Genomic DNA, 67531 nt, shown 5'->3' on the forward strand with positions numbered 1-67531 from the left:
CAAAAGATTGAGATACTAAAGTTACATTAGTTTGTTTATTTTCATTTAAAAAAATTATCAATTTTGAGAATACTTATTAGAAATAGAAATTTTGTTCTCAGGTTCTTCCTTTAAAATTTCACCCTCAAACAAACTTTTTATTTCTAATAAATATACTTTTTAAAGTAGATTACACAAACACTGCTCGAGATATGTTAAATTTGCACGATATCTCGCCTATACTAACTAGCCTAGTTCTTTGAAAAGTATTATACTATCGCTACTTATATATTACATTAATTCTTCTTAATTGTTTGGAAATATTACACTGTGTTTATAATTTTTTTTTGAATAATTATACCCTTATAAGTGAGGTTGTTGTAATATTAAAAACAATCCCTTTCAAAAAAACAAAATCAGAAAATTTAGGTGTAATTTTAAGAAACCTCAAGAGTTATCAATGTAATTTATTCTATTTTTTTTCCTTCAATAATTAATAAATTAATGAGGTGTCTTTTTTTATTATGCTGAATTAATGAGATGTCTAAGCATGCATAAACGTGTAGTTTCGTAATAGGGAGATATCACAGAGACAATAACGAAGGAAAAATAATGGTTAGTTATTTTATTCTCTCATTTTCAACAAATAATCATGTAGCACCGTAATAAACATTCCTATGATGAGTTGCTTTCAACGGTGCTGGTACTCCTCTTTTTATTTATTATAAAAAAAAAACATAGCACTTTATTCTTAACAAACCGTGAGGGTTGATGAAATCACCTGAAAAGATCAATAGATTACCATTTACCAATCATCATCACTAGGGTCGAGTTTGGAAACATGGTGATAAATAAAGCGATGCTATTGTGCTAGCTAGGTTACTTAAAGATGGCCACTGAAGAATACTATTCACTGAAAATAATTCAAATATCAGAAAGGTGTGTAATGTGTTTCTTTTCTTCTTTCTCTTTCACTGAGCCAACAATTAAAGTGAAACTCATTTAACATTTAAAAGAGTCAATATCAGTATATAATATAAGAGACATATGATATTAACAATATAAGGCTACTGCAGCAACAGTGCTTCTATCTTCCTCTAAATAGGGAAGGAGCATTCTTAATTAGTTCTATATATCACCAACTGATTTTCAATCTTCATACTTGTGCAACACATTGACTTAATGTCTTGCTCTCTCTTTGCACAAATTCAACAATTAGTTTGATAGTAGAATCTGGTCTTTCCAGATGAGGAAGATGTCCACAATTTGGTATTTGGCGTATAATTGCATCAGGTAATTCACAGTGGAGTCGCTGCAAAAGGTTCAAAAGTATAAACATCAGTTATTATATTAGCATGGAATATTGTTCCCTATAGCAGTCCAATAAAGTGAAACAAAGTAAGAGAGAATTATGCTTCCTGATCATGACTTTCCAGCATGTCAAGTAACATGTTATAAAAATAGTGTCACAAAGTGACTAACCACTGCAAACTTATTGCTGATGATGCGGTCATTTTCACCCCATATTATCAGTGTTTTCTGTTTTACCTGTTAAAAAAAAAAATCAAAACATCTTTTTGAGAAAGAAATAAAAAAAAATGGAATCTAAGGTGTGAATTGTCCATACAAATATGACTCAAAATATGGACTGTAAACAATGAGGCAAATAAGGAAATGAAACTTCTTTGCTCAAGACAAATGGATTTTCACATTTGTGCATATATAGGTGGATTAACCCATCCAATGGATTTTTCAAGTACACAAGTATGTTACATTACAACTAACTCATAAAATTGTTTAGCTTTCTATGCAAACTGATATCTCTGTCAAGCCCATTTTGCATTCCCATTGAATAAAGACATACTTTTACTTGTTTTCCTGGCAAAAACAGCTTTAAGTCTGGTCTGGCATGAGTCTAACTCGAATTAAAATAAAAATGATCATGCGAGCAAATTTCAACAGTGATCAAAATAATGCAGACAACCTTCTAAACAACCCAATGTATTTAGATGTAGAATTTAAATCCAACAAAGCTCAACTAATATTGACAATGGATAAATTTGCCTTACTGATTCCATATACTAATCCTTTAATCTAAAATTTACTGACAAAATTGTGATTGTAAAATTCATCATCATAAGCATTTTCCATACAATATATAAAGAATTCTGAGTGACAATTTGTAAGTCTGACGATGTGGAGCTTAAGCCCCATTCTTAATAAGCATTTTTCTTTCATTAATAACAAATTAACAATCACATAAAGAAAAATTGACTCATTCTAGGAGATTAAAGAATTAGTTATAGTACAAATTGAAGACATAAGACAGTTAATAAATATGAAGGATGCTTATGATTACAAATACAACTGTTGCTATTCTGCAAAGCCAACAGTGGCAAGTGAACAACAGCCAATCAGCACGGCACATGACTTAATAGTTAATAGAGAACTAAAAATTAAGATTGACCCTATAGCAGGTCAGGATAAAAGGGCACGAGGAACTGTCATGGTATCTCATGGAAAAATCAGAAGGTATGATGAGGATTCACATTTCAAAGTATTCATCTGTTTTAAAGGATTTCTCTAGTCCAAATGCCATAAAAATAACATAATAAATACAGCACTCATCAACAACTTGGAAGGCTTCATATACATACCTTTCCTATCAATGGAGAAACATTGTAACCACCACTTGTCATAAAATCCACAGTAGCATCATCCCACCAAGGCAAGAAACAATGCAAACGGCCCACCTATACAGATGATATGAAGACTGTTAGCACTCTTCATTCTTGCGACAATCAAAATCACAAAGTAGGAGAGGCCCATTGTATGAGCCTATGAAGGGCTTCTGTACATATCCTTGGACAGACATGAGATGCATAGACAAGATATGCTCCTAAATGGCTGTATGCCTATATCCAGTAAGAAAATGACTATTGAGAATTGAGATGCTATACATGAAATTCCTGTGAGATATTACCGAAACATGAAAACTCATCTTGTTTATTTATTCAAATTGAACAGTTTATCTTGCTTCGTTCAAGTTGAAGAGTTGTCTCGTTTCAATCCAATGGTTATAAATATAATGCTTCATACAACCTAGTTATAAACATCATTTGATTTGAGGAACATGTTGAGATTACTTTGTAGAAAAATTATTTTCCAAAAGAAGAGAAGATATATTATGCAGAGGAGCTTGTTAAACTTTTATTTTTGGGCTCTATATATAGAGCTACTAAAGTCTCTTACAAAATTCAATCCAAGTACTAACAACATCCTAATCTTAAAAACAAATTGATAATATATTTCAATCTAACCAATATCCTAATGATTTGAAACATAAAAAAAAAGTTAAAAAAAAAACTAAATTATTCAATTTCAAACAAAAGATATTTAGGCACATTTTTAATGCTGCCTTAATTAACAAATTCCTAAGAAACTAAATTATTCATTTTTAAATTAAAGATATTTAGGCATATTTTCAACACATGTTCCTACAATAATAGACATAAAATTGAATGATGTGATCATTCATGAAAGATAGATTAGAATAATGATTTGATGTGACTCTTCATGAATCATGAATAAACAAAAAATGTCTATGTATATCAAATAAAATTCTCCATACACAAGATACACTCCATTCACTCAATACACATAAATTCGTTTGGTTTTACCTTTGAGTAAATGAAAGAATTTTTTTTTTTTTTATCAATTTGTAGACATCATTTTGTCTTAGCTTGAATTTTGTGAATATAAATCATACTCAAGGGTCTTCATTATATCATAAAAGAAAATTCTCATCAACTCAACTTGTATCTAAGGTTTTGGTATTGGTGGGAGCAAATTAAGCCTAAAGAAAAGTGCTTATCCACGTCTTAAAGACATGATGCACAACTTTCCTTGTTATCTCTTTTTCTTCTACCCTTCAAAGATTCATTCCTACCAACAATTCCTGTGTAAAAGCATGGTTACAATTATTTTTCTTTGGTTCTTGCACAGGGATCACACAATAGACATGTAATCTTCAGCTCTTAACAGTGACAGGTGTCATAATAATAGTTGTTTGAATTTTCAGCCATGCTACACCAACCTAGTACAAAGTACTTGACCATGTGGTGTGGAGTTATCCAAGAGTGCATGTGCCAAATGGCCCATTATGAAGCAAAAAATGCATAAAAAATATGTACACCGGGTTACATAAATAAAACAGTAATTCTAGAATAAGGCAACTCACATTAGTCCAATCAAGGCTGGTGCTGAAGGAAATTTTTGTGAAGGTCAAATAGGTGGCATATAAGCGTAACGGAAGGCTCTTCAATAAATTAACCTGATGCAAAAGAATACCAGTAGTGAGTTGTAACTAGAGTAATTAAAATCCTCAACATCCTTATCCTCTCATTCTAATATCTCTCATAACAGTGATAGAAAGTTCAAGTGAAAGATCAATTTTCTATCTTAATTGGCTTATGAGATGGAACTTAGAAGGCATAATTACACCAACTGATGTAAGCCAAAAGAAAAAAAAATGCCATTTCCAAAAGTTAAATGTAATATTAAGAAATTTTATATGTACCAAAAAAAATGAACTTATTCAGCAAGGGAAACATTGCATAGAGAGAGATGGGATATTGTGTGATTTTCTAGATAATTGCCAGAAGTAATTTAGTAAGTTGGAGAGATATTCACCCCGGCATAGGCTACTGCTCTGGGTAAGGTTGCTAGCTTTCCAGTTCCCTCAGAATATACACTAGCACCAATCAGAACAAGCTTCTCCACCTGAAAAGATAAACTGCAAATAAATGACCACAGCACACCAGAGTCATTTGATGAAGAAATTTTATGTAAACTGGGCCATGGATGACATTTAGAAGTTAAATTGTTGGATGGCACATACAGCTTCTGGATAATTGACCGCAAAGTCAACGGCAACAGCAGAGCCAAGGCTTGGTCCAACCAATATAATTGGCCTTCTAATGTAAGACTTCCAAAACTGTTATAGATAAATCCAATTCAGCCTCAACACAGTGTCACAGTGTGCAACAATTGGAAGGAAACCAAAATAGATGTGGAAAGAAACTAAATAACTATTGAAGACATTCATTTCTTCAGAACATAGTTGATGAACAAGTCAAAGCCTATAATTTAACTGATCTGTTACTCCAATTCATACGGTTTGTTAATTAAGGGAAAATTCCTAGGGTGCATCTTATATGACTGTTATCCAACTTCACTTAATGACAACTAGTTTTAAAATGCAATCTAACATGCTATCAGAGCCTATAGTCCATCTCCATGAATCACCTATCCTAGTAGGCATTGCCTGTTCTGGCAGGCAAGGAGGGATGTTGAAAAGTCCTAGTGTCCTACATTGTCTGGCTCAATTCTAGGGTGAAGCTTATATATCTGTTAGGCAATTTCACTTTACTTAACGCCAATTGGTTTTAATATGGAATCTAACATCTAACATCTTATACTTGGTAAGATTCCAACTGAGTTTTCAGGTTTGACTATAATTTGGGGATACAATAGATACATTAATACATTAGTACCTGGTAGAAGTGATCACGCTTGGATACCACATCACAGGGAGGAAGTTTTCCTAATGGATAGAAGAAGAAAAAGAGAAGAAAACATGCTAAAAATCTCATGAACAAAGGGGAAAGTAATAACATACAATAGGAAAGGTAATAAAACAGACCTAAATCAGAGAAACCCCAACCAAGAATGTCAATGGCCCATGTCTCAATACCAGATTCCTCAAGCAATGGTAATACATATCTCCATTCTAGACATGAGCTGAAAAACAATGCAGTGTGAGATTCAAGGGTAACTTGAGCATAAAATGTAGAAATTAAATTAGTCTCTTGCATATTTTGAAGACCTGTCAAAACCATGTAGAAGAACAACTGGGGTTTCCTTGGTCTGCACCAGTGGTTTCACACAACTACTCATGATGGGATTTTCTGAGAACCTAACCTAATTGAGTCATATGGAATAAATCAGATACTAAAAAGCAGCAAAATATGAATGTGAGATTGCCCTATGCTTTGCTTTGTCCACTGTCAAGGGACCATAATGGATGATCACAATCACAAGTGCACAACTAAAACAAACTTTGCAAGTGATCAAGCTTAAATAGCTTGGAAGACTTGTTGGTACTCTAATCAGATTTGGCAGATAAACTGCATTATGGTGGAACAAACAATGAAACTGAATTCATGAATGGAACATTTCTTATGAGCTCAGTGCCCAAAAGACACATAAATATGTTTTCTGAATTCTGAAGCTTTTGATTGGTTGTGAAAACCTATCCTAAATAGTTAGGTGGTAGGAGAAAAATCTGCATTAAGTTACGACTAGTTTTAAACAGAGGAATTCAGAGATCATAACAAGTGAAGTGAAGACCTTTCCTCTAATGGAAAATGTTTTTATTAATCGTGTATAATAACATCACCGACCAAGGTATCACAGTCGATCCAACGACATCACACAATAAATTATGCAAAAAAAAAAAAATCTAGAGGCACAAATATTTCTAATCATAGTTAAGAACTCCAGAGAACTGTGTCAAAGGACCCACAACAATTATTAATTAATCATAAATATTATTAAAAACTTCAAACAACAACACAATAATAGCCTACCAATCATTTGGGACCAAATCCAAATCACAAACCCTACTTGACTTCTCAAACAAAATCTCATATCCAAAAAGCTGACCCAAACTATACCCTTCTTATATTAAAATAAAAATAAAAAACAAATAAAGCTTGAGTCTAACAGAAGAGACTAGTTTCTCACTAATTTTTTTGAATTCTCCTGAAAGAGGTGTACATATTTAAAATGGAACAGTGTCTCTAACAGGATTACAGAAAGTTGTAGGAGAGCTAAAAAACTTAAAAAATAAAAGCCTTTCAAGTTTCAACACTATGGTTTACAAAAGTCTTAAATAACTGGCTTTCCCAGAAACACAGATTTACACCCCAAAAGTAAAAATAAAGTGAATAAATAAAAATACAGCCACCTTTAATTTAAATCAACTATAGATTCACGGACCCTTCTCACTTTACACAACGTAGATGCAAAGAAAAGTGTAATTGTGGTATGATGCAGAGGAACAAACGAAGAAACAGTGAAATTGAAGAAACTAAAAAAGACAAATAATTTACAGGCACGGGTAGCCTCTGAATGCGCAAGGCGAATTTTCTGGCAAAAGGGTCTTGAATGGTGTGAAGTTCTCTGGGGAGAAATGAAGGGAAGCCATCGGCATCAGCAGAAGCAACCCTGAAAGAAGTGAGCTTGGAGGTGCATCTGAGGGGCAATGCAGCAGAAGAGCCAATGGACAGAGAAAAAACCATGTTCATTCAGCAAGGAAGAGAGAGAGAGAGAGAGAGAGAGAGAGAAACGGAGGATGCGTTTGTCCTTTGTCGTGTCTTAGATCACACAGTGAGAGAGAAGCGATTTGTGTCAGACATGCAGAGTTTCTTTCTTTCTTTCTGGTGTGGCGAGTACTTAACGCATAGGAGAGACTATAGAGACGTGTTTGAAGGTGGTGAGACTCGTGTGGGTGTGTTTATACTTTATAGCTATAGCTAGTCCTTCATTTCCCACCTTTTTTTTTTCTCCTTTTCTTTTCTTTTCAGATCCTCCTTCTTCTTCTACTGTCAACTCTACATCAATGTACAGCAGTGCCTGCTCAATGGTATTAATTGGTACTATTGTCTAGTAAACTAACTCCCATCTACCCCATTGCTCTTCAAATATTTCTCTTGTCTATATTTATTTAATGGCAGGTGATGTAAGATAACTTGGCTCATATTGTGTTTATATAAGGTAACTTTTTAATTTGTGAAATGACAAGTGTTGTGTGTGCAGCTGCTTTTGTATAGAAGATATAAATAGAAAAAAGTGAAAAAAATAGTGCAATGTTCGGTGTTCAAAAATTTACTAAATTATTAATTTAGTTCCTTGATTATTTTTAAATACTTAATTAGGTTTATTTATTTTTTAGCGTTCCAATCATGTCAATTAAAAAAAAAATTCAATCAAATCGTCTATGTCCAATTGAATTGATGTCATTACGAATTCGTATGATTTTTATACAGAAATAATGATCTTTTTAATCCCGATTATTTATAATGTATAACACAAAAAAGAAGATATCTTAATTTTTTAATTTTTATTCGACATGTGCAACTTATCTTTTTGCCACCTTTATTTTTAGAATTTGAACTTATTGTCCCTAATTTTCCGGTCATTGTCAAATTTTATTTTTTTATTTACAAGTTATGTTTCCTTTTTCAACTCACTAAGTACTTTTATACTTTATTCAACTATGTATTTTATTTCATCTAATGTTTTATTTTTATGATGATCATGATTTTAAATTATGGTCTATAGTCACAGTTACGACTAGAATTCAATTTTTTCATCTTTGCAATTACCTCACAATCACAATTATGATTATGTCAACCACAAATTTTCACGATATCAAAAATTACAGCAAAACTGTAATCCTCTAAAAAAAATTACAATTGTGATTGTAACTACAACCACTATTATCTATAACTAATAATAATAGTTTATTTTAAATAAAATGTTCGAACTCCTATAAATCTTAGATTCAGCACTAAAGACAAGATATATTTTTTAAATTATCAACTAATTTCTTTGGTAAAAAAAATCAAAATAAGAATGTATTGTAATAGGATAGGACTAGAGAAAACAAATGTATAAGTATACGAATACTTTAATTTTACCATTTGTATATTTTTTGGTTTGGTAGTATACTATATTTTGCCATTTATAATTGTAGAATGTAGTAATTGAATAACCAATTAGTTATAGTAAAGTTAGATGATCCCTGTTTTTTTTAGAAGCACCATGTGGTGGTGTCAGAGAAAAATAAGATACAAGAAAAATAAAATGTCATGCAGGGGATCCAAGTCACGTAAATATGTTTATTCAAAATCCTTTTTTAATTTATCATGTTATAAGAATTTTTTTTGGTGGAAATGTTATAGGAAGTTTTAATTTAGTGACTAACAAAAAAACTTGAAAATTAAAAATATGTAACTCAAGTAAATATATATGAAAGATAAATGAAAAGTTAACTAAAAATGATTTTAAAAATAGAAAAATTGTATGAAAAATCAATAAAAACTTTTATACAATATCTAAATAAATCTATAGATGAATTGATAAACAGTTTAAAATTCAGTTAAATTAAATATGAAATTAAAAATTATAATCTACATCATATGTTTGCACAAATAACTATTGAGGAAAAGAATTATATAATAACATTTTTATGTGATACCCCCGATATGATCAGTAATATTTAAAAATGATAGTGTCGCAGACAACATTATTTTTCATTTCGTCAAAGATATTTTTCCGGTACGAACTTATATGTATCTTTCTTGAAAAGTAATTCTACTATAATCGTCAAAGATTACTAAATTGTCAGTGTGAAATATAATTATATATAGTACGGCTTAAGTTAATGCAAAGATATGGACAAAAATATAGATAGAGAAGGTATCGATGTATTAATTAGGGGTGCCAATTAAAAAATAGTCAAAATAAATCAATTAATAGGAACAGCCCACTATTATTTTATTTATTTTAAACAGAGACTTTTTTAAATATTATATTCATTTAAAAATAAATACTGAACATGTGTTTGATAATTGCGATAATGAAATATATGTACATGTGAGTTCACCCTTTTTCTACATTAGTGTGGAGTAATTTTATAGTTTTGGAAAATTATTATGGAAATTTTCTCATATAATAGTTTGATAAATGATATAGGTATGAATATAAGAGAAAGTAAGTTATGTATTAATAAAGTAAAATAATTTTAATTGTTATTTAATTATAATTAATTTTGTATGATAAATTTATTAATTTTTGTGATAATTTCTTTAAAAATTATATCCACAATCATTTATAATTAGATAATAATATAAAATATTTTATAATCTATACATGATCATTAAACTCATAAAATAAAATCGAAATTATTAGCTTTTCATTATCATATTATCTATTTTTCCATCTCATCTTACTTTATCATCTGTCATAGGAAAATTTTGTGAGAGTTTAAAATTGATTTAAAACTCAAAGATGAGTTTTGTAAGACTGTAAATCAATCATGTTATTCGTACTTTAATAAGAACTTCACGATTTCATGTTCCCAGTCAAGTCTTTTATAGCATTTCCATTTGTGTTCGTGTTTTAGTTATGAATGAAATACCATAGCAGGTTCTGTTTCTTCAAAAAAACTATCATATCATGTGCTTAATAGAGGAGGTCCCCTAGCTACCAGCCATTCCCTCTATTGTTAGTTGATGTGCAGGCCTCGAGCCAAACTTTTTCCCCTCTTCAATAATATAAGCCCAATACTTTTCCTAAAAATATTATTTTTTTTCATCCTAATTTACTGACTACTATTTTATTCTCCAATTTAACATTTTTATTTTATTTTTCCTTCTACGTGTAATCTATTTGTTAAACTAACGACAAAAAAATATATAGGATACGAAAAATACCAAGCCATTCAATATAGAAAATAAATAAGTTTCACCAAAAAAATAGCAAATAAATAAATTCTAAAATTTCTCCTTATTTGCTGCTTAACTTTTTTCTCTTATAAAATCTTAAAGTCTTCTATGTTTAGTCATTTTCAATTGCCTTGAGATTGATGCAGCTAATGCTGAAAAGTCAAATATATCTTCCAAGTTGTTTACAACTTACAAGTTCAATTTTTCTCAATTTTTGCGTGCTTTAATACAACTTCAAAAGTCTCTCCTACCTAGTTGTACTGGGATGATAGCACACACGACAAATTAAAGGCATTGTACTTATATATTTATAACAAAATTATAAATTTGGTCCCTTAATTTTTTAATTTCGATTTTAGCCCCCCTTTAAAATTATCGACACATTTAGTCTTTCTTTTATATTCAATCATGCAATCTTGATCTCCCAGCTTAGATTTGGACATTGACCGTTAGCAACTTACGTTGACTGAGACATGCTAACGTCTGAGGAGTTTGCCAAAGGGTGCGTGATTTTTAACCCAGTAACATTTTTACCCCAACCCTTGAATGGTAATATCAAAAATATTTTTGTATATTCTCCCTGAAAATCCCAAATTAGAATCGCGAACCCTAAGGCAATCTCATGTGCATGAGGTGTTGTTGTTGATTGTTGACGGTGGTGTTCAGGTGCGTGAGGTATTGCTATTGATTGTCATAGGGAGATGAAAGTGCCTTTTGTTTGCAAGTAAGTTAGGTTATTTTATTGAAATTTTCTTTATATTATAATGGCGGATAGCTGTGGTCTCTTTGTGGGGTTTGTTTGTTGATGTGATCCACAGAGTGTTTTCTAGTGTCAATTTTTGTTCAGGTTTTGGGGTCAACGAGGTGTTTAGTGCTTTTTTGTTGTTGTTGTAGTAGTCTCTTATGTCTTCGTTGGTGGGGTAGTCCCGATTTTGTCTTCCACGGGATGTGTGTTATTTTTTTTTTTTATCAAAAACCCTTCATTGGTTATCATTTCACCTGGAAACATGAATGATGCTTCTGCCAGTGATGAGGAGAGCTCCTGGAAGACCAAAGAAAGCAAAGAACAAGAAAAATGATGAGTCTAGGAACAACTTCAAGCTGCCAAGACAGTCAAAATCAGTTGTTTGTAAAAAATGTTAAAAAATTGGTCACAACAAAAGGACATGTAAAGGAAAGACAATGGCAGATAAGAACATTCCAAAAGGGGGTAATAAGGTAATTTGCCTTTAATATGTGTTTTTCATTGCATTTAACAGAGTTTGTGACTTTAATCATTCTTATAATATTTTTGTTCAATATTAACAGAACTTGAAGAGACAAACAACATCTCCCACCAGTGTTGTGACAAAGAAACACAAGAATGTTTCATGTACAAGTGGGACCACATCTACAAGAATTCAAGGAGGTGACAGTACCAATCAAACACAAGAATCACGAATCAGTTAAGGGAGTCGACAATGAGGACTTAGGCATAAATGGATTATCTGTTTAAGTTTTTAGGATGCAGAACTTATATATTTTCTGGCTCTGTTCAATGAGGCTTTGTAATGCACTATTTATCTAATTAATTATTCAATTTATGTTTAAGTAACTGTTTAAAGAGGCTATCTAATTAATTATTCAGTTTATGTTCAAGTAACTGTTTAAAGAGGCTATGTAATGCACTCTTGTATAATTATGTTTTGTTGTTTAGTTCAAGTTACTGCTTTGTTTAGTTCAGGTTTCTATCTTTATTTTGTTCTTAAAATTCAAGTTAAGTCTATGTTTTCTAGTGAAAACAAACCATTAACGAGTGGGCAGAGTACAAAAAATCAACTTATCACCATTTGTCCAATTTGTCCAATTAAACTTTTGTAAGTTGTTTTTAACTTATCACCATTTGTACAAAAAACCAACTGCACAAACCACTAATGAAACACAATTTGTCAAATTTCAATGAAAACAAATTTCAAAGTTGAATACCAAATCAATACCAAACTTCAAAACCAATGAAATCTTCTTTCATTAACATAATTCAGCAATTACATTGGGCAAAGTACAAAAAACCAACTTATCACTATTACTTTCAAACTAAACCATTACAGTGGGCAGATTACAAAAAACCAAATTACCACCAATAAATCACATTCCCTTGCAACATAATAAAAACACCAGCAAGCAAACACATACCCAAGAAAAAACCAATCCAATTCCTAAAAAAATTTCCTTCATCTTCATGTCACTGATTTTGGTTTGCAAATCCTTTTCCCTCAAGTTCAATTCATCAACCTTCTTCATCAATGTTACAATGATCCTCTTCTGTCGACTGTTTGCAATTGGATCGTGCCACTCAAAATAATTACACTATTTCCTACCTATAACCTACATGCCTAAAATAAACAAAAATAATCAACAAATCAACCATAACATAACCCACGATATACATTATTCCTTACCTTGTATAGACCACAACCATAAAAACGCCTCCTTGGATTATCCTCAATCCATGATGTCACCAGTGGAGCCTCTACATTACACAAACACATCACGTGACTTTGAGGATTCGAGGTGTACGACGAGGAACTCCTTTCCATGGGAACGACATTGACGACGACATGCTTCAGGCGATGACCATGTCTTTCAACCACCACCTCTAACACCCAAATAGGATTACACTCTTGCTTCTAAAAACCAACCAGGCGATGATGACGAGGCAAAAAGCTTACAGGTTTGGGATTTCCACAACCCAGAAGGTTAGCGATTTGCCTTGAAGAAACAAACTAGGCAGCGACGAACAAGAAACGAACCTAGAAGGGTGCTTAAGGGGTTGCGATTGCCCGCGAAATCATGCGACAACTTGGAGGTCACCTTGAAGAATCCATAAGCTTGGTGGTTGCCATTGGGCGCGGAACGTTTTAGGGATTTTGTGATAAGAGGCTTTTAGGTATTTTGATTAGGTTTTAGGGTTACTGTAAAATTGTTTTTACCAAACTCAGCAAAAAATCGTGCACCCTTTGACGGACTTCTTAGACATTGACACGTGTCAGTCAATGTAAGTTGCTAACGGTCAAGATTCAAATCTGGACTGGGAGACCAAGATTGTGTGAATGGTTATAAAAGGAGGATTAAATGCATCAATAATTTTAAAGGGAGACCAAAATCGAAATTGGAGACAACTAGGGGAACCAAATTTGTAATTTTGCCTATATTTATTTATATGTATTCAAGTGAACCTTCAAGTATTCACGCATGTAAGACGAAGTTCAATTGACAATAGAGGACTACCTATTGATCCAGTATCTCAATTTTCAACTTCCCTAGACCCTTACAACTTTAGGTGCAAGGGAAAACAATATTTGGATTTTTTTGTGTTTTTACATTTAAGAAATATTCCGAACATACTCTATCACATACTCTTTTAAACATACCTTTTCTTATTTTGATAATTTATTGAAAATAACAAAATTTATGGAAATTATATATACAATGATTACAAAATTCAAATTTAGAATTACAGTTTTTGTTAGTTCTAAAAGTGTGTTTTAAAATTTTCTTCTCAGTTTGTAAATGAATTTGGATTATTTGTTTCCTAGAGACTTTAACTTTTACATTCTAAATTTGTAAATTTATATATCTCTCTCTAAAAAGTTTTACAAAATTTATGAATGAAAAAAACCATGCAACTTGATTCCAAATTAAAAAATAATAATTTTTTCCAATAAAATAAACAATAGATAACATGAATTTTTGTTGTTTATTCATTAGAAAAACATTTCTCTCTCTCTTTCTCTCTCTCTCTCTCTATATATATATATATATGCATGCTAGTATTTCAAACAGCAAAAATAGTATCACCAAGACTTGCATGATTACATAACTTTTTTTTGTTGCTTGAAAACATATGAGTCATAAATAGTCCACTACACACCTCTCACCCCCATAATCCCACCTTTTTGTCGGGAAAAATTTCTCTCCATTTAGCGTAATCTTTCAGTAAGAGAGATATAAACACAAATTTTGTGGGCATCACATGTAACCGGAGAGAATCTCAATCTCCTTTGTCATCTTTATCTTTTTATTTTTGAACGATCAAACTAATGCTACATTAGTTGCCATCAACCCTTCATTTTGGTAAGTAGACATATTCCTCTTTCAAAGTACTAAGAGAAAAGAGGCAATGATTACCGTTCACACTGGATCACTATTAATTGATTGTACCAAAATGGAATTAGAACTATTGTGATTTTCCCCCCTCAATCTACACAATTTCTCTCCAAATAATTTTCAATCTACACTACTTAATTTAATTTTCAAAATATACTTTTTTTAGTTAAGAAGTCAGCTTGGGTCAACCCAACTTCCCACCTGGATTTTTTTTGAAATATTATTTTATTAAATTTAATTAATTTTTTTATATTATTTAATTTTAAAAAATGATAATATTTTTGGTTTAATAATTTATTTATATCAAAATACATCATACATAAAATACATGAATAATACTATTTGCCTAAAGAAAAGCTGAAGATGAAGGTATGCTGGGATAATTTTGTCTATTATGGTCTTGATGTCGGAAATTTTCACATTTTTTATGGTATTCCGTTCAATTTATTCGTCTACTTCAGTGAGAATGCGATTTGAAACCGAACGACCTTTTGCACTTCTCATTCTCTTTGGATTAAGATCTCACTAATCTCCTTTCGTATTCTTACCACATTGTGGAAGTAAACTTGTCGTAGACATGCAATATGTTCTATAAAGTAAATAGCAACGACACATAGTTCATGAGATCAATATTGACAGATTTACAGGCAGCCGCCATTATGTGAGAACACAATAAATGTTTAGCCTAATATTCACCACAATTACAATTCTGGGATTCTAACATGACCCTAAACCTTCCAGGGGTTGGGCCTCTATTACAATAAATGTATGGTTGTGTTTGTCAAATTGTGCGTATTTGATTCCTGTTGACCGCTATTTATACGAGTTCAAAATACTACGAGCTGAAGTTAATCATTGCCTGAGTTTGTCAACCTCTAATAGCAAAAAAATTTATGGTCTACGTCTCCTCAACCAACGATGACACCGACAAATATCTTGTGCCTTTGAACATGGAATTGATTGATTCCAACAAATTTGTAATCATATGTCCCCAACGTTTTCCCTCATCGAAATATTGTACCCAATATTTTTTGGGTAACTAATCAAGTCATTCAATTGCACTTAGCTTATTCATAGAGATATCCCCAAGATATTGTCCGTGCATCTTTTCCATGCATGTGTGCGATTGTACCCTGTAAATATTCAATCAATTTAATATGTTATGAAATTTGAATTAAAATATAGTTTAATGAAAAAATAAAATATTAAAGATTCTCACTAACCTGCATGAGTGATTTCTTCAAATATTTGTAGTTCGGGTTACCGCAAAGGAAATTTTGTACAATTTGGCGCATGCAGAAGAAATGGGATGTGTCCTCAATCCATAAGTTACTTGGGTTGTTGTAAGCAATTATGATCGAAGGTTGTCTATCTGAAATGAGAGAAACGCTACTTTATAGGGTAACATGCCTTCTTAAATTCTTTAGAAAGAACCTTCACACTGAAGTTGTCATCTCCCTCTCTACAATGGTGTAGGCAATCAAGAAGATATGGCTAACATCATCTTATACTCAAACGAGGTTGGTAATATGGGGATGATCCGTGTGTAATTGTTTTTGCTTTGAGGTTTTTCCGTGGTGTGTTATGTCAGTGTTCAGTTTTAACATTATATCATTATGAGTTTGCATTGCCTACTTTGTTCCCTTGTTGTGGTTTGTAGTACTTATTTTAATTAATGAAATAAATAATTTGTTTCAGTTTATGTTAACAATGAAAACAAGAAATGACAACTTCCTAAAATCTAGACACTTGAAATTGATTAAGTCTATGCGAATTAATCAAGTTTCTATTATTTATAGAAAACTAACATTGAATTGGTAACTCACAATTTAAATTTAAAGTCTGAAAGTAATAATGGATGTCTAGTGCATCATTTAGCAGAATAAAATGACATTCGAAATTGACAACACCTTGCAATTTACCCAAATCTCTAAAAAAACAATAGTTGCTTCACCGACAAAATTGACATTGAATTGACAACTCACAATTTATATTTAAAGTCTGAAAACAACAATAATGGACTGGCACAGCAGGTAGAAGGATAAAATCACAGTCGATTATGCACTATATCGATAAAAGCAAAATTGGAATAATGAAATGTCTCAATCAACATTGGATTCCAGACAAGTCTCTATCAAAAAGACAATTCTAACCTTATGAGAATCCAATACGCATCAATGGGGAAAATATTCAAACAACTATAAATAACACAAAACACCCTCAATACAACCACACACTTCCACACAATATACCTTCACAGATGAAATTCAATATTATGACATTCTTAGGGGAAACAAGCGCTCAAACCATTGCTAACTCAAAATTAGCATTCATTTTTCCAAATGGATAAATTAATCACAATCAAACTGGTGTTTATTTTCAATGTCATACTCCAATACCAATGTGAGTTCCTAATGAGTGTTCTTTCGAGACACTAAAGAGTAGAATGCACAACACCATTTGGCTAACCAATGACCAATTTATGCATAAAATATACTACCGATAATCATCCATAGATGCAGAACAATAATCTTTTTTCATTGTCTGCAATTGAAAAATGATGATGATGTTTGCTCAATGTTAATGTGTAATGAGCAATACCCACTTGTTGGCCCTATAAAATTATTATGTACCATCAACATAACACCCGATGGTATACTCAACCTACTTCGATCCACCATCACTCCCACTCATGATGCAATATTGTATTATAATGACAAGTGGAAGATACCATGACACGACGAATTTTTGGGTTACGCCTTCACGAGAACAAACCCAATAAGATCTTAAATTCCTTCATGATGCAACATCGAAACACTTAAGGATATCATCAAGCAAGTTGCACCTCTAGGGGTTCCCCCTTATGGAATTCACAAATCATAAGTGGTCAGACAATTATTCTTTCGACAGCCAGGTCATACAAAATATTTAGAAAAATCAATCAAATATGAAATAGCAGAGTTAAAAAATGGTGAAGACGTGTTATAGGTGTAAGTAGAATCCAACTACTGGAAGCGTTTTTTCCAATAGAAATTTTAGTTATTTTTAGCAAACTAGTAACCCAACCAGCCCTAATAATTGATCAACATGTTGCAATAACCAATGCAAATGTTGCACATGATGAACAACTCACGAGAATGATTCAAATGGAAAAAGACATGTCCGCAACTCGTGAGAATAATTCAAATGGAAGAAAACATGTTCGTTGCGCAATATCTTTCAAACTATGATTAGTTTTGTTATTTTCGTGTTTCAATTGTTATTGTTAGTATGTTCCATTATTTTCTTTTTATTATGTTCTGTTTATTATGTTTTTGTCTCTCTAATAGTTAGTATTTTCCTTTATTTGAGTATTTTAATTTTTTTATATAACATAACTGAGATGTGTTAACTATATATTCATTGTGTTTTTAATCAATCTATTTTTTAATCACTTTGCCTTTTTTTATTTATTTTAAGACTATTGCTAAATTATTAAACAAAAAATATTATTATTATTTTACATTAAATAATATAAACAAAAAATTTAATTTAATTTAATAAAATAATATTTAAAAAAACTCAAATGAAAAGTTCAGTTGGCCCAATCCGACTTCTTAACTAAAAAAAGTGTATTTGAGAAATTAAATTAGAAAGTAGTATATATTGAAAATTATTTAAAGAAAAGTATTGTAGATTGAAAAAAAAAATTATTGTGACAGCATTAGGTAACGTTACTTTACTATGCATAGCTTCCATCAGGTTTTGTTAGGCAAATTGACCAAATGGGGTTAATTTTACAAACTATTTTTCAAAAAGGGTCTCTTTTGAAACTAATTCTAGAAGGGGTCTTTTTTTTAAGGCATTCCGCCAAGGAGGCTAGCGAAACACGGTCGGGATGCAACACGTGGCGGATTCGTCAATGCCACTAGCGAGACAGGGCTCCGCCAGGTTGACTAGCGATATAGCTGGTACACGTGGCCGCAGGCACAGTGTATTTCACCATTCCGAATGGCGAAATACTTTCAGTACGAAAAATTAATTGAACTTGAAACAGTTGTAACTTTTGATAGGAATTTGTCGGGGATTCCTCCTTCAATTTCGAGCATTTTGACATATTATGAGCCTCAAACGGACATTCCTATCAAAAGTTACAACCGTTTCAAGTTCAATTAATTTTTCGTAGCGAAAGTATTTCGTCATTCGTAATAGCAAAATACACTGTGTCTGTTGCCACGTGTACCAGTTGTATCACCAGTCAACCTGACGAAACCCTGTCTCCCTAGTGGCATTGACGAAGCCACCACGTGTCGTGTCCCGACCGTGTTTCGCCAGCCTCCTTGACGAAATGTCTTTAAAGAAAATATCCCCTTTGAAATTAGTTTCAAAAGAAATCCTTTTTGAGAAATAGTTTGTAAAATTAACCGCATTTGGTTAATTTGTCGTTTTGTTACCGGTGACTTTAACTAATTAACTAGTTATAAATAGTAGAAGAAACATTAGCTAGTAGATTCACAGTAGCATGGAGAACATCAAATCTATGTTTTACTTTATTTTTCCAATTGGTTTCCCTCCAAAATTCCAACGTATTCCAAAGATGAATCGAGGAAAAAGGCACCAAGCACTTGGGCACGATATCAGATATATAAAAGGATATTGTGTTGAATTAAGAGCAACAAGAAGAAATATTTTAAGAAAAATAAAAAGACGAAAATCACATTTTAATCTATATTTAATTCAGATTTTTTTTTTACATAACCTAATTTAGGTGTTGTTTTTTCTTGAAACCCAACATGACCTGTACTATTTACCCTAATTGGAAGCCTTTTTTCGATTTTTTTCTCCACGTACAAGAATATTTTCTGTCTTTGATTTTTTTTTTGGTCAATAATTTTTTTTTTTGTCTTTGATATGGTTACATCTATAATTTTGAAAGCATAGAATAAGACAACAACTAAACAATAAAATAAAGTCAGTAAAAACATTGGATATATATATGTCTATATATATATATATATATATATATATATATATATTATGGTACAAATTTTCATTTTGAAAGTCCAAATATATACAAAAAACAAAAACATAAAAGCATTTCAATAACAATATATCAACTATGCTCCCTGCTTTTATTTCTTCTTCAACACCCTTTTCTTAATAGCTTTTTTTTTTCTTCTCTTATTCACGCCAATGAACAATGAGAATTTTTCTCCCTTTGCACTAGGAAATCTATAAACAACTTGTAGTGTGTTGTCCAATTATTCCTTGGCAGTGCTGGTTCTTTGCCCTGATGATGCCATTAGCACAGCAACAGCCACAATAAACATAAACAACATACTCCCTAGCAGTATATATGTTCTTCTTGATGATTTTCTGTACTCCCCAAACAGAACCACGCCCCAAAAAGTGCTTACAAGTGGAAGTGCCTGTTTGATCAACACACATTATTCAAATGGTGAAATGATTCAATAATTTATTGAACACACAGAAGTCACATATTCATTAAATTTTGTGGTATTTGGCTTGGTTTTTACTTTTCATTTTCAGTTGTTACATTTACATTTACAATTAACCAAGTGCTACCTAGTTTTAAGGTCATTTGATGTTTTGTTAATTTTATCATTTCCTTTACAAATTCTTAATTCAGGAAACAAAGTAAAAGTAAAGTGATATTCTGTAATTATCAGTGAAAAACTGAAAATATATCCACTAAACACCAATTTAAGAAAACATGTGTCAATAAATGACAAGTAATGTATCCCACAATTGTTATCATTTTCAGATGTTTTCAATACTTGTAATATTATGATGTTATACAAAAAAGTTCATGCCATCAATATCCTTTAAGAGTTTAATGTTAATGTACAACATAACTATTTATGATTAAATGAGAATAAAATATATTTTTAGTCCATATAGTTTTGTTGAATTTTGTGTTTAGTTTCTGAACTTTCACATAGTATAATTTAGTCCTTGAACTTTAAAAAAACATGTTTTTAGTCCCTAAACTTACTCTCCCGTTTCTACATTTTTTAACGTCTGGTTGTGATGAGGGATTAAAAACACATCTTTTGTAAAGTTTAGGGACTAAATTGCACCATATGAAAGTTCAGGAATTAAAAGTAAAATTCAACGAAAGGATTATAAACATATTTTACCCATTAAATAGCCGATGTAAACAACCATTACAATGTTAGTGCATTCAAATTAAATTCTTTTTCTAATCGAAGTAATAAAACTAACCTGGACTGCATCTGCTGCTGCATATCCTGCAGCTTGACCACCCATAAATTGGAGACCATTCCCAAACCCACAAAGCAAACCAGCCAACATGGCCCAGACTCTGCCATCTGAGTCCGCCAAATAAGCCTTAAATGATGACTTGGGTAGGTTTAGGACAGGGTGGTAGAGGAAGGTGATGTTTAGAATCATGGCAATAACAAAACAAGAGACTGAAAAATAGAAGAAGGCAGTATAAACTGTCAAATGGGGAACCCCTTTTCTCAACGTATTCCATTGGTCATTTGTTGCTATGTTGAATGCTGGTGAGAACATAGAGAAGCAAAGTCCAGCAAAGAAAGTTAGAAACAATCCAATCAAAGTGCTCTTTCCAAAAACCTGCAGCAGAATTCAAGTGTGAGATATAATCATTTCAGATTAAGGCCAAGGATTTGCCAAACAAGCTTGATTAATAGAATGCATGTTCAAGTCATCATCCAATTACACATTAAATATATTATTATAAAGAGAAATACTAGCAACACTCTTTTTGACACTTTCTTTATGATACTTTATGTGATTAGTTGAAATTTATAGTCACCTGCCTTAATAGCTCTTTTTTCCTCAAGCTCCATGAGGAAAACTGCAGTTCCTGCTTCAACATTGTCTGCAGAACTACTTCCACCCTCGAGGTCTTTTGATTTAACTACAATAATAAATAAATATTGAAGAGGTAGAATAAGTTGACATGTTATCAAACACAACAATCTCACATATTGAACCACGTGAGAGCTTCTTACCTATATCTCCATCCTTCAAAGAGCTGCTGGCCAAAAAAAAAATGTTGCAGATAGAATTAGCAACACTACCAAATTTAGATAGCAAAAGAAGACAGCATCAAAATCCAATACAATCATTGACATAATATGTGTGCTAGAATCCAATAGCAAGGTATGAGACTTGAATCCCATATAGGAAGTATGGGATTCTAGTGAGGGATTTATAAGAACTTTGGCTCCTCCAACTACAACTGCTAGCTTTTGTGGTGTGATTCTTCCAAGGTTCTTATTAATTTGATACAGCATATAACTTAACCAGTTGTATGCTAATACTCCTACGAAGAACTATTAACAATGGTATTTACGAATTCATTAAAAAAGGGGGGATAGGAAAAAAAGTCCCCACTAGAGCAAGTTGTAGACTTGTTTGTTCTTCTGAAACAATTGACTTAATAAATTTAGCTAATTTATATGATAGTTAAGATAGTTCCCAAACGCATTTGCCTGATTTTTTGTTTCCAAACGGAGCCTAAACAAGGAAGAACATACCCCTCCCTAGAAAAAATAAAATGAAAGAAAAACATACAGGGTCAAAAGCAAGTTGGCAATAATAATAGGGAATCAGTGAGGGGCAGCAAGCATAAATTTAACACTATACCCAATACTCATATCTCAATATAACTATATAAGCAAACAACACATACGTGTCTCCATTTTTATAATCACCGGTGAAATTGTTGAGCTTTGCTTTATTATCAGCAGCATTAGATGAATGAACAGCAGAACCTAGAAAAACTGCAATCAGAAAGCAACCAACTCCTGGGAAAAGGATCTCAGCTTTGTTGATTTTGTCATCCAAAAAGTAATTCAAGGTTGTGCCTGTTACAATTGGAACAAAGATAGTTCTAGAATTCAGTACCGGAGCAAGCTGAAAATCACCACAAAAGTCAAAACTTATTAGTACATAGCCTATGCATACTCACATCCTTGCATAGTTGCATGACATGTTCATCCATGTCATTGAGTGTATATTTTCTTTAGCATTCATTTTATGTGTTTTAATTTTTCTTTGCATAGTTATTTAATTATATTTGCAAAGATATTTACCTAGCCAAATGGCTTCATCTTCATGTGATTTATATAGCGGATCTCACTTAGTTAGATAAGACTTCGTTTTTTTGTAACCATGTTATTGGCGCAAAATATTTACTAATTTTGTCAATAACCATCTTCACCAGCAAACCAGATTGATTACCTTTAATAAAATCTCTCTTTTCAATTACAATTTTTTATTTGCAAGGTTCAAAACCTTGCTCAAGTGGGATAAGACTTTAATTTTGTTGTTATAGTTATTGAATTATTTTGCAGTGGTTATAGTCATTGAAATACCTATGACAACAGTTATGCTTGCCGTGATCACTTCAGTAACCGATAGCCCAACAAAAGCAAATGCATATTGGCAGGACAGATTCCCAAGGCTAAGGAACAAACCACCCCCCATTGCGAAAAGAACGGAGGGCCAGTTATCCTGCACATAACAACTTAGTTAAGCAGATTGATAAACAAATTGAAAGAATACAAGAAAAGAAAACAATTACATATAAAGTTCAAAGCTAAACATTCTTTTAACTGTATAGTTTCAAAGATAATTAAAATTAAACTCAGTACACACTACTGGAATTTAAATGTCTGGGATATTGAACAAAATACTCTAAAACTTTCCTAGATTTCACTAATTATTCCTCATGTTCCCTATGGTTAAAAAAATGGCAAACGCTGACCAGAGTCCTTGAGTCATTAGTTAAAGAACTAAAAGGAGAAATAAAATTTTGGAATGTGCAAATCTACTATGTCTATGACTTTTTTATACTCTCCTATAATTTATATAATAAATACTTTTTTTTAATTCCTTAATTAATGTCGTAAGGACACTGGTTAGGAAGATCCAAAACAAAATTACCTGTTTTGTTTTTTCAGTTTTTAAAAAGGACGAGTATTTATACAAAACAGAATGAAGGATTGAGGAAAATCAGGTACAGACAGCGAAGGAGGGTGTTTGACGGTTTATTACCCTTTATTTGTTGAAATTTGTAAAGCTTACATATTAAGAGACTTGGAGCCATTTTGATTTTATGGAACCATTACCAATTTACCAATAACATCATTAAGAAATATAATTCATAACCTGATAAAATCATTTTACCACAACCTGGAACCTCAAAGAAATTCCCTCTTCAAATATTACTATTCCAGTGATGATTCTTAGATTTCTAGTATTCAGACAGACAACAGACATAACTTGTAGCTTATTGATGATAGTGACATACTAGCATGTAACTCTTCAATCCATTTAATTTGTCATGAATGATTTTTCTAAAATCACACTTTCCGATATAACATATCAACTACTCTCTTCTAAATTCACACACAAAAAAAAAAAAATCTACTCTCTTCTAACCATTTAGTTTGTCATGATTGTTTTTGTTTAAAAAATCACACTTTCCGAGATATCATCTACAGATGCCTCGAGAAGGGATCAAGATGAGCCTCACATGATTTATAAAATATTATCACTGGTCCTAAAAAATATACTATAACTTATTTTTTATATATAGGACCAGAAGTAGTATTTTCTTTTATTTAGGGTTTTTTTTACCAGCTTTTATTTGGGGTTAAACGTGTCTTATTATGTCTTTAATCTCTCAATTTTCAGACAAAATTAGTCTTACTTCATATATTTTAAAAACAATGGAGACCAAAATCATCATTTTTAAAGTACAAAGACTAAAACCAAACAGATTTTACCTTTTATTTTATGATGATAACAACTGCAAAACAGAATGAATGACCCCCATACCTGAGCAAGTTGAACTAAGAAATTTGGCTGATCATGTGTGCCCTTGCCTATCCCACCAAGTGTAAAAGCAATGAGTAAAGCAGCCAAGAAATTGGTGATTGAGTAATCAAGGTAGGTATGCTGAGGAAGACGACCACGCCTCTCTAACATAGTCAAAAGAGCAGGCCATGTCCCCAAGAAGAAAAGAGACAAGAACATGCATGCTATGGCACCTCCTTTGCTCTCCAGCATATACATTTTCAACCCAGTAGTGCACAAAATGCTCTCAGATAGTGAAGGAGCCAAGGAGCAAAGACCAGAGAACTCCTGAAAGTACAATAATTACTAATACTTCAGAAAATTACAAAATTATGAACTATTGCTAGAGTGTCAAAAGCAATATAAGGACCCCATAAAAAGTTCATCCACACAAAAGGGGTTAGAAATCCATGCAGCATGATAAAGGAAAAGGTGAATCTCTTGAAACAGTTAGAAAATCACAATCCAAAGCAAAGGCAAAAGTGTGCACAACTGCTTAAAAATTACTTTTAATAAAGAAAAACTCATTGGATAGGGGTGAAAAAGAGAAACATTATCTACATACAAACAACGAATAGGGGGTGAATAAGGTTTGAATCCTAGCTAGGAAAGATGTCTACATTTAGCGTCGACTGACAACAGTGTATCAGACAGGATTGCCTCCTAAAGAAAATACGTGTGGTGATTGGTGAAACAAAAAAAAACTACACAGAAACACATGGAAAAGAACAGAAAATAGAGATTGATTATCATAGCTAGAATCCATGATAAGTCAATGAAACCTTAATAAGTCACCTGATCCTCTTCACTGATATGAAGAAAGGGGTGACCAGCTAAAGACAAGTATATATAATTGAATTAAAATTCAGTTTTTTTTTTATTAACCATAAAGTACCCCAAATGGGATAATAGGAAGAAAAAAAATCATCTTCACAAAGTCAAGCATGGAAATACACATTGAATGGCAGAGAACTGAGAAAGAATTCCAGGTACCTTGGAAGCCATAGATCAGAAAACAAAGAGGAAGTCAGCAATAATAAAAGTCAAAAGATAAAAGCCTTTGTGGTAGCTAATGATGAATTAAATAAAAACCTCAGAGCCTCAAATAGTGAATATAAATCTACCCAGTTGCTTGTAGCCACACACAAAAAGTAACAGTGGGGGCCATATGATAAACAAATGTTTGAAACCTTTGAAGCACCAAAGTGGCCAAAACTTCCACGCAAAATGATTTCAAAATCTCCAAAAAACTGTTGGTGTGGAGAAGATTTCTACCTCTGCTGATCTGCATTATTGGAAGTACTTGATTTAAGAAAAAGTACAGAGAATAAAAACAAAACAGAAAAAGTAAGAGAGAAAGTGTTAATGAATGGTTCAGTGACACCTACCAATGAAAAACGGCTACAATGATGCAAACTTTGAATTGTGATTTCTATGAGTTTCACTTCATTGGAGGCAACACCATTCAACTGGAATCTTCACATAGGATTCTAACTTTTTGTTGATAATGTCAATTAGTAATTGATTTTTTATTTGTTTTAATTGGATGAACAAGAATCTATTATTTTTCTATGCTTTTTATTTTCGTAATTTCCAAAAGGAACAGGTCAGCTAACAATAATTAGTGCATGGAATGATTAGAGATACTTTCTCGCCACCGTATCTTTTCGATTCCATTCGAATCTTGGATTTTAAAACATCTTATGTAGTACTATTAATGAATGTTAATTAAGATTTTTTATGTTATTAAGATGGCAAGTGATTAATGTTCATATATGAATTCAAGTATCTAATGAATTTTTTATTGTTAATTAATTACAAAATACCTTACATTTAATTTTTTATAGAAATCTATTTCTATAAAGAAAATTGACTGTAGTACATTAATATAAAATGCTATATTTATTAGATGTAATATATAACCAAAATGAATAATATTATTAAATATCAGGTATCAAAATAAAAGTATTATTAAATATCATAATCATTAATTATAGCATATTTTACAAGTATGGTTTTTCATGATGATATGAAAAAATAGAGATCAAGTCACTCGAGGAAGTAATTGTGTAGAATTACATTTTGTCAATAACCTTTTAAACATAGTAAAATTTACCAATATAACCGTTAAATATTATTATTTTAAAAAAATATACTATTTTTCACAATTATTTTATGAGAATGTTAATTTTTTATATTTGGTATGGAAATTTTAAAAATCATTTTCCAAAATCTAGAATTCTCATAAATAATTTTTAATTATGTTTCCCACTGAAACTTCTCTATGGGAAGGATAGAAATTCAACATTTCCAAAAAGGAAATTATTTTATAGTATAAATTAAAATATTATTATTTTATCATTCCCGAAAATATTTTAGACATACATACCAAATATAATTAAAGAAAATAGACTATAAAGTGTTAGTGTAAAGTTTTACAATTTTATTTAATCACAATTCATTTATATGATAAGAAGGTTGATTTTTATAAAAATTACTTTAAAAGTTATATTAGTTATTTGTGATTTGATAAAATTCATTTTTTAATTGTTTATCATTTTCAATTCATTCCCTTTGTTTTAAAATAAGTATTATTTTAGGTTGTTTTACACAAACAAAGAAAATTAATAAATAGATAAAAGAGAATAATAATTTTATAAAAATAATCTTAGTATTAATATCATATTAAAAAATTAAAGTGAGATTTATTAGATATAATAATAATAAAATAATTAATATTATATTAAAAGTTAAATGTGACACTTATTTCAAGATAATTTGTTTAATGAGATTTGAGATGAAAGAAATATAATTATCCTTTTTGTCGCTAATATGAAAACTTATTTTAAGACCATGTTGATTTTATTAGCATAAATTTAAGTGATGGTGATTATATCGAGGAAAGTCAAATTAAATATTTCTGATAGAAGTTCACCTGTTATGTATGTAGAAGGCAATTTTGATGCTAATATTGATTCTAACATGTTCTACTTTTGTGGCTGCGTCTCCAATTAACTGATCATCAATTTCATTGATCAACAGCAAGCATAAGTTGGGTGTTAGTATGACTATGTATATTGTTTATGTAAGTAACAATGTAGCATATACCATCTATCTTAAACTTCTTATTCCTTTTATTTATAGGTGAAACACAAAATCCATACTGGAATATGTCTCACCACACTGTCAATATATCAATAAGGATAACCTTGATCCAGAGGTGTTATTTCCTAGGTTGGATGTTCTTGATAGCAACAACAATGTCAAAGATGAATTGAACGTTGGTTTAAGTTTTGATAGCAAATTCAATGTGCAAATGGCTGAGAAGCATTATTCAATAAAAATGCATCAGTCATTTCGTGTGTTGTTGAATCTAAGCCCACAATTTTGCCAATGAAATGTGCAAATAGTGCAGAGGGTTTTCCCTGAAAAATGAGAACACTATTGTTAAAGAAGACAAATAAATGGGTCATTTCTAAATAGCACTGGTGTATGAACACATAATGTTATCTCAAGATCACAATAAATTAGACTCTGAATTTATTTGAACATGTATAATAATATATGCAATTCTCAAAGCTAATTTTTATATTATTTTTTAAAGTAAATTACACTTTTTTAAATAAAAAAATATAAGTCAATTTATTTTATAGATCAATCTCATCCTGTCAATTTAAAATGCTAAAATGCGAACTCCGTTGATCAGACCTTAAATGGATGAGTCTGAACCATATATCCATCCATCCCTAGATGTAAGGGTCTCATCTTAGATCCATTAAGTTCAAGAAAAAAATAAAAATAAACTTTTTAAACAAAAGGTGTTATCTCAGATCATTGTATTAATCCAATCCTTAGGGTATTAATACCTTTTTTAGGAGAAATAAGGTTATGGCTTTTCATTCATAAGTAAAACACGAATATAATTGAAAAAACTGACTGAAGCTTTTGCTTGCTAAAAAATGAGCTACATGATTCACTTGCCTCCTTAAACAATTTGTCCTTGAGTTTGAATAGAAATTAAAAGCAATACCACATTTTCCAATAATGTTCAGAAAAGGATATTGTGAGGTCTGCCTCCTTAGGATATTAACACTTACGGACAAAATTCCTTTCCTTGTCTAGGAATTATTCTTTCCTTTTTCTTTTATTCAATTAATTGCCATTAGTGTAGTGAGAGATTGTAAAAATATAATGACAACTAGATTTTTTTCGCATTGAATTCCAACGTCCCCTGAAATCTATTTAAAGTTAATGAATTATGCCTTTGAAGGTTGGCATTCAAATTAATTTATTGGCCATTTAAGTACTCATTTGTTATTTTAATAAATGATTAAAATCATTTCTTAGTTTCTCCAACAGACTAATTTGTCACAGTTCACAATATAAAGAGTGGTAGCTTTGAGTCTTCTTAGACTCGGTGGGGGATCTACCTGGAGGGTAACGGGAACAATTATTCTCATAAAGTCATTTGAATATATTGAATAAATATTTTTTTTCTCCTATAGAAAATAGATCTTGTTCTCATGAAATAATTTTTTAATAATATGAATGTCAATAGTTATAAAAGATAAAAAAAGAGAATACATTGATACTAATTTTATTTATTTTAAAAAATATTAGACTAATTTTTTGTCCACAGCATCCTCCATTGCATAGATTAATAACATTTCTCTTCTTTTCAAGGTCTTTTCCCCCTAATGTTTTTTGGTCCTGAATGTACTGGTTCAAACATGCCCTTGTGTAAATTTTGGAGAGCAAACTAAATTTTGGGTTGTCCTGGAAGTCCAGTCCACCAAACTATGCTTTCAAGATAGTGGTTATCGTCACGTCACAACTTTCTTTCTTCTTTCTTTCCAATAATTTACATCTTTTATTTTTACTAAAAAAAATATATTATAAAATTTGCACCAAAAATTGTTTCTGTTCTAATCCTTTTATAATATTTTAAAATAGCAATAAGGGATTGTAAAGGGAAATAAAAATACCAAACTAAAATAATGACTTAATATACATTGAAAAAATATAATTAAAAAAAAAAGTTAGGGAGGGAAAAGGCCCTCAGACCAACAAGTAGTTTCCAATTTCCATCACTGGTCACACTGTTTATTTCTTTTGCACATGGTCTCAGCAATTAAAAGTCTAAAGTTTCAAATAAGCATGATGGACAAGTGAGCACCATCAATTGAAAAACTTAACATGCAAGTTTAAACAAGGGCACCATCAATAAAATAGGCGTAATAAACGAGTGATATATATTAAGCAATTTAATATATGTGATGTAAATCTTAAGGAATTTAATTAATTTTTTAATGGATATTTTTATTAATAAGTTGTTTAATTTACAATTTTTTTCTTTTATATTTAATTCAAAATTAAACAACTCATAAGTAATAGTTACTAATATAAATACCTCTTTAATTTTAAACAATTCAAAATTACATCTGACACACTAAATAATATTTTTTTAAAAATAACTCATTAAGTTATTCTCATTGTAGATATTCTAAAGAATTTAAGTAGTTTAAGTAAGACTGACCTAACGATAAACAAACCTTAAAATAAATTTTAACTTTTTTTATTTTAGATATGTTGAGTCTTTTTACTAATATATATGATATTTTTATTAATATATGAGATTTTTTTTTACTTTATAAATATTAATAACAAATATTTTTATCAGTCAACCTAAAGCTTAAATTTTAACTGCTATATCTTGAACAGATTTTGAGTTCAGGACAAACAATACTACAATAGAGCAGGAATACATGTAAACACGTCTTTTATTAGGGATCCCAATGCGAAAAAAATAATATTTTTAATTAAACCTAACTGAATAGACGAATTGAAAACAAACAAATTTGTTGATCGTACGTTTCGTCTAGTTGCTTTATTTTAAGTAACAAAGAGAAAAACTCTAACGTGTAGACTTGTGAACTCTTTATCACAGGAATTTAAAATTTGCAATGAATCACACTATTTTCGTTCATTTTCTCTGCCCCTCTCCCATCAGTACGTGGATTCTGCTGGATTCGCTTTCAGAACGATTTCATTTTGAAACAAAAAAAATAAAACGTAATTAAAAAGAACTGCGTAAGGTTTTAGATACTAATAAATTAATATTAAGGATAACATTGTAAGGAAATTCTCACTTAAAGACAAACCATACGCAGTCATATTTGAAAACAAACCATCATAAAAAAAATGTTATTATTGTATTTTTGACTCTCAGCAACTCTCCGAAAATTAAATTACGAGTATTCATTAGATTGAATTAATCCAATGAATCTGACAATACAAACCTAAACTAATTAAAATGATTCGGACTGATTTGATTAATTGATTCTTTTCCATTTATATTTGAACAAACTCATTATAATTAGTTCGATTATCAAATTTCTATTTCTTCAACATGAATACAGCAGATGATTGGATAAAATAATTTTTAACTTATTAATGTATTTTAGACTTTAGAACTTAATTTTTTCTTTTATATTAGGCTTTATTTTTCGTTTATTTGATCTTCTTATGACATTATTTAATATTGCCATGTATTTTAATTTGATTATATTGATTATATAATTTTTTTAATCAAGAAGTTAATAATATATCTAAAGAAATAACTAAATAAATAAATATTCAATAAAATAAATATTTAGTCGTTAAAGAATATTTTTTTACCTTACATTAGTATAAAATCAAATATTTATGTACGTAAAATAGACAAAATTAATTAACGAAGATAAAAACTTGAAAAAAAAATATAATCTTTTTGTTATAATCTAATTATACAAGCTAAACTACACATGATCTTAATCGGATCAGAATAATTTAGATTGACCCAAAATAAATTTAAAACTCAAATCAAATCAACCCCATTAAATATAATAATTTCATATTCAATTTCACCTAAACTCAAACCAATTCAAGCCTTGGAAGATAGAGAGCTCTTAATTACAAAACTAAAAAAAACTAAAAAATTATTTAAAATGTCTTGTCAAATATAATCATTTTTTTGACCAAAAGACCATAATAATATGAACGCGGTGCAACTGGCTGAGATGTTGCATGGTGCAACAGGCTGAGATGTTGCATGCTAGCCATTGGAGAGGATCAAGGAAAGTAATGATCAAAATTCAAAAGACGTATTGGGTTCTGATTTTCTTGTTGACCAAAAGGAATTGGAATTGGATACTGCAGCAGGGTTAGAAAGTGATTAGATTCCAAAAGCAAGAGCTAAGCGCAATTGGGTCAAACCAAAAGGGAACAAAATCAAAAAAGACGTATAGTATTACCACGAGGGTAATTACTAGTATGGAAAAATGGATGGATTAGGTTGTTTTAGCCACTGTGACTTAAGTGGGTTTTTACTGTTAAGAGAATAATAGACTCGTATCAAGAGGTGTAGCAAGTTGTTTACAGCCGAATGGATGCTATATATGTAAAAAGTTTGAGCTAGGGTTCCTTCTGTTCCTGAATAACTTCCTTAAAAGGACTTATGCTTCCCTTCTGAATGCTTTTGGTAAAAGATGTGATTTGTTTGGATCGAGATTTATTCGTTTTTTCAGAGAAATATTACTAACATATTTTGTAACACAATCTTTTCTTTTCATGCTTGAAATATATCGAAAATCATAAATTTTTTTGTGTTTTATATTTATTTAATTTTTCTCTTTTATAATTTAAAATTTTTTAAAAAAGTTTTCTAGTAATATAAAAATGTTTAAAAGAATGTGTTAGAAAGTATTATTTTGTCTTAACATTTTCTTTTCATAACTTTTTCAGTTCCCTCTAATATTGTGTTTGGATTAGATGATATAAAATAAATAGAAATACAATAAATTTTTTTAATTAAAATAGAATTTAAAAGATGTGAGACCCGCATAAGACGTACACAATTTCTTCTTTAATTTCTCTCCTCTTTTTCTTAAACAAACACAACCTAAGTGAGATTTTACCATAACAACTGTAGGACGTGATTACCTGAGTCGGAATTAACGGTGTACGTGGGATCAAATTGTGTTCTGCGACTGTAATTGCAGTCTTAAGATAAAAACTGTTTCGCTAACCACAGTTAATTATATTTTTTCTATAAATTTTACAGTATAATGTCAAGAATTATGACAAAATTATAACTGTGACACAAACAACAACATCAATTTAAAATCACGAACTGTTACACAGAAACAGAGGACTATCCAACCGAATGAAATGTCACTGTGGACGATGCCGATGAAAGAGGGTGGCTCATTCAATTCGTGTTATCGGTTAACACAGATTTCACATGGAATACATAGGCCATGCTGCTTAAGAAACCAATTGGCACGAGAATCCCGGAAAATACACTTTCTAATAACTATTTAGCACACTTTTATTATTGATTAAGATTCATATAAATATTATTAAATGTGGCCAAAGGTCTTGTCCTTTCTTTAATAAGATGCAGATAAATTTAAATATAGTAAATTGGAAGGCTTACTTGCAACTTGCGACAGATAGAAAGACATATTCTTTGACCGACACTCAATGGCTTGGACCACTAAATATTTATAATACCAAACAATTGTATATGACATGTATTCCTATGTTTTACAAAATTATTACACGTATAAAAAATTTATACAACAATTTATATAACTCCACCAAAAGAAATCCAACAATTTACACGATAATTGATAAACATTTTTTTTTATCAATCTATCTTCTATATCATTTATTACATATCATAAAGATAAAAAGATAGACACAAAAATAACCTCCAAACTATTGAATTATAAATTTGTTGTACATGTATTATAACACAATGGAGACATTTATTTTACAAATTTAATTATATTCTCAGGAATAATATTTTTGAAATATTATTATTAGGAATATTTTTAAATTTAATTTAAATTCAAAATGAAATATTAAATAAATAAATAAGGTTTTTTTACATAATAAATAAGATTGAATAAGACCAGGGTCGGTCCAAGAATAAAGCGATCTAAGCCCTTTCTTTAAGCCACCAAAAAATAAATTTTTTGTTATATATATATATATATATATATATATATATATATATATATATATATATATATATATATATATTAGATTTAGACATATGTGCTATCAAGTACCACATGGATCTTGCATGCGCATGAAAGACCTTAAATAATTTTATTAATTTAAAAAAAGGTTAATTTTTTTTCTCAACCAAAAAGTCTAATTTCAAAACTCACTTTAGGCCTATTAATGTGTTGGACCGGCCCAAAATAAGAAGAGAATAAAAAATTGTTAATTTTTAACATTCTCGTGATAATGTAAGATTTCCGCCCAAAATATGAAGATGGAGAAATATAAATTCTTAAAGATGAGTGATGTCTTAAAATATATTTTCATTACTTTCCAACAAACAAGAAAATACATATTGTCATCCCCACGTTCTTAAGAATTAAATAAGATTTCGTGAAATTAAAGATACCAAAATTTCAATCTAATTATAAGAAAAAATAATGACAAGTTGTATGAAGAAAATAAATTAATCAAGAATTCTCCCCGACACAGTGGGTGATATGACTTAGAAGCATGTGACGTAGCTTTGAAGATTCCTGTAGTATGGTTGACTTAAGTTGTTATTTATATGGATAGAAATATGAGAGAGAGCAGCAGCATCAGCTAGCGTAGCATCTGAAATGTATGTGGTGGAGAGCAAGGTGGGCGCCATAGGGTGCATGCTGGTGTCCCTCTTCTTCCTCGGGACATGGCCTGCTGTCATGACTCTGCTAGAAAGGCGCGGTCGTCTTCCTCAACACACCTACCTTGATTACACCCTCACCAACCTCATGGCTGCTGTTATCATTGCTTTCACCTTTGGTCAGATTGGCAACGCTCAACCCAACTTCTTGTCTCAGCTTTCTCAGGTGATTCTAACTACCTCTGGAAACAAAATAAATAAATCAAGCTGAAAAAATATTATTTTCTTTTAAATTAGAATAAAGAGTAAAAATATGAATCTTATAGAAGAATTTTACTGTTCATTTTACTTTTTTTCCCATACCATACAGAGCATTTATGTGTTGAGTTGTTTTACCAAGGCATGTGGGGAGCTGATGACACTCCCCTCAAGGTTTGAATTGTATTTGCCTTTAGAGTTTAATTCAAATTCACTACCTATGATAATAATCTCATCATAAATTATTGGATTATGGTAAGAGTATTAATTTTTATAATAGTTACTTAAAAATCATATCTAAAATAATTTTTTAGAATAAATAATACATAGTAAATAATTTATGCATTGAAATTTTATAAAAACTTTTTACACTTTTATTTAATTATAAATTATCATATATAATAAGTCTGTTAATTTTTATAATAATTAACTTAATAATTTTTTATATGTCATAATTTCTAGTTATTTGATTGAAAGTATAAAAAAAATTTACATTATTATTTAATCACAACCTATCATATGTGTGTGATAAATTTATTGATATTCATGATACTTATCATTAAAGTTATATGATAAATATTTCTAGTTGATTGATAATATAATTTTCTTCCACAAATAATGCACATGCCTATTAATTAACTCAATATTAAATTAATATACAATTTTTTTATTACATTTGACAGTATATCAAAATAAAACTTATGCTTTTATACAAAAACATGAGATCCTTAATGCACGTTGGTTTTATATTTTGTTATATTGTGTTCATGTATTTTTTTTTTATACAGTGTTCATGTATTCAATATACATAAAAATGAAACACTTTCATGCATTCAAGTGTACCAAACAAAATTCCAACACTATATTTTGGAGTAATATGGTTTCAATGTGTATTCTTTTTTAAATTTGTAAGAAGAATTTATTACTGTTTATGGTTAATATGGGCTGATATATATTTTTCCTGTAGGGACTGCAACCTAATCTACTAACTACTACTGAACTCTAATGCAGGTCAAGTCTGATCTGGCTAAAAATATCCCAATCATTAGAACCAAACACTAAATGTTATGTCTTGTAATGAGTGATTCTCTTACACTCTGAAGTATAACAATTTTACCTTATAAGGGTTCAATTCAATCAAAGTAAAAATGGAAAGCGTTTCCTTATTTATCAAATATGCTTATGTTTTGTAATGTTCTTCTACTAATATATGGCGAGCTTAATCCAAAGTGATCTTTGTTTTGGAACTATCCAGTTGAATAGCAGCATATTTTCAGCCTTGAACTTTATATTTTATTTGTGACTATTCTTGTTTAAGAGTGGTTTATGAATGTGGTATTGATATTTGATGCAGGATAACTGGCCTTCTGTTCTGTTTGCCATGGGGGGTGGAGTGGTCCTTAGTGTTGGAAATTTGTCAACACAATATGCTTGGGCTTTTGTTGGTTTATCAGTTGTAGAAGTGATCACATCAAGCATAACTGTTGTTATAGGTATCCCACCATGGATGCTCCTCTTAGATTCTGGTGCTATGTAGTGTACTCTCTTTTTTTTTGTTATAGACCATAGAGTATAAATTAAGGGTATTCTCCACCGGAGATAATTCTGCTCGATTTGAGTAGGACTACTATAGGGAACAAAGTTCCGCTATGGGTATTTAACATAATTGCATACATCGAACCCAACATGTGATGTACTTTGATAAGAACATTGGGAGAACCACACCACAAAAGTTAACCGTTCTAGTTGGAGAGCTCAAGACCTCATAAACCCCACATTAAAATACCGTACTTCCAACGTGGGATAATTCCCTTACCTTGCAACTGGATCCTATCATACTCAATAGAGAAGTTTCAATATCTGCACTGTTTATAGCTTGCTGTGGACCTCTAGTACTGAATGTCATTGCACTGTTTCTGTTGTGATTGAAACAGGAACAACATTGAATTACTTTTTGGATGACAAGATCAACAAAGCCGAGATTCTTTTCCCAGGAGTTGGTTGCTTTTTGATTGCTGTTTGTCTAGGTTCTGCTGTTCATTCATCTAACACAGTTGACAATAAGGCCAAGCTCAGTGATTACAAAGATGCAGCTAAGTATGTGTTGTTTGTTTACAGATAATTTGGGATATGACAGTTGAACATTGTAGATACTCCCCCTCCAAAAGGTTTAATTAATTCCCTATAGTTGCACAAATTTTACCTTTCCTCCCTATACATAAAATTGTTCATTTTAGTCCAATAAATACCATTTTTAATATCTTTTAGTCTCTATCTTCTAAATTTATAGGGAATGACTTCGTACCCCATTGCCCAGAGGCTCTTCGCTATGCGAAGGTATGGGGGAGGGATATTGTACGCAGTCTTACCCTTGCATATGCAAAGAGGCTGTTTCCGGATTCGAACCCATGACCAACAAGTCACCAAGACACAACTTTACCGCTGCACCAGGGCTCGCCCTCAAGATTTATAGGGAATGAAAGAGATTAAAAATAATATGTATAACTATAAGGACTAAATGAATAATTTTTAAGTATAAGAACTAAAACATAAAGTTTAAACATCTATAAGGACCAAATGTCTAATTAAACCTATAGATTATGATTTTAGCATGCCTTCTGTTTTAATCTGAAACTGAATTTTCACCACCAAATTTTGTTCTCTTTTCAGGGGCACTAGTGTAACCACTTTTAAAGAAACAAGTGAAGGTAACAAGCGATCCTTTTAGCCAGCTTAGCCAAATGGAATTGTTTTATTTGATAAATGCTGGCCTTTTTCCTCTCCTTTGTTACACATATAGTTGAGTCGAAAGATCTAGAAGATGGAACACACAAAGCCAAAGCAGGAACTGCAGCTTTTCTTATAGAGCTTGAGAAAAAAAGATCCATTAAGGTAAGTGGTTATGCTTCAGGGAATTTATACAGCACAGTTTTCACAGATTTGGCTTCTCTAAAGTGAGTAGCTCACTTTATAGGATAAAATAAGCAATCTCGATCGTGGATGAGAAAATCAACCGTTGATATTACGTGTATATGCATAACAAATCATAGATATGTTAAAATATGGACAGTTGATTTTCTCATTAAATGACTGAAGTTATTACTTTATCTCTACTTTACAAGAGCCAAATCCAATTTTCACAAACCTTTTTACATTTTTATGTTGCATAATAGACAATGAAGAGTAGATAAATGTTAACAAGACACCCTTTTAAACACATTATTATTATTAGTTTATTCTCTAAAATGGCAAGCTCACTCTTCAATAAGTGACATGTTTATAGGGAAATTAATTAATTTATTTTTTTGGAAAATGTAACAATCATAGAGTGTAATACACAATTTATTTAAAAGAATGATGTAATGTACATGATAATACTCTTCTGTTAAACCTTTTGCAGGTGTTAGGGAAGAGCACTTTCATTGGATTGGCTATAACTTTCTTTGCTGGAGTTTGCTTCTCTCTATTCTCTCCAGCATTCAATTTGGCAACAAATGACCAATGGCACACTTTGAAGAAAGGGGTTCACCACTTGAGTGTTTACACTGCCTTCTTTTACTTTTCAGTCTCATGCTTTGTTATTGCCATCATTCTTAACATCACCTTCCTCTACCACCCTGTCTTAAACTTACCCAAGTCATCACTGAAGGCTTATTTGAGTGACTGGGATGGAAGAGGTTGGGCTTTCTTGGCTGGTCTACTTTGTGGCTTTGGGAATGGCCTCCAATTTATGGGAGGTCAAGCTGCAGGATATGCAGCAGCAGATGCTGTTCAAGTGAGTTTTTACTTTTTATTCATGTCTCTAAAGAACTTTGCCAAAAAAAAAACTTAGATACACACACTAAATTATATAAAACTATGTTCCAGGAATGCCTATTTTCACTCTTATAATAAGAGTGAAAATGTTAGTTTTTTATATAATTCAATAAAATTACTAGTTTGATTAACAAAATTGAAGAAAGTAATTTAGATAAAAAAGAAATTATATGAAGAGTGACAATAGGTTATCATTGTCTTTCGCTACTTAATTTTGTTCAGTTTTTTTTTCATTGGTAAATGTTAGTTGTTTTTAGTGCTAGTGATTGCTATATCTGGTCTACCTAAGAATTCCTCCACTTTATTATGTACACTGACATTAATTTGCAGTGTTTTTCTGAATTCCTCCACGTAAATATTCTTGTTTTTTATCATAAGTTTCAATTTGATTTTGGGTCAAAAATTGATTTTAAATTAAAGCAAGTATAGTTAACTTACACATTAGATAGAAAAAATTACAATGAAATTTACTAATAATTTGCTTTTGAAATAAAAACATACAAAAATAAATTATTTCACTTCAAAATTAACTTTAGAAAAGCAATTTTCATTCAAAATCCATTTTTCAGACGCTTACCGAAAAACACTCATTTTAACATTTGACTTGTGATTGTTCCTCAAACTACCAATTTCAATTTCATGGTAACAGAAGATGTGTTTTGTTTGTACAGGCACTTCCACTAGTGAGTACCTTTTGGGGCATTGTTTTGTTTGGAGAGTACCGCAAATCATCAAGAAGAACATATGTGCTACTTGGGAGCATGTTGCTTATGTTTGTTGCGGCTGTTGCTGTATTAATGGCATCATCAGGGCATCGAAAATGATCATAATACTGAGCAAGAGGAAACGATAGCAAAGACTGAAAGGTGTTGAAATGACTAATTCCGTGCTCAAAGGATAAATGTGTAGTAGTAACTTTGTTGAGGAATATTCCAAAAATATACAATAATGTGTTGAAGTATTCTCAAAGTTGAATCATGTTAATCAGAGACAAATTATCAACTGTTTAGGAAAAAAAAGGTGTAGGTAGACCAAGAAAGTAAATTAGGAACACAGTCTAAATCTTACGTATGTCATATTCAGTGACTTTTTAGCTTTTTGTGAGATAATTATTTTGACTAACATAAATATCTCTACAAAGTCTTATTTTTCTTCTTCTTTTTCTTTAGTTGTTGTTTACTTGGTCTCCGTTTTAACTTTAGGGTCAATCCTCAGAAATCTATATTGTTTTTTTTTTTTTTTGCTAATTACGAGCATGAATGTTAAGATTATACAGTATGCATCAATTCGATTTATTATATATATATTTTACCAGTTATTTCCTCTATGAGTTATTTAAACCTTGTATAAAGGGAATTTTCTTCTTCCTTCCCTATAGTGGCGTGGAAAATATATATCTTAGTGACTCATATAAATAAGAAATAACGATCTCTTAACCAGAAGTTTGCGAATAAAAATCAAGCATTGAAAAATTGTTACCGGTAAGGTTTTGTCCTATTCTAATTGTAAGTTGAGTTATCTTAATTAATTTAATCATCGGTTATTTTTATAAAAAGACATAATTAAAGACATACGGTATTTGTCGTATAAAATTAGATCATGCTATGTAATTATATATAACTTAGATGATTCTTTTTATTGAATGTAATTAAAACGTTCTGATAATATAAATATTTTTTTATATTTCCATTTAATATATAATCATATGTATGATAAGATTGTTATTTTTTATGTAGTTATTTTAAAGTTAAGTTTTAAAATGATTTTTAATTGGTTCACAGTGTAAAAATACTTAAACTAACTATGCATCAAAATTAAAGTTTTTTTATTTATGTTTTGAAGGTTTACTTTTTATTATAATATTATAATTTAATACTTTAATAAAATGGGATAAAATTTATTGAAATATATTTTTTATCACCGCAGAATAATTCATAATTTTCTTATTGTAAAATCATTTGAGGATTAAACAAATATGAATAAAACAGACCCAAGAGGAAATGATACCTTTTTTTATGTGGAGAGGAAATGAAACCCTTTTTTTTATGTGGAGAGGAAATGATTCCTAACTATATATAACAAATTTGGAATAAAAAATCTTAACTTCAGCGGGGTTGTTGGAATATACGAAGTAGTCTAATTATGAGTTGAATGTTAGTACTGAATTATTGAAATATTACTGTACTTTTGAAAGTGAGATTTTAGACGGAATTGTTGACATTTATTGATTGAAGTAATTAAAGTGCAAACAATGCCTATTGACAAGATTGTTCATCGTGTCATTAATTTATAGGCTTTATATTCAAATGAGTCAATTATATTTCGTGTGAGGCAACATTAGCAAAATTCCAATGATACTTTTATTAGTGAGGATTCTTTGTTGAGTGTTGACTTTCAAAGTCCACAGCCCATGTTTTGGCAGGGATGGGAAAAGGTAGATCATCTTGCATGTTGCATGTGTAGGTAACACGAGGGCTAAATTACAGGGAGATGTTTGTTAATAAATTATAAGTGAATATCAACAACATTTCCAAGTTTCAACCTAAAATTTTAAAACATTATATGTATGGATTATCACTTATCTTATTAACACTTCACTCTAATCATGATATTTCAAAATTGTTTAAATATGATTTTAGTATAAAAAAAATAGTCATTTTAATTTTTATCATTTAAAAAAATTATTTTGATTTTATTCCGTATAAAATTTAATATTTTTTTATTTTAGTCTCTATTGTCAAATAATATTGGATTAGTGTTAACGGATAACATATCATCGTTTTTAAGTATAAAACTTTTTTAACTAATTACATTCTTTAAGAAAATTGATTAATATAATTTTTTTTACCAAAATTACCCTTAAAAATATTGGTACTCATAATTTTTATCTTTCCACTTAATTATTAATTTATTACTCTTCTTATCCAATCCTTATAAAAGAGATAATGACTTTACTATTTTAATACATAATATTTATTGTAAAGTAATTAAGAATATTTGAGTAAAAAAAATTATAAAAAGAAACAAACAAAATCAAAGTATTTTGTTTATAATATATTGTGTTTTTAAATTCTTATATGTTAAAAATAGTTGATACGTTGTACTAGTTAATAAGAGATTTAGACAAAAAAAAAAAGTACAATCAAACCAAACTTTAAATTGGCATATATCAAATTGGTTTAATACTTCAGACTAATGTTGAGGATAATACAACTTCTATTAAGAATTGCCAAATCTGTAATGTATTTGAAGTGTACCAAAGTAAATAATGAGTTTCTTTAAATAATTACCGAATGATGATTGTGCTGCAGAGGACTTTCGGTACACTTCTAATTGGGTTTACACAAGTAGCGAACGTAAAATAAGATCACTTTAGTGAGACAAATGCTAAGTGCTCATTTGTGATTGTTTTTTTAATTTGTTTTATAATTCTGTTTCCAAGTCTTGTTCTCTACATTTAGTAAAAAAGATGGTCAATTGTCAAATTCTGCAAGTGATTTTTCACCTACTAATACAAAGCGCAGTGATGATTTCTCAAATGTAAAAGGAATTTACAACTTATAACCCAAACAGGTTTAAACTGGGAACCATCTTTATTCATCCATAGGTGTATTTGCTCATTAAGTTTACATTAATGTTACTTGGTGCTACTGCTACAACAGTAATTGAAAGATTTGGCTCTGAGGTAACACTGAACTTTTAAGGAGAACAGGCAACATTTTTATAATTATAAGAAAATTATATCAATTAAAAAAAATATAACCAACAAAAAAAATCAAATAGGCTATTAGAAAAAAGTTTATACTTTATTGTTTAAAGAATACATGCAGTGTATTTAGCAACAATAATTATAAAAGAAAACATAGATGGCTTGTACACCAAAAAAGATGCAAAACATGCAATGCCAGTGCATATTTTATTATCCTTCCACTAGTTCCAAAGGGAAACACAGAACAAGGCCTTCTCAAGTAAAGAAAATAGAAAGAAAGAGTGGAGAAGAGGGCAAAAGAGAGGGAGAAAATAACGAGAAAAAAAGGAAACATGTCTTGAATTTTTCAATAGATTAAAGGTTAGATTTTTTTTTTTTAATCCAAGATTGCAAGGTGATAAAAATTTATTTACAGGAATATTGGGTGAGGATAGAATGCTCTCCACAATGCTGCATACTTCAACCTCGCTTTCATGGCACATTAGGCAAGATATATCTCACTATGATGGATATCGGGGAATTAAAAATGAATCTGAAGTGACTTTGAATCTTATGATATAAAAATGAATTGATGCAATTTTGTATCTTCGACACAAATCACACCATATATTTTCATTTTTATTTTATTTTACTTTTTTTCACCCATTCCTACGAAAGAAACTGAAAATTGAAAAGGAATTGAAGGAGCACTTCTAAGCTTATCTTATTTGTCAATGACTCATTCAATGCATGAACTTGGCAATTCACGATTGAATCTTGATTTGATAATCTTGATATCACGGTTTAATCCAAGTAATACCGATGCACATACACACTAATATATATATACACACATATACTTTGCATGGTTAAATTAACTTCATAAGTTTTTAGAAAAGATTTTTTAAATGTGGAAGAAATTGTTTTTGGATAAAGTATAAATTTACTAAGAAAAAAAAACCCACAGAAGACATGACATATTATAGGAATATTAAAAAAGAGGAATACCAGAAAAAATTCATCAAAACCTGGAGAACAGAGACTGACTCTGCTAGCAGGTTGGCCCTCAAGAAAATGTTGGTATTTTAAATATTAAATAGTCAAACAAACTTCTGCAGAAACACTTGTAATGCACTGTTTTCTTGGTTAGCAAAGAAGTACTTGATAAGCAATTCGGTGGTGGTAGCATCTGCCCGAAAACCTTTGCCTTTCATAAGCATAAGGTACTTTGTTGAATTTGAAATTTCATATCTTCGCAGCAATCCTTGGACAAAGACATTATAAGTGCACTTATTTGGGGGACAACAATTCTCTTCCATTTTCATTAATAAGTCCTCGGCATCATCCAAGAGTCCTCTTTACATAGACCTTTAATCATTGTGCAATAAGTAACAACATTCGGTTTGATGCCTTTACTTGACAGATGAGAAAAGAGTTCCAGTGCATCATTCAATTTTCCAGAACTACACATTCCATCCAGAATAATGGTGTATATTATAATACTAAGATCCAAACTCATCTCAAACTCCCCAAACAATGACATTGCCTCGGAATGAAAATGACACTTGACTATGCCATCCAATATAACAGCACAAGTTTGGAGATTGGGAAGTTGGCCATGCTTGTGCATTATAAAAAACAATTCTTTTGCAGCTACTGGCTTCCCTGCTTTGCAAAACCCCCCAATAAGAGTGCTCCATGTGACAACATCTGGATTTAGTCCATTATTAACCATTTCACCCAAGAGATAGATAGCCTTATTCATGTTTTTAGTTTGACACCATCCATGGATTAAGGAATTATAAGGTACAACACTTGGTGAGAAGCCCTTGCGAATCATCAAATCAAATACTTCCATGGCATCCTTCATTTGATTCAGCATACAGTGAGCACTAGTTATTGATGTATAGGTGACAACATCAGGTTCCGGCCCCATATGCACCGTAAAACTTAATATGGTTTTAGCCCTTGAAATCATCCCTGTTTTGCAAAATTGGTCAACTGTAACATTAAAAGTTTTCAGAGTTGGCATGATTCCCTTTCTCATCATGTTAGCCAATAGAGGTGCAGCCTCTTTCCATCTATCAAAGTTACAAAGGCCATGAATTAAGCAAGTATAAGTCACAAGATCAGGTTCAATACCTTTGCCGCACATTTGTGAGAACAAATCCAAAGCCTCGGATACCATTCCATCCTTGCAAAGACCATCCATAACTGTGCTGTAAGCAGTAACATTCAAATTAAAAAAGAAAAAATTCTTCCATCTTCTTGAGATACAACAAAGCAGCAGATGAGTCACCAACTTTACACAATCCATTAATTATTGTGCTATGGGTGTAACTGTCAGATTGATATACTAGTGCTTCCAAGTTGAAAAATATTTTCAAAGTTTATCAGTATCGCTATCATTCCTTTAAAAGTGAAGACAAATAGTCTCAATATTTAGGTTCATATTTTATGTCTAATCCTTCTTCTTCGAAATGAACCAGGCCTAAGAAATACTCATTGTATGTAAGAGTGAAGAACACATATTTCTACCTACTCATACAGAAGTGAATGACTAATATAATTTCATATTTTTTAATTTGTATTGTTTATTTTATATTAATGTATTATGTTGTTTTTAATTTTAGTATGTATTGTTATTAATAGATTATCTAAATTTTAAATAAATAAAAAAATTTAAATAAAATAATATTAAAAAGATATAATATATTTTAAATAATAGAACATTAAAAAATATATAACATATAATATAAAACCATAAAAAATATACATCATATTAAATAAAATTATTAACAAGTAAAATAAAAATTATTCATTCGATAATTAAATAAATAATTATTTTTATAATTTTTAAAAATTAGAAAACAAAAGAATATAACTGTAAAAAAATTTAAAATTTTATAAAAAAAACTTTTACAAAAACGATTATAACTTTTTTTTAAAAAAAATATTACAACTTTTGAATTCGTAATAAAAAGGATTAAAGTAGTAAACTTAGTTAGGACTTCAGTTAAACAAAAAAAATTTAAGTCATAATAGGGTACGACTTCTCGGAGAAGAACACGATTTATCCCTTTTAATAATTAATTATTAATTTAAAACTCATCCTATATGGAAAATTAAAAAAAAAAAAAATTGCCCTTTCCGATAAAAAAAAAAAAAAAAAAAAAGCCCCATTTCTCATGTATGAAATCATGTTTGCAAACATGAGGTACCATGTTCATGTAGAACTAACAAGATAACGTCTGCATTTGCATAGAGACGAAGCATGTCTCTGAGCCTCATCCACCATAAACCACTTTCTTCTTCTTGCATCTTCTACCTTCACTCTTCCACTTCACACCACATTCACACTCTTTCAAAACCCTTCTTCCTCTTACACTCCAAAACCCTCCCATCATCACTCTCTCTCTCTGCATCACCATCTAATTCTTCCCCTCACTCTTCAACAACCCCCATTCCCCTCCCATATCTCCAAGAAGAAGAAGAAGAAGAAGGCCATGACCCAGATGAACCAAACTACAATTTCTTCGAAACTAGCAAATGGATTTCCTCCCAAGACCCTCAAAGCGAAGAAAAATTGTACCTTGAGGAGGACCCTCACATCTCGTGGCACCTTGCCACGGACCTGGATGAAGAATCTGAAATGAGTTTGGAGAAGGAAGAAATGGGGTGTTTTCAAAAGAGGGAATTGCCTGAGGCTGAGGGAATTGTGGGAGAAATTGTTGAGCTTGCAAGGAACTTGCCTCAAAATTTGACTCTTGAGGAGGCATTGGCTGAGTATGAAGGAAGGTTCAGTGAAAAAGAGTGCTGGGAGGTTCTGGAAATTCTTGGGGAGGAGCACCTTCTGCTGTGTTGTGTGTGTTTCTTTCAGTGGATGAGTCTGCAGGAACCATCACTTGTTACTCCTAGGGCTTGTACTGTGCTGTTTCCCTTGTTGGGAAAAGGAGGCATGGGCGATGAGGTGATGGATTTGTTCAGAAACTTGCCATCAAGCAATGAGTTCAGAGATGTTCATGTTTACAATGCCACAATTTCAGGTCTTCTGTCTAGTGGCAGGTACACAATTCTTGCATAATTATATGGCTTGCTATGTTTCTCTCTTGCTGCTTTTTGGGGTCATAGGAATGGGAAGATTAACTTAAGTAACAAAGAATAGTAGTCAAAATCAAAATTGCTTGTACTTTTTGCCAAGGTTTTAAATTGTGATTGCAATTTGTTTGCAATCCTTGAGATAGCGGTAAATTGCATATCAATGATGCTGATGCTACCGTAGTTGCGGTTATAAAGATCTCAAAAACCCTGGTGTTGGAGCCATAAACTGTTGAGCATATTATAGAAACTTTTTTTTCTCCTCTCTCATAAAATTGAGAAATGAACTATGTGCTAGTGCTACAAGTTTGTTATCTAAGCAGTAGTGTAAAGGAATGATGCCCTTTCTCATTTTAGCTTACTTGTAATTCTGATTAATGATGATATTTGGATTCTGGAAAATTGAACAAAGACCAACCAAGATAATTCCGTGACTTATGATATGAATATTCACATCAGTTTTGCCATGTTGTGTTAGGTGGTTGGCCATATTCTTTCCAAGTTCTCTCAATGGACTCTACTTTTGTTTCACAGCTTTATTAATTGTGTTGGAAAAACAGCTGTTGCTGTATATTATTCTTTAATGGTGGAACTTGAAATACATTGTTTGTGAAATCTAAAATGTCTTTTTTTTAATGTTTCTGTATTTTTATTATTATAGTTGTGCATTTGTGGGAATATATTTGTTTTTTGAAAGAATATAATTTAAACCCTTTAATTGGAGGCTGATCATTAATTAGTAACCATGTTGTGGACTTGGTTAATTCTTGGTTTTGAAGCAAATCATACCCAAGTCTCTTCTACCAATTTAGTTTTTCCTTTATGGCAGATGGAAATCCTGTCTTATACCCGATGGGCTTGCTTGGTCTTATTTCTGTTGGTTAGTTTGTTATTAAGAAGCCTATGAACAACTATTAAGTTTATGAAACTTAAGTAGCTGCATGTCCAAGAATTCTTATATTTCACATTAAGATCCTGTTTGGATACAGGTTAGAAGAGCTCTTCTACCTTATATCCAAACAGGCACTAACTCACCTGTTTAGGTTCCCTGTACTGTTTCCAAACTTAAAACTGTTCTATGTTGGGAAAGTATTAATTATAATTTAGATGTTTAAATATTTAATTCCTTTCTCTGAACTCAATCTCAGAAAAAAAGTTATTCCATCTCTTCCTCTGACGAATGTTCTTACATTGTTCAAGGAAGCATTTTTTTTTTGTGAAATATGTCGTACTGTAAGAGTTTATTGTTGCTGTTTTAGGTCCGAAGATGCTTGGAAGGTGTATGAGTCAATGGAAACAGAGAATATTCATCCAGATCATATGACATGTTCTATTATGGTTACCGTTATGAGAGAACTTGGCCATAGTGCAAAAGATGCATGGCAATTTTTTGAGAAAATGAACAGAAAAGGGGTCAGATGGAGTGAAGAAGTCTTAGGTGCATTAATAAATTCATTTTGTGTTGAGGGTCTGAGGAGGCAAGCTCTCATCATCCAATCTGAAATGGAGAAAAAAGGGGTTTCTTCAAGTGCAATTGTGTACAACACTCTGATGGATGCATTTTGTAAATCCAACCACATAGAAGCAGCCGAAGGCCTTTTTGTTGAGATGAAAGCTAAAGGTATTAAACCTATTGCAGCTACCTACAACATCCTAATGCATGCATACAGCAGAAGAATGCAACCCAAGATTGTAGAAAAGCTATTGGAAGAAATGCAGGATGTTGGCTTGAAGCCAAATGCCACATCATATACTTGTCTAATCATTGCATATGGCAAGCAAAAGAATATGAGTGACATGGCTGCAGCCGATGCATTCTTGAAGATGAAGAAAGTTGGTGTAAAACCCACTTCACAGTCTTATACAGCACTGATCCATGCATATTCGGTTAGTGGCTTGCACGAGAAAGCTTATGCAGCATTTGAAAACATGCAAAACGAAGGTATTAAACCTTCCATAGAAACCTACACTACTTTACTAAATGCATTTAGGCATGCAGGTGATGCTCAAACATTAATGGAAATATGGAAGTTGATGATCAGTGAGAAAGTTGAAGGAACAGGGGCGACATTCAACATTCTTGTTGATGGTTTTGCGAAACAAGGTCTCTTCATGGAAGCAAGAGAGGTAATATCTGAATTTGGGAAAGTTGGATTGAAACCAACAGTGGTGACTTACAATATGCTGATAAATGCATACGCACGTGGAGGGCAACACTCAAAGCTGCCACAACTATTGAAAGAGATGGCAGTTCTTAAATTAAAACCCGATTCTGTAACTTATTCAACTATGATATTTGCCTTTGTCCGAGTTCGAGATTTTCGGCGGGCATTTTTTTATCACAAGCAGATGATCAAGAGTGGGCAGATGATGGATGGTGGTTCATACCAGACGCTTCAGGCCCTTCTGGAGACCAGACCTGCACGGAAAAACAAGGATTGGAGTTCCTTGCTTGGTATAATTAAAAGTAAAATGGGTGTGAAAGTGAGGAGGCAGAAAGATGAGTTTTGGAAGTTCAAGAAAAGGCATGTAAGAAAAAATAGTTCTGATGTTAGTGTATAGTATTAGTAAGTTAAGGATACAATGCCCTGTAAGAATTGAAAGTTCAATTTTGACCCACTTTTGTTTTCTCAAATAACACAAGGAGCTTCTTGTTGTTAACTGTAAAGAATATATGCCCTTACCTTATACATTGCCTCTTCAACGAACCATGTACGTCACACATTTTCAGGTAGATGTGGTTGGTTTAAAATTTAAAATATTAGTACGCGGACATTGAGTGTTCATCCTGTGAACAATGATCAATGGAACAAATTAATGTAGTCATAGAAGTGTTTTGTATTTTAGATAAGATTTAGATTATGGAAAATGTTTGAATGGCTCTCCCATTATACTCTCGAACTAAAATTTGTCAAGTTTTCTTTGGAAGATGACTGTTACATGGTCATTTTGAATGGTTTTATAAAGATCTTTTGCCACTCATTTCTTGGTCAGTGTTATGCAAGCAGGTATTATATGGTCAACTTGAAAAATGAACGTTGGCATTGGATACCTCAAATAATTATTAAATTATTGCATAAAGAAATTTAAGTTAATGAAAAACTTGAACTCCTAGAGATGAGTTTGTTTGTGTGAAAGAGAAAAAACTGGAAGAGAATTGAGAAGAAATATTTAAATTAAAGTAGAAAGGAGGTGCGGAATCCACACATAATTTTTAAAAAATTCTCTTCCTTTCTCTCTTATTTTTTCGCAACCAAACACACCTAAGTTCACAAGTGATAATGGTGGATTTTTTTATGAATATAACTAGGCTGTGATTCAATAATAAACAATCATAGATGAAAATGGATGTTTGGTCGCAAGAGAAAACAAAAAAGATAAAGTCTAAAGTCTATTTGATCTTCCATCTTAAGTTTCTCAAAGAATTTATTTAAATTTTGAAGAAGAAAAAAATCCTAACTTTAACATATGCAATCATGATTTGAATGGCAGTATTCTTCTAGATTGAATTACCATGGAATGGTCCTACCAAATGTCATACAAGTTGCTTCATACTTATTCTTAACAGTTAACACCAACTGATTCTCTGTTACAGCAGAAGATAATTAAACATGAGAAGAATTGAAACAATACAACATGTATTAAAAGAAAAAATTGTTGAACCAGTAAGGTTCAGGCATGGGCTTAAACCAATAACTGTGAAAGGGAGTTGCTGTCCACTTGAGACATACATATAAAAGCCGCCATGTTTTCTTTCTAAACTGGTACGAGAGAGAAATGAGGTGCAAGTGCAGCAGTAACCTAGTCAGGTTTTCCTTATCTTGACAGAACTTTGGTGAAATCATAAAGTTGAAAAAAGTTCATACACCAACTTTGTTAAACATATAATGATTCCACTTTGGAACAAAAGCCCCTATATTCAATCTCCTCACCAAATAATCTCAATCCATCCATAGATGCCACCAATCACCTTCTCTAGAACAATGTTCATGACCCTAATCAATTTTTTCTTCCAATGGTTCATAGCTCCAGTATGCCCTCCATATTATAGGTGATAGAAGCCGTTCTATTTTCCAGCCTAATGACTTAAGCTGCAAAGAACATAAAGAGTGTACTTAATATCCCACTTAGTGGATAATATAATTCAGGAGCCGGTGGCATGCTATCAATTTAGTTTGATTCCCATATCATATCAAGAAAGGGAAAAGATTTATATATCGTACTGTTAAAATATTACTGCAAAAATAGAAGCTAAATCAAATTTAACTAAAGGATTACAGAATTACCTTCTGAATAAAAACTTCATATTGATAATCTATCCATTTTTGGCCCTCTGAATGCACAGATTTGCTTTTATGAACATTCTTTGCCAAGACAAGAGCATGAAAGAATAACTTTAGGACATCAGCAGCATTCGAATCTTTATGCACAATAACATCAATGATTCCCTTCCTTTCCACAAGTAAATACTTGGCTATATACAGAAACAAGAATGATATCAGGTTTCAGACTACAGATGGAACAGGGAAACAAACAGAAGTTAAAATAATGAGGCAAACTCCACCTTTTGTGTAGTAAGGTGCTGCAGAAAGCAAATGCTCCTTGCTGTCAGTGTCACATAGAAAAAAGAATTTGCTAATTAAGCTTTGTTAATGACATTTCAAAGGTATTATTGCACAATAATCAAGTCTCAATCATGGACAGCTCAAGTTTTGAGCCAATACCAGTGATATAGGCAGGACAAGAGCTAAATAATGCTTTTCAATTTTGAATAGGTTACTCTCTGGAGTTTTGTTAGCTAATGATGGCAACATAATACTGAAATATTATGATTTGAGCTATTTGAAGTTAGAACACAACATAGTGTACCATTTAACTTGACTGCCATTTGAATTTGGGTAATGCTAAACACTAATAATGCAGTGAATAAGTTCAGGCAAAACTGCAAATAGCAGGAAACTATAACCAGTGCACTAAGAACAAATCTATTTTCTGAAGGGACTGGGACTCAGACCAAACACTTACATTTCCATGTTATCGAATGAAGAAATCCTCATGCCTAAATTTACTTTCTTATGCAGACAATTAGCTTTCTTTGAGCTCCATGAAATGAACTGTATGGGTAAAATATGCTCCTGTGAAGAGACCTGTTCAGGGGAGAGAACTGGAAAAAAGTTTAGAAGCAAGCATTAATATAAATAGCAATAATTAAAAAGGATTCATATAGATTTTAAAATGTTGGAAATTACATTGCCCTTTATAAGGTGCTGAATCTACCAAACTAATCTTGTCTTTGAGAGGTGGTTGGAAAAGGGGTTGAAGATACATCAGACAGAGACCTCAAAACAATTGAAAATTAGACTATAGTGATGGCAAAAATGTGTTCTAATATGTGGCTTATTTAAGGTAAGATTAAAAAATCATACTCCCTCCGTTCCTATTTATAGGACCCAAGTTTGAAATGGTGTTTGCTCCTTTTTATAACTCAATCTACAATGTTCCTTGCATTAATTATTTTTAGACTATAAATACCCTAATTAAAAGAAGAGAGAGAATGTATTGACAAACAATTAAAAGAGAGAGGAGTATTAATGGCAAGGATAGTTTTGGAAAAAGTTATAAATTTAAGACAAATTTATTACTATCAACTAAATTAACCACTTTTCTTAATCTTGATGAATTAGGTAATTGGGTCTTATAAATAGGAATGGAGGGAGTTATTGAAGAGACTAGAGGTTTTGAAATGCTTGAGTGCTTAACCCACTCAATTGATATAGACTCAGGGAGTAAATACAATGCAAAATTTACAAGAATATTAATGAAGTTCTAGTACCTATGTACATGCATGTGAATTCCTAGATACATGAATATGTGACTAACAAGGTACATTAATAACTATTCTTTATTGGAACAAGTTCCCATGCAATGTGTGGAACAAGTACTCATACAATGTCTGTAATTCCACCAGGAGTAATAGATTATCAAACGTCAAAGATATATTGTGGATATAAGCAATGAAGAATGGAAACAGATTAACAGACAATACCTTGGCCAGTCTCCATGAAATGCTGAAAAAGAATAGAGCTCCTTTCAGGGTTTAATGAGTTCAATGTGAGTCATTGAACAGCTCGGTAGTTTGCTGCATGGAAAAAGGACATCATTTGTATTATCAGGTTTTCTTATACAATGCTGGTGCTATTTAGCCGGTGTATTTTGGGGGAAGGGAACTATGCTTAAAAAAAGGCAGGCATATACCTTCAGATTAAAATATGAGCTCTCTAACTTCTCAAATAAAATGGGATTAATTTTAGGAGAACAGATAATGTTTTCAATTATTGAGGAAGTAATATATTACAATCTCATCAATAAGCTCAAGCTTTGTAACAATAGAAATTTAATCTCATTACAATTTAGAGACGTACCATACATATGAAACACGGTCAAAGATAAAAAAGAAAACCAAATGGCTAGTGGGTGTCCAATGGTAAGGCGAGCAACAAGCATTCCCAGTGCCATGCCAATCATTGTGGCCACAGTTTCTTGACTTCCTTCCTATATATATATATATATATATATGTTAATAAGTCAAAATATACATACATATAAAAAAAATGCACAACTCATTAAAGACTTTAACTCTCAGATAATGATCTAAACAGTTAGAATAAATGTAACTTGAACCTTTGCAGATATATCTGCAGCATTATCCTGAAGAGCAAAATGCTGAGTCAAAGCTGCTCTAGTGGCTCCACTTGCAACACCAGCTAGTTCATAATCATATTTTGATAGAGAAAATATAAACAAAAAAAAATTAGTACACAAATAAACTATCAATCAGGAAATATAAGAAAAAAAATGCCTTAATCTTGGATAACTCAAAAAGTCAAAACATATTTCTGCCGAACAGCTTTTTTTATTAGGAACTGACAGATACCGTAATGTCCCATTACCTTATATTTCTTACATGGAAAAAGAAGAGGAAAAAACCTACAGCTAGCAACTAACTTTAAATCACATTAGTCATTTAATTTTAAACTTCCTGCAATATTGGAACTTACTGAAAGATCTTGATATGCTTCCTAAGCAAACAACAAATACAAAAGCTGATGGAAACAACGGAGAAATGAGGTCCATTAACATTCCTGAAAACAAAGCAAAAACCTTAGCAAATAAATGTAAGATATGAAGAATGCAATATGAAAGATCAAATTTAACACAAACCAACAATATGGAAAGATGCACAATTGAGCTGCTATTAATTTTTAGTTTAATGAAGCAAAGATAAAGAGATTTAGACATTAATAGCCAAGTAAAACATTTCAAATTTGACATGAAGCAGCATCATGGAAAGATACACTATTTAGACTGAAGGTAGAAAATGGCAGCATAATTTGATTTTATTTTTTTGAAAAAGATGAATGTGAAAGAATCTACCAAGGTCATTCATAAGATCTGCAACCAATCGCCACATTTTTGCATAGCTATCAAGATTTGATCCCTGCAACAGATGGGACAAGATAAAGAAAAATATAATTAAAAAAATCAGAATCATTAGATAGGAGAGAATCAGCATATGCCAATCCAAGTATATGACAGTCCGCATAGAGCTAGTACTTCGCAATTCAGTTCAAAATAAGTAAGATAAAGGAACATGTTTGTATGAGAGACACAGACCTGGTAAAATGTGAATAAGATTCCTCCAAGCATACCAGTTAGATCCCTCAAAAACCACTGGAAACAGTTTCAAAGTTCAATATCCTACTGTCGACACATAACACATTGCAGCCTAAGAAACACAAAAGACTAAAAAAAAAAAAAAAAAAAGAAAAAAAAAAAAAAGACTTCGTACCCCATTGCCCAGAGGCTCTTCGCTATGCGAAGGTATGGGGGAGGGATGTTGTACGCAGCCTTACCCTTGCATATGCAAAGAGGCTGTTTCCGGATTCGAACCCATGACCAACAGGTCACCAAGGCACAACTTTACCGCTGCACCAGGGCTCGCCCTCTAAACACAAAAGACTAAATTTACCAAAAAATAAATATACACAAAGGGCTTGAGTTTTCTTCTCCCAAGCCCCATCTAACAAACAGGGGTTCAATCATTACTCAAGTAAATATAGAATATAACTAGTTGATGATACCTGAAAAGTAGCACCAATAACTGTAGCTGATTTCTCCTCAACCCCAATAGCAATCAGGAGGGCCTGAAAGGCATTTCGTTGACTACTCATGTACTATTCAAGGGTTTTTATGACAACAAGAACAAACATAAAAAATCAGTTAAACAGTGCCTTACCTGGGTAGAAAGCATAGTCCTTATATACGTTGAAAGGCCCTGCCATAATCAATCCATAATTAACTCAAAAACAACATGGCCTTAGATATAACAATGAAGTTTAATTTCTATAGCACCACGGTCAACCAATTAAAAATCATGGTAATTTTGACTTTTCATGTAGTTATTGTTAAAGTTAACAAACAACTTGTGATTTGATGATAATGTAAAAACTAGTGCATACACTATTTACTCATGATAATAACTCAATTAAACTGTTCATTCATTGTGTATTACCTGCAATGAGTCCCATATTTGAAATGGTTTTGATGTATCAATGGTGTTTAATTTCTATAGCGTCAAAGTCAACCAATTAAAAATCATAGTAATCTTTACTTTTGATGTAGTTATTGTTAAAGTTAACAGACAATTTGTGATTTGATTTGATGACAATGTAAAAATCCTTTACATTGTCAATACATACATTGCTTGGACACTGCTTGATTTACTCATAATAAGTCCCATATTTGAAAAGGAACATAATCTGCAGTGACACTGCTTGGAAAACCCTGTATGTTATCAACAACAACAACAAAAACGGAAACCCTTTTCAACAATGATGAACTTAGAGAACACGCACATGATAAAATTGAAGTGGCATATAAAATTTCAATTCTTTTTTCATTTCTTAGAGAAGATGCTGAGTAAAAATAGAAGCTTGCCTCAGGGACAAATGCCTGAAGTAACCTTCTCCAAACATGGGTGAAACGAGCACCAGATCTGTGTATAAGGAGAAAGAATAATAAGTGTGAAAGAGAGGGGTGGATGATGATGCCGATGATCATGGTGATGGGAACATGTTAGTACCTTGTGATGGTGAAGGTCTTGGAGAGTTTTGTGGGGGATGAACCGTTCCATTCTTCCAATGTTATGGTCTTATTGGACACAGATGAAGATGTTTACATGCCCAGATGAAAGGAGTTAAGTGCCACCAAAACCTTGATGACTTCGTAGTTCGCAGGTTGTATGTGGAATCTCAAAACTGAAAACTCAACTCACCAAGGGACTTTGACCACGTTACATTTTTATTTTTCCTTTTCCTTTTTCTTTTGTTTTTTCTTTTTAAAGTAATTGAACCTTACACTAGAGGTGGATATACTATGACATGTTTAAGACCCAGCCCACTAAATCCACATTTTATATGGATAGGATAAACTTAGTCTACTAATTAACAATCTTATTTTTTTTAGTGGGACTACTATTTTCACTACCAACCCTTGTTATTGGCATTATCAAACTTAGAGAATTTCTCTTTTACCCACTCACTAAATTTTCACACCCCTTCTCCTTCCTTTAGACTTCCTAGTCCTCCATCCTTGTCCACCACTACCGCGGCACGATCCCACCATCGTCCATCACCACCGCATGCCCCACCCTCCCTTGTGCCGCAATGCCTCCCCCACTTGCGTAATGGAAATATATGTTGTGTTTTCAGTTCAAAGGACAATTTGAAAATATAGCTAACAGGCACCCACATGGGTAGTGCCAATAACAATTTAGGATAGTGACAAAATGATACCCCTTTATAGTCCGTATTTGATCCGAACCTTCTTCACATCAAATTTTTAATATTCTTTTGTTTTCTAGTAGGAACTTAATAGGAAGGTTAAAGGAAGATAGGAAAACTAATAAAAAAATAATGAAGAATATAAAGGGGCACATGACTCACACCTAAATTGTAATTAAAGTCTTACTTGATTATAGAAATGGAAGTTATGGAAAAGTAATGTGTGATCTAGTTTAAAAAAAGAAATTAATTATATCCAAAAAATAATATAAGTATACATTGGTACCTAAAAAATAATATAAATATATATATATATATAGGCCGGTCTATCATGCTTATAAGGTTTTTTAATAAGCTTAAGTCTGATCTATTTAATTTAATAGACTTTTAAAAAAATTTGAGTCTAACCTTTTAATTAAATACATCAGTATAGGCAAGATTTTATGTAAGTCAGCCTATCTTATTCTCACCCCTATCCACGAAGCCCGTAGATATATGGGCCAATCCACGGCCCAAAAAGAAATCTAAAAAAACTCTTAAAAACAAAAACAAAAAAGATTAAAAAAAGATCTTTTTTCCTTTTATTTTTTAAGTTATGGAAACATGAGAAAATAAATGAATAATAAAAAGAATATAAATATAAGCATTAAATTAAACATTTATCTCTAATTATTCACTTATTGTAACATGTTTAAATATTGAAGTTATTTTAGCAGCATTTGAATTTTCTAACTAAAGTATAACATCATATTTAAAATATCAAAGTCTTAATACATGTAACTAAAATATACTAACATTTGTAACAACTTCAAATCTTCTAAATTAAAGATTAAAGTTCACGGGCTAGACCGCGAGCCTACAAAGTAAGTCGGTAAAATCTACAGATTTTACGAATCAGACCCAAAATTTGTTATAACTATGCGGATTTAAAAAAGAGGTTCATTATATGTGCAATTTGTGTATTTATCGTACTGATTCACAAACCTTGTCCCTTAACACAACTAATTGGGAAGAGAAAACGTAAATGAATATCATTTTTTATAATAAATTGTATGCATAATTTTATAATTTTAATCAATAATGAAAATCATATTAAATTTATTTTATTTAAAAGTGTCTCAAACAATGATTGATATAGTGCTTAAAAAATTATTGATATGACAACACCATTCATACAAATAGTTAAGGATCTAGAATAAACTTTCATTTTTTCATTGGTGTGATGATGCCATTTTTCTTGCTGGACAATCCTTCTTAAGAAAATTTTCTTATGCTTAGGAGCTAATGAAGTAGCTACAATTGAGTGAAACTACTTATGGTGCCTGTGAATTAATAATCCTTTAGATTAGCTTTCACGTGCAAACCTAACATGTCATTAATTACCTCTCATTGTGTTGGAAGTGTCTTTCTATTCTCCCATTTTAGTATAAAAAGAAATATTATAATACCTAAAAAATAGTCTCATTTTTACTCTATTAAATGTTGACAATGAACTTTTATCAAATAGTTTGACAGCAAAATTTGAATGCACAAACCATGAATGATTCACACCACATTTTTCATTCGTGTTAAGGAAGAACAGTCTTGAATTTTACACTGTGCATTTACATAAGAATAAGATGAGTACTTTTTATATAATTTAAATTTTAATATAAGAATTTTTTAAAATTATAAGTGATAAGTGATTAAGAAAAGTAAATATACATATATAAAGATAAAGGTAGTAGTATAGTTTGAGATGACTGGAAGAATCATTTTCTTTTGTTAATTATGAGAATAATATGTGAAATAAATCTCTCAATGAGAGAAGAGAAAATGTTTAGATAGCTGAAAAGAATGATGAAAGTAAGACTTTCACTCTCAAAGTTAAGAATTTTAATTTATAATATAAAATAGATAATTTTTAATTTGATTTTAAAGCTGTTATTTTTACTTTAGTTTTAAATAAATCAGGGCTTAATATTAAAGGTATTTGTTGTTTAAATTGCGTATTGCTCAATATGCATCTCTTTAGTTAGAAGAAAAGGTTAAAACTTAAAATCACTTTTTTTTTGTTAGGGAAAGCTTAAAAGCACTTTTTGCTATATAAAGCTTTTCAATATAAATTAAACAATTACCTTTTCAGAAGGCAATTCTTCAAATTGTTGAACATACCAAAAAACAGTTATCAATGACACAATAACTAGTCGTGAAAAATTGGGAACAAAACACAACTATAAAATATCTAATCGGATAAATAACTCAGACATCTACAACCATGAAGAAAATTTGTGTTTAGGAGATAATTGTTAAGTAATTACCTGGAATCAGATAGCTGAAGAAAGCCCTTTAGATGTTTCACGATAATTGATTTTAGAATTTTTTTTTTTTTTTTTTTGAAATGTACTTGCATGATGTAACCTCCGGAATTGATAATTTAGTGAATTCTAGATAAAAGCAATGTCCATAATCTTGTTAGAAATTTAGTCATACAATCTTTATAATACAAAAAATGACAGATTTATTTTTGTGATTAAGGAGATACACATAAAGTACTGTCTAAAACAAACTAGAATAACCATGTCCCAGGCTAGTAATAAGTATATGCATCTCCTTAACCACCTGCATTAAAGGGCTTTCAAAGGCTTTGGTAGGAAGCTGGTCACCCATAAACTGAATTTTGGGTTCTGTAAGGTGAAGCACAATGGTATTTTTACAGAATTCAACTGCAAGGTGAAGCACAGTGGTAATAAACATGTATTTTTACAGAATTCAACTGCAAGGTGAAGCACAATGGTATTAGAAATTTGTTGCATGTAAAAAAGGGCTAGGCACAATTAAGGTGAAGCACAATGGTATTAGAAATTTGTTGCATGTATTTTTACAGAATTCAAATTTTTGAGCCTGCTTGCTAAGTCAATTAAGTTCCAGTGGTTAATTTGGGCTAAGCGCCTACTGACGCTAAGCTTGTATAGTGTGTCGCGTTAAGCGAGTCAGTCTCGTTAAGCGCAATTAGCTCTCTGTCAGAGAATAAGGCTTAGCGAACCATGCTCACTTAGCCATTGTGTTGTTTCAGCTAAGCGAGTGTGTCTCGCTTAGCCAGAGTCTGTGTTTTTGTGTTGTCGAGCTAAGCGCGCCCTGCGTACTAAGCGTGCACTGTGATTTTCATAAGGCACGCTAAGCGAGTTAGTCTTGCTAAGCGCTTAGTCTGTTTTTCTGTTTTATTTTTCTGATTTCAGTCTAAAATAAAACTTGTCTAACTTGATTCATGTGATTCTTTTTTATGCAGATGGCCTCCAGGAAGAGGAAATCTACTGCCTCCCAGCCCTATGACACCACCAGGTTTACATCTGAGGGAGCCTGGGAATGATATTCACTCCCGGAACATTCTTCTGGAGAGGAATGTGATTCTTTACATCACTGAGTTCGATGAGTTCCACCAGGAGCTCGAGAGGTGGAACTAGCATAAATCCTTGACTAGGCAGATGGATGGGCACATAGATGTGGCCTTGGTCAAGGAATTTTATGCAAACTTGTATGATCCCGAAGACAAATCCCCTAAGCAAGTCAGAGTACGGGGGAAGCTGATCAAGTTAGATGCCGCTTCTCTGAATGCCTTCCTGGAGACCCCACCAATTATCCAGTCAGGGGAGCAGTACACTTCTTACTCTCTTTTTTGTCGGATGCGCATAGACCCTCAAGATCTTGCCTCCAAGCTCTGTATTCCAAGGCGCAGTTTTGTGTTAAATGCTGAAGGAGCGCCCTGGAAGCTCTTGAGGAAGGATCTGACTACTTTGGCCCAGACATGGAGTGTGTTATCATACTCCAACCTCGCCCCTACTTCTCACATGTCCGATCTGAATATGGATAGGGCGAGGTTAGTCTATGGGCTAGTCATGAGGATGGACATGGGCGTGGGCTCACTTATCTCTGGACAGATATCTCAGATGGCCCAGTCCAACTCCTCCAGACTCAGTTTTTCCACACTTATCACAACCTTGTGCGTGGCCTGAGGAGTAGTTTCAGACTCATTGACATTTGAGTCCTTGAGCCATGCCATTAATTTGGCATACATAAAGAACAATTGTTGGAACCTGGATGATCCCATGATTACTTTTCTAGGGACCCGCAAGGCACGAGCTCGAGGACCTGAGAATTATACTTTTACTCCTGCTTCTTCTACACCTCTAACTCCTTCTGCTCCAGCTCCACCACCATCAACATCAATCCCAACACCCTCCGGCACCTCCATGCAGAGCTCAGATGTTTTAGTGTTGATGCTGTAGAGCCTCCACCATGGCTTATTCCTGGTGATGCAAAGTATCCATGATTTGGCTCAGCATCGGCCCATCATGAGCATGGAGGTGTTTACAGCACAGGTGGCTTGGCCAAGAGTCTAGCCTTCTCTTCAGGGGGGAGGTGAGGCCTCTGTAGCCTAGGAGCCTCAGCCACAGCATTAGCCGGAGGCCACTCCAAAGATGACTCCATAGGTCTCACCTGCGACCATGCCAGTTTTGGAGGTCTCTGAGGATGAAGAAGGCGCCGAGGACACAGACTATGCAACAGATTTACAGGCGGCACAAAGTACCTGGGATCCCTGGCCTACAACTGCACAGGAGACACCTTAGTCAGCTCAGGATACTCCTTCTTCACCTCATGGTGAGCAGACATCACCACAAGAGGAGTCATGACAAGATCTTTATTTATTTTTCCTGCTTTAGATACAGTTTATGTTCAGTTTACGTTTTTAGTTTATGTTTCAGTTTATTTAGTTAGCAAAGTTTTAAAGCTTGTTGAACAGTTACAGTTTTGATTGATTATGCAGTGGTTTGATTTGATATGAAAATCTTATGTTTGTGAATGATTTGAATTTATCGATTGCATGGATTGAGTGAATTGTGATGCGTAGATCACTTTGCTTTGAATAAGTATGCAGTAATTAGAAGAGAAAGAACATGAATTAGGGGCATGATTGAAAATGTTAGTTGGTTTGACAGGTAAATTGCGAAGGCAATCATTAGCCACAACCCGATGAGTTGTGTGATCTTTAATTGTGAGAGAACAACTAGCATTGAGTATTGATTTTTGCATGAATCTCTTAATACTGAATGGATGCATGAATTTTGGAAATGATGAAGGCCATGATTTATTGAAACAACCACTTAGCCAAAAAGCTTACCCTGTTCATGAATGATGAATCCCTTGCACCCATGTTGAGCTTGTTATTGATTGATTGAGCTGAACCTTGAGCCTGTGAAGTCATATCTCCATCTACCTTGTCTTAGGTTGTAGGAGAGCATTGTGGTTCAAAGCAAATTTGTCCCAAATTTGGGGGAGATTATTGGGTAAAGATAAGAGGGGTAAGACAAATAACAGCCACACAAAAATTTGTCAAAAAGCAGCAAATAAAAGCTGCTTAAAAAAAGAAGAAATTTCAAGAATAAATGTTATGAAATAAATGTCGTGTAGGCTGTTATTTGAAAGCTAAGTGCCTTAAATGAAAAAGGCAAGTAATTGAAGCTGGAATAAAAAGGAAAAGAGTTTATCTAAGGATGAATACTCTCCTAGAACTTAAGCTTTTGCATCCTAGAAAAACCATGAATTGTTTGCAGCCCAGCCTCATTACAAGCCTAGAAAGTCCTTCGGATTCAAACTGTGTGTTTGTAATTGTATGTCATGAGATGAAATTCAAAAGTTTGGACTTGTGCTGGTTGTTGATTGATAAATATCCTAAACACTTGTGCTTGAGTGAAACAGTGACCGTGAGGATTTGGCTTGATGATCCTTCCTGGATATCTGTCTTGCTTGCTAGCTTATTTCACTTGTGTTGCTTAATAGCCATGTTCCTATCTTTGCAATGCTACATATCTGTATGAGAAGCTGTTGGTTGAAAGCATTGCTTGCCACTTGTGTTCATGTGATTGAATTCTTTGGAACAAACACAATTTTGAAATAATCGCTGTGAGCTTATCACTTGAGGACAAGTGAACTGTTCTGTCTTTGCTTGAGGACAAACAAAACTGTAAATTTGGGGGAGTTGTAAGTCGTCATTTACGACTAACTTTCGTATTGAAAAACTTTATGAAAATCATGTCTTTTCCCCAATTTATGGTTCTTTTTGTAGGTTTGTACATATTTTCAAGTTTAGTTTAGTTTTTATGTAGTAAATATGCCCTTCAATGTGAATTAATGAGTTTTCAACTTCAATTTCTGGTGAAAAGATGAAGAAATAGAAGGTTGCAGTGACTGGTGTCTCGCTAAGCGAGGCATATGCACTTAGCGAGAAATATCTGCTAAGCGAGACATCAGCTCGCTTAGCGAGTCAAGGGAATCTGGAAGAGAATCTGCCACGCATGCACGCGCCCAATGCACCATCAGCTCGCTCAACGAGTTGTTTGTCTCTTCTGGCGCTTAGCGCACCTGACGCGCTAAGCCAGAATTCACTTACTCGCGTGTAGCGCAAAAATGGCGCTAAGCAAACCTTTGAGGACAAAAAGCCTTTAAAAGCTGAAGTTGGTGAAAAAGGAGGGGGCTTTGACAGAAAACACATAGAACTATTACGTGAGAGATGCAACAGGGCAAGGGAGCACCAAAAACCCCAGTTTTTAAGAGGATTCTAGGTTTTAGAATAATTTGTAGGTTCCTAGAGGTGGAGGAGACATCCCCACCACTGTGTAATATGTATTTTGCTTCAAAAAAACCCTATTGTAGCGGAAAGGTGGTACCTTGCCATGAAAGGCTAAAGCTTTTGTTAGGAATCTCTGTCGAGTCTTGATGTAAATATTCTTTACTATCTATTTAATGTTGTTTTGATGTGTTCATTGCTTCTATCTGAATTTAATTCTAGCATATTTTTGGTTTGATCACCCATTTGTGTGTAAAGTTAGGACTTTTAGCATTGGAAAATGTTTTGAATCCTTAGAACTGGATAGAGCATGGCTAGATAACTATATTATCTGGACACGGAGTGCAGGGACTCTAGTTTTTATTATGCTGTGACCTTAATGTGGTTCGGTTAGGCTAAGTTCGATGAGAGATCCGAGAACGAAGTTTAATTAGAATTAGCCCATTCATGCGAGACATCGGTGTTTAGGACAATTGTCCTCAACATAGAACACAAAAACAATATTAGATAGAGAAAAACTTTTAATTGCATCAAGTTACTCAGTAGAAGGACCCGACATTTTTAATTCATTTGTTTATCTTTCATATTTAGATAATTAATTTTGTAGTTATCTTTAGAATTGCAACTATATCCTGTCTTTATCTTCATTTCATGATGTATACAAATGTCTACTTATTGAATGAACACTTTTCTGAATGAAACAAACTCCCTGTGATTCGATACTCGATTCTTACCATTTTATATTACTTGTGACTCAATACACTTGCTGATAAATTTCGCAGTTGTCAAAGAGCGGAACACAGAGCACATCTTTTGACGTTGTTTAGTAATTCCACATAAATTGAATTTCATTTATTGTTCATGGAATTCGATAAATTCTAGGAGAATGATTTGTAAGACACTTCCTGCAAAATGAATCTCAAATACAAAGTATTAAATGAAGTTTTAAATGTTATTTTTAATATTGTTTCATATCATATATTAAACTTGCTACCATCTGAAACTTCAAACACATGACCATGCATTAGGCATATTCTGATATCACATGAGACATAACTTTTAACCTTTGTATTTATTTGTATATAATCAAAATAGTCAATGGTCCTGGTTTGTCTTAAGACACAAATATCTTTTGACTTAACAATTATTTTTAAGAGAGAAAGTAAAAAGATTTACAAGAATTAAAAAGAAAAACCATGGATCTCTCAAGGATCTACCAGTTGTCATTTAAAAGCAAGATAAGTGTGCTTCAAGGTTACAATCCATCATAGATAAGGTGATATCAATTCTTATTTTTTTGTAAATTCTTTAGTGTTTCTTTGAGATGAATTCTCAAAGAGAATATTGTAGTGAGTTTCTACCAGATTCGGGAAAGATAGTTTGAGATTGTCAAGAACCTTGTACACTTAATATTTTGCAAATGATTGTGATATGTATTTGTAAGATTCAAATTGTATAGTAAAATTCCAATAAGATTTCTTGGAATTTTTTTATTAGCAAACTTTAGCTTGTTAGAATATTAATTTTATTAACAGGAGAAATCAAACTCTCATAATTAACATTTTTCTTATTTCCTAATCTCTTAACCATCTCACTCACGTTATATTTCTAGATTTATTAAATGCAGATCACATTGGTAGTGATCAAATTAGTATGAAAAATTGTGTGTTTCTTCTTCTTTCCTAGGTGTTTTCCCTTTACATTCTATTATTACTCATGTGTTATGTGTTCATTGCATTCATGATGTTCTCGTTCGTGTAGGTACTTTAACTAATACCAAAAGATTAGATATTGGTCAACCACTTTTGTTCTTTCAAATCAAATTGGTTCAAAGAATTTTCTGAAAATTTTCTTAAAAATAAAGAAAAATTGGTGAAGTTTTGGAAATTTTTAATTGGTCCAATTCACCCCTATTGGATCTATCCCTTTGTTTAATAATTTAGAATATTTTTATATCTTTATTCAAACAATTGAGTTTCACCTCTTAAAAAGATCAATATCAATTACGTTTTAATGCATTCTGAGGTAAAACAATAGTAGTGAATAATTACAAACAAAAATTGTAATAATTATTTTAATAGTCATATATTTTAATTTTTATTAGTTAATGGTGTAAAATTTCTTACATTAATAATACATTAAAAATTAGACTCACTTTTTATTAAGTTAAATATATATGTTTTTATCTCTAAAAAACTCATTTTATAAGTTATAATTCTTCATATTTTATGTCACGATACTGTGATTGAAAAATAATTAGTATTTTATCCCATGCATAGTTATAATTAAAATATATAATTAATAAATATATTTATACTTATAAATTATATTTAAATTTATAATAAATAATTTATATTATGATATATTATTATTTTTAATTATTGATATTTTTAAAAAATATTGAAATCCAAATTAGAACTAAAAATATATTTTTGAAAGGTAGAACTATATGAAGAGATCTTGTGGTTAAGGGCCTTATGCTCTAACCAATGGAGCTATTCCAGCTTAGGTTATGATTATTATTCCTAAAATTGGATTAAAACTAAGCAGCTTATGAAGAGAATCTTCGAGAAACACCGGACACAACCCTACAGTCTTAAATATGTTTTGATACTTTTAAGATAAAGCTTTTTTTTTTCTATCTAAATTTTTTTTTCTAATTTTAATTTCTATAAGTTGGTATTTTTTAATTTTGATTTCTCTAATTTTTTTAATTTTAATCTTACGAATTTATATTCTTTAATGTTAATCCCTTTAAAATTATAAATTTTTTCATTTATAATTTTCATAAGTTTACATTTCAAAGGACCAATATTTAAAAAAATAAAAATTTACATGAATTAAAAATAAATAAAATTTCTTACAAAAACCAAAATTAAAAACAAACAAGTTTACAAAAATTAAAATTTAAAAAAAAAATTACAGGAGAAAAAACAAAAAATGCTAATTTATCGAGACAAAAACATATTTAAGTCAATGCTATGAAAAATTGACACCTAATTAAAATACAAATAAAATACAAATGTTAAATTAAAATTAAAACAAAAATAATTTGTAAAATGAGAAAACGACTCTTCCTCTTTGCTTCCTTTGTTGAATTGAAACTTTTATGTAAATATCTAATTTTGTCTTTGAAAGTGTCAAACAAGGACAATCTCATCCCTAAAAGGTTGAGAAATATTCTATAGCCCTTGAATTTGAGAAAATGGTAACATATTAATCTTTCCGTTAACCCATCATCATTAACCTTAATGTGAGTGTACACATTGCATTTGGACTAATTTGTCACTAAATTCTCAATGGATTATTTTGTCCGTTTTAAAGATTTACTTTTTTTTTACTATAATCCTTTATTTGTGACCGTTGATTGTCAACGATTATTTCCTCCCTCTCATCCTTTATATAATCTTCTTTCTCTTTTCTTTAACGAATCAATCTGCACATATCTCCCAAACAATTATTTTTTTCTTTTCGTTTCATTAGTGACTTGTATCAAACTTTCTAGGTTGATATCAAATGGGCGGAGAGTCAGCATTTGGGTTTAGTGGAAGCAAAATGAAAATGCACCGTTATGGTAGTCATTGTGATTTTGAGTCTTCCAACAATAGTGGATGCAATGAGTGTTATATGAAATGTAACTATGGGAGAAAGATTGTTATTTGAACCTAAAAAAACATAAAAAAAAACAAGAAAAAACGGGGAGGGTGTTCTACACTTGCCCTTTGCCAAAGGTTATTTCCATTTAACACAAGATTTTATTTGTTGTAGCTTTGTTTTGTGTCATGAAAAATTTATGTATTGACTGAGTCTAGAAGTTGTGATTTGATGTGCAACATGTTGTAAGCTATGATTTTTTTATTGGATGAACCCTATTAAAGAGAAGTGAATAAAGGAGATTAGAGTGGAGATTGACGGGTTGCATAACTGAAGATTATAAATACTCAATTTTTTCTGTTATGTATGTTGGTGGTGGTTTGTTGCTTGTGGTTGGTTTAGAGGTATTATAAGTGGATAAAATTATGATGTAAGTTGCTAGTTGGTGGATATTGCAATGGGTTCTATATTGTGAGTTTTGGTTAAATTAATTTCTTGAATTATATTGGTAGTTAGAGGTATTGTTCAGTAACAATATTGACATTAAGTATTATTATTGAAGAATTTATTTGTCAATGAGTTGTATTTTAGTGGCAAATTTCCCCAAAGGGGGTGCTTTTACAAAATATTTCCCCAAAGGGGGTCCTTTGGAAAAATATTATATGGGGGGGCTCTTTTCTACGTACTTTGCATGGATAATATAGCAAACCGCCACTCCTAGTGGCGAGTTTGTTGGGCACAGCCACGTGGCACGGAAAACGCCACTCGTAGTGGCGAGTTACCCAGCCTGCAAGTTGCCACCATGACTGGCGAGTTAGGGCAGACTTTTGGTGCAGGGTGCAGGCCTAGAGGGGAGTTGCAACTGCAACTTGCGATTTGAGTGCAAGTTGCAACTCCCATTGGCAACTCCCATTGTATAATTAAATCAGTTTTCCTCATGCTGTTTCCATTGTATTTTTGGGATTTTTTTAAATTTATTTGTGTAATATATGTAATATAATTTAAATTTTATTTATTGGAAAATAAATTGGTAATTTATTTAAATTTATTTTGATTTGTAACAAAAAATTATCAATATCAGAAATTTAAATTTTTTTTACTGGAAAATAATTAAATTTAATAAATAGTAGACATGAATAAGAATAAACACTAGACGTATATGGTAAAAAATAGTAAATTTTAAAATTCCCTTCATATTAAGTGTTAAACGTGAATGATAACCGCAAAATTAGAATAACTCTACGAAAAGTTTAAAATCCTTTTCTCCTTTCAAATATAACTCAACGAAGAAAACAGAAGTTTGAAAAGAGTTTTATTTTTTATATTAAAATTCATCAAGAAGATTTGTGACATTTGTTTTAGCTTTGAACTTTGTTTATCGGAAAATAAATTGGTCATTTATTT

The 67531-nt window shown here is 31.6% G+C and overlaps 4 protein-coding genes and 2 pseudogenes across 10 annotated transcripts; 2 read left to right on the top strand and 4 right to left on the bottom strand.

Moving 5' to 3' along the window:
* Positions 1-666: 666 nt before the first annotated feature.
* On the bottom strand, positions 667-7558 carry LOC100800197 (2-hydroxy-6-oxononadienedioate/2-hydroxy-6-oxononatrienedioate hydrolase-like). Of its 2 annotated transcripts, none has more exons than NM_001254393.3 (10): positions 7155-7558; positions 5867-5961; positions 5684-5781; positions 5535-5584; positions 4880-4975; positions 4672-4761; positions 4220-4312; positions 2637-2732; positions 1462-1527; positions 667-1291 (listed from the first exon to the last, which is right to left on the bottom strand). In NM_001254393.3, the coding sequence occupies exons 1-10, from the start codon at positions 7347-7349 to the stop codon at positions 1136-1138; spliced, it is 1035 nt and encodes a 344-aa protein (NP_001241322.1). In that variant the 5' UTR covers positions 7350-7558; the 3' UTR covers positions 667-1135. The 2 variants fall into 2 exon arrangements, with proteins under 2 accessions (NP_001241322.1, XP_014618963.1); XM_014763477.3 differs by having other exon boundaries at positions 966-1291; positions 5867-5956; positions 7155-7285.
* Positions 7559-19650: 12092 nt separating this feature from the next.
* On the bottom strand, positions 19651-25957 carry LOC100801814 (probable ureide permease A3). Of its 6 annotated transcripts, XM_006574877.4 has the most exons (9): positions 25943-25957; positions 25745-25839; positions 24537-24842; positions 23069-23207; positions 22384-22558; positions 21701-21726; positions 21506-21606; positions 20925-21299; positions 19651-20107 (listed from the first exon to the last, which is right to left on the bottom strand). In XM_006574877.4, exons 3-9 carry the CDS (start codon positions 24771-24773, stop codon positions 19940-19942), a joined length of 1221 nt encoding a protein of 406 aa, XP_006574940.1. In that variant the 5' UTR covers positions 24774-24842; positions 25745-25839; positions 25943-25957; the 3' UTR covers positions 19651-19939. The 6 variants fall into 6 exon arrangements, with proteins under 6 accessions (XP_006574940.1, XP_006574941.1, XP_003518768.1 ...); XM_006574878.4 differs by lacking the exon at positions 25943-25957 and having other exon boundaries at positions 25647-25796; XM_003518720.4 differs by lacking the exons at positions 25745-25839; positions 25943-25957 and adding an exon at positions 25548-25688 and having other exon boundaries at positions 21701-21723.
* Positions 25958-34185: 8228 nt separating this feature from the next.
* LOC100802349 (ureide permease 1) lies at positions 34186-39423 on the top strand. Its single transcript, XM_003518721.5, has 7 exons — positions 34186-34453; positions 35840-35978; positions 36420-36582; positions 37156-37193; positions 37286-37377; positions 37886-38260; positions 38973-39423. Exons 1-7 carry the CDS (start codon positions 34226-34228, stop codon positions 39123-39125), a joined length of 1188 nt encoding a protein of 395 aa, XP_003518769.1. The 5' UTR covers positions 34186-34225; the 3' UTR covers positions 39126-39423.
* Positions 39424-43089: 3666 nt separating this feature from the next.
* On the bottom strand, positions 43090-45265 carry LOC102665596 (putative pentatricopeptide repeat-containing protein At1g12700, mitochondrial; annotated as a pseudogene).
* LOC100810527 (pentatricopeptide repeat-containing protein At5g50280, chloroplastic) lies at positions 45192-48748 on the top strand. The gene is made up of 2 exons (XM_003520064.5): positions 45192-46054; positions 47347-48748. Exons 1-2 carry the CDS (start codon positions 45264-45266, stop codon positions 48647-48649), a joined length of 2094 nt encoding a protein of 697 aa, XP_003520112.1. The 5' UTR covers positions 45192-45263; the 3' UTR covers positions 48650-48748.
* Positions 48749-49567: 819 nt separating this feature from the next.
* On the bottom strand, positions 49568-55736 carry LOC100811061 (protein root UVB sensitive 3-like; annotated as a pseudogene).
* Between the last annotated feature and the right edge of the window lie 11795 nt (positions 55737-67531).

Source organism: Glycine max, chromosome 2 (assembly GCF_000004515.6).
Source record: "Glycine max cultivar Williams 82 chromosome 2, Glycine_max_v4.0, whole genome shotgun sequence".
NCBI classification, from domain to species: domain Eukaryota; kingdom Viridiplantae; phylum Streptophyta; class Magnoliopsida; order Fabales; family Fabaceae; genus Glycine; species Glycine max.

Excerpts from the sequence above, each read along its gene's own strand:
- LOC100800197 (NM_001254393.3), bottom strand. The coding sequence starts at position 7,349 with ATGAACATGGTTTTTTCTCTGTCCATTGGCTCTTCTGCTGCATTGCCC. Across the intron at positions 5,962-7,154 it reads TTCAGAGGCTACCCGTGCCT|GTTAGGTTCTCAGAAAATCC; the intron begins GTAAATTATTTG and ends TGACTCAATTAG. Across the intron at positions 1,292-1,461 it reads TCAGCAATAAGTTTGCAGTG|CGACTCCACTGTGAATTACC; the intron begins GTTAGTCACTTT and ends AACCTTTTGCAG.
- LOC100801814 (XM_006574876.3), bottom strand. Across the intron at positions 22,559-23,068 it reads AAGCATAACTGTTGTCATAG|GCACAACCTTGAATTACTTT; the intron begins GTATTTCAATGA and ends CAATTGTAACAG. Across the intron at positions 21,607-21,700 it reads TTTGAAGGATGGAGATATAG|TTAAATCAAAAGACCTCGAG; the intron begins GTAAGAAGCTCT and ends TTATTATTGTAG.
- LOC100802349 (XM_003518721.5), top strand. The coding sequence starts at position 34,226 with ATGTATGTGGTGGAGAGCAAGGTGGGCGCCATAGGGTGCATGCTGGTG. Across the intron at positions 34,454-35,839 it reads TCTTGTCTCAGCTTTCTCAG|GATAACTGGCCTTCTGTTCT; the intron begins GTGATTCTAACT and ends TATTTGATGCAG. Across the intron at positions 38,261-38,972 it reads CAGCAGCAGATGCTGTTCAA|GCACTTCCACTAGTGAGTAC; the intron begins GTGAGTTTTTAC and ends TTGTTTGTACAG.
- LOC100810527 (XM_003520064.5), top strand. The coding sequence starts at position 45,264 with ATGTCTCTGAGCCTCATCCACCATAAACCACTTTCTTCTTCTTGCATC. Across the intron at positions 46,055-47,346 it reads GGTCTTCTGTCTAGTGGCAG|GTCCGAAGATGCTTGGAAGG; the intron begins GTACACAATTCT and ends TTGCTGTTTTAG.